Source organism: Phytophthora infestans, genomic scaffold (genome assembly GCF_000142945.1).
Source record: "Phytophthora infestans T30-4 supercont1.5 genomic scaffold, whole genome shotgun sequence".
Taxonomy (NCBI): Eukaryota; Oomycota; class Peronosporomycetes; order Peronosporales; family Peronosporaceae; genus Phytophthora; species Phytophthora infestans.
In genome coordinates, this window is record NW_003303754.1 from 3274584 (window position 1) to 3342425 (window position 67842).

The window sequence follows — 67842 nt, forward strand, 5'->3', positions numbered from 1 at the left end:
ACAGCCACCCTCCTCCCTCCCTGACCGTAAAAACAAACGAGCTCTTTTTTTAATACCGGTGTTATCCTTCGTCTCCACAACAGCCAGCCGAGAGTGGAGCGAGCTTTCACTCAACAATCTCGGGCGAAATTGATGGCTTGGCGTCGGTGGATAGATAGCCGCAGAGCTTCATCTTGAATTGACCGCCTTGGACCAGGCTTTTGACAATGTCAAATTGACATGCAGAGACGCTCTCCTCGCACAAGGCTACGACGCCATTGGCCCATCTGGTTTCACTCCATGTCACTCGTTCGCTATAATAAACAGGACTTTTGTATCTCTCCGGCACAAGACAAGAGATGGACGTCATGTTACCAGCCACCAGCCGCTGTGCGAAAAGAGGCGCCAGTCTCCTTTGCTCGGTCAAAGACACCGAGCGGGAAGTGCACTCGAGTGACAGCTCGACGTACCCGGCGCTGCAAGCTGTTTGTCGGAGGAACTGGACATTGCGCGCAGGCAGGCAGACGCTGGTCATCGCCCCTGTCTACTCAAAGACGGGAACACGAGCCGGCATTGCTTGTATTCCCCCAGCACCTGGCACGGCCAGGAAACAAACTGTACAGGCAGTTATCTCTAGCTAGTTAGTAGGCATTAATGAAGCGGACGCGTGGGTCGCGCTCCCGGTCGTCGCTGTTCGTGTTGGCCTTGCTGCTGGTGACGAACGTGGCCGCGCAGATTGCAACGGTCGCGCCGGCAGACGTAACAGATCCAGGAGTTGACTCAAATACAGACGCACCGCCGGCGACGGTGATTCCAGCAGGGGAAAGCGGCGATGACACGAGTACAGCATCCTCAGAAGCTAATATGCCGACACATACAGCAACGACGCCCCCACCAGTGACAGAAGTTCCGGCATCTACGACCACCACGCCTACTATCGCGGGCCCAGCGGCGGAGACGCCATACCCAGCAACGGACGTGCCGACAACAGTTCCAGAGCCTACGGAAGCACCTACCGCTGCACCTACTCCAGCACCAGAGCCGACCGAGGCACCTACTCCTGCTCCAGTGCCGACGGAGGCGCCAACCGCCGCACCTACTCCATCCCCAGAGCCGACCGAGGCACCCACTCCAGCCCCAGTGCCGACGGAAGCGCCTACCGCCGCACCTACTCCAACCCCAGTGCCGACGGAGGCGCCTACCGCCGCACCTACTCCAGTCCCAGAGCCGACCGAGGCACCTACTCCAGTCCCAGTGCCGACGGAGGCGCCTACCGCCGCACCTACTCCAGCTCCAGTGCCGACGGAGGCGCCTACCACTGCACCTACTCCAGCCCCAGTGGTAGATTCCACCTCGGCGACTGTATCTCCACCCCCTACCGAGCCGCCAACAACACCGCCGGTGCCAACCGAGGTTCCTACACCGGCACCATTGCCAACGGAGGCTCCTACACCAGCTCCTATTCCAACAGAGGCCCCTACACCGGCGCCTGTGCCAACCGAAGCTCCTACACCGGGGCCTGTGCCAACAGAGACGCCAACAGAGGCTCCTACACCGATACCAGTACCCACGGAGGCACCGGCACCACCCTCGCCAGCAAGTGAAGCCCCAACGGCAGCTCCAGCCCCAGCTGAGCCTCCTACAACTGCTCCAGCGGCTACTGAGGCTCCACCAGCGACACCAGCTCCTCCGACGGCACAGTTACCGGAAACTCCAGCGCCAACACCTACTACTCAAGCTCCAACAGCCACCTCTCCGACCCCGACGACGGCTACTCCTGAAGCGACAACCACTAGCTCTCCGTCACCTGCAAGTCCTGAGCCCGCTGACGCATCATCTACCGGCGATTCGAATTCCGCAACAGGATCGGCGGAGTCAGCAGCGTCTTCACCGTCCGACCAGTCCTCAGATGAAACTCAGTCGTCAGGTGACGGTGGTGCCGATCCGACGGATCAAGAGTCTCCCAGCGACAGTGTAGGAAAATCTGGCGGTCTTACATTGACCCCAATTATGCCGGACGAGAGTGGCCCAGCTACCGACACCGGCACCGACACCGACACCGACGACGACACTACAGACAAAAATAAAGATTCTGAACCGACAAATGCCTCGACATCCTCCGGACAGTCCGAGTCTTTCGGTGGCTGGAAGCTTGCGTTGGTCATCGTTGGTGCTGTGTGCGCGGTTCTGGCCTCCGTCTTCTTCGTGCACATGCGGCACGTCCACGTTGCGGCAGCGAACAAGCGCGACCGTGGCAGTTCGCAGCAGCGCGCGCTGGATTCGTTCTTCCGGCAGAACCGGGTGACTGTGGCGCGCGAGACCGGCGTATTGTCCGGCAACTTCGCTACGGACCCGCTCACCCCGCGCGACGAAATCGCCGTCACGATGCCGTCTAACCACGAGCGGCCTCGTACCAGAACGGCCGAGCTCATTGCTGGATCGGCCGCGATGGCGTTCAACAGACGACCTCGACCAGATTCAAGCGCGAGTATCGAGACGCCGACGGACTTCCGCAGCGACGAATACGATTCGTTCATAGGCGAGCACAAAATGCCGTCTGTGGTGTCTACAGGCTCGTCGAACCTGTATCGCTCCGACTCTTCCAACATCTACCAGTCGGACTCGATGTTCTCCGACACCAGCTCGGTATCGCTCGGCAGCATCGCGCCGTCCGTGTCGTCCAGTCAGCGGTCCATACAAACGCCAATGTACCAGACACGACTCGATTCAGTGGCGTCTTCAACCGTTCGGAACTCCAAACGCGCGTCGTCCGCGACGTCGATCGGAGAAGGCCGAGACACGAACCGGTCAGACCGATCCAGTAGCGACTTCTCGGTATTCAACTCGTCGCCCGTGGCGTCATCGGACGGCGACGTTTACCGTATCAGTACAGAGCTTATCGACGTGTCGGCGTTGCCGGCAACTACCTCGGAAAAGTCCGAACCCGGCAACAGCTATCCGAGTAATGGTCGGATGAGCGAGGCGTTAAGCGAGCTCAGCGTGGACGAGAGCTACACGTCCGAACTCACAGGCACTGAGAGCTTCTCCACCGATTTTAGTATCGACGATGGCTTCCGAACCGACGACAGCTTCGCCACTGTAGACAGTTTTGCCACCCGGACAACACAAGACACGGAAGACGACCGGGACTCGGACTCGATAGTGTTCCGGAACTCGAAAGGTTCGGAACTGAGCGAGGGCGAGATTTAGAAATAGCAACTCGAACTGTCTTTTAGAAGTGAGTCAAATGTAATGTCGTCTGTAATCTAAAAAATAAGAAGAGCTACAGATATAAGAAGAAAACGTCTTTTCCTTCTTGTCTAACTTCTCAAGCCTCAGAGAGGGCCGCCAACACGCGGTCGCGGGTCTTGAGTCCCTTGACGCCGAGTTCTCGCTCGTCCTTGATGCTCAGCAGGTAGTTGTCCAGTCCACCGATCTTGTCCACGCAGCGCAGCGTGTGCGTCGTCACATTGAGCCCCACCTTCTCGTCCAGCGCCTCCGAGTACAGACTCTTCCACTGGTGGTTGACCTTCCACGCGCGGCGCGTGCGGCGCTTGGAGAACGACACGTTGTTGCCGAACGCCTTGTCACGACCCGCGAACAGACCGCGCTGGGCCCGGCCAGACACGTGCTGGCACTTGGCCGCGCGTGTGAAAGCCTCGAGGAATCGCATCGAGCTGGACGCCATGGCTGCTTGAGTGGTGTGCGGTGGTGATGCACGCTTGGAAACGTGATATTGGAAACGAAATCGGGTTTAACAGGGACCGTTTGTCCGTGTGAGCCACATGAATGTTTTTTTAAATATTTTGACAGAATCGGATATTGTGATATTTTCAACTTGAGTTACTATTGTAAGATACAATGAGATAAAAGGTGTATTTGTCCATGTACATGTAGGAGCATTTGCTTGCTGAGTCCCTAGAAGTATGTTCCAATTAGCATCGCTTTTCGAAGATGCTTTTACGTGCTTCGACAGTGATAAAGTTACACCGTGTCGACCCGTGAGATGCTCTGAAGAAGTTAACAACACTGGCGTTGCGGTGCTTTTGGTCGCTCTGACTAGCGAGGTCGCTGAGAAGGTGCCGTACTGTTGAGCCTGGGCATACTGGCCGTAGCGGTCTCGGGGCTGCGTATGATAGTCACTGCTACCACGCACGTAAAGAAGGACTGTATTGCTGCTGGTGGTAATTGCCAGTAGGATTATTGGCGGGATCGAGATGCCGAGATGCTGTTAGCTCTGGTTGTCGAGATCTGGTCACCCCGTGTCGCCGATGTTTGGGGACCTGACCTTGTTTTAGGGGGCGAGCTACTGACGTGGTTGGAGCTGGCATTGGGGCTGGCCATGCTTGGTCTGGTTGAGTTTGCTCAATATTCACTTGCCTCGGTAGTCCGATTTTTTCATCAATCCTGTGCACTGGCCCCGCGTAGGAAACTCTGGCTACATGTACGAAATCGAGCAAATGCTGATCGCTTTTGAGATGCATACATGAGGCTAAAATGGTAACTCACATGTGCATGTACCTTTGTGTGTGATCATTTTGCCAATGTTGATGTTTTCTCCGATACATGTATATTTTTTTGGATTGCATACATGCCCACGATGTCGCTCTACGACAATCTTATTTGTAAGAAAAGTGAGTATTTTGCAAACCGACTTTACTATTATACCGTACCCCCCCCTCCCCAACATGCATATACATGTAATGGACTTAGCCGTTGAAATACGATTTTTAATAAAAGATCCATCAAAACGAGGATACAGTATCACTGGCCATTTCAGAGTTCTGCAAAATGCGGAGAGGCATGACTCGTGCTCTCCGCATTTTGCCGCATGGCTATTATAATTAGGTTCGAAGGTCGCACAAGAGTTTTGTAAGCATTCATTTTTGGGATGTGTTTTACAGTGGTGCGAGATGGTTATCAGCGAAATCGCAGTGATAATCTAAAAGTGCTCTTAAGTAAGAAAGGAGAAGAATTAAAAGCATGCACGAAGGTACCTACTTCGCATTATTTTCTCGCTCGTACTGATTGGAACCTTGTGCTATATGAAGCTCCCTTGCGAACTCACTCGGGGTGATTCTCCGCTAATAAACGGAGCAACGCCTGCAACAATTGCATTCCAAAAGCAGATAGATTAGCTCGCTGGGCCAACAGCGTATCTAGCAGACTTCTACTGTAAGCTTAGTGTAATAACCTCGGGGTACAATCCAGTACTTTTTTACTGAATTAAGGTAGTTCCTCGACATCCGTAAACAATTTACAGTATTCGTGCCAGGTGACATTCAGCAATTCTCTCCAAGTTGCGAGCTGTAGATAGTTTTAAATGGATCACCTGCGGATCACTCCAAAAGAGGACCAGCTCGAGCATTTTCAGCCCCAAATCCCTGCAATAGAATAGCAATTTCCAGTCCGTGCGTTGGGTCCGTTTGTTGGTGAGCTCTTGCCTCCGCGACCCTATTGGAACTCCGTTCCGTTTGGCAGCACTCTGGACTTGTGAAAGTAAAATGAAGACTGAATTATTTAAGTGCTAGCTCACGCTCCTCCAATGTGAAATTCGCAGGCACGTAATTCGCGATAGGTCCGAACTTTCATGCGCTTCTTTGCTTTCTAAACCCCCTTAAAAAATTAAGTAAAAATAGTTTTTTTGTTCCAATTCAAAGCGAACACCGATAAACGGACTTTTAAATCAGCATAGACTCTCACATCATTTCACACTTTCCCCACTCATCCTCATCGATGCACAACGAATCTGGTCATTATAGTCCGTGCATACGGCAGGCTGTCGCAATCATGTCTGTGTTTACAACTTAGTTTACGGTGTGACTTACAGTTTCACTCGCCAGTGTTCGTTTTCCCAACAGCTATTTATATCTTACAAATTGTGGTGTCATTACATTGTTGCGCTGGCTGCTGTCGTTTTCTTTACGGGTGGAACTGCTGTGTTCTTGAAGCGCGCGTTGCGAACCCACACAAAGGCGACAGCCGCTGACGAGGAGAGAGCTTACAGTCCGAGCCTCAGTGTTTCCGAGAACCTCAGGAGCTGGATGCATACTATAGAGCACTTCCGAGACTCTTTCCTGACGATGAGATTACGGTGCTGGCCAGTAAGGCGCTGGCAAAGGACACCTCGTCCTCGGACGTCGTCTTCAAGTTGCTTTAGCTTGACAAGGGATTGAGTGGAATTCTGAGCAATCCCAACCTGAAACCATTCGAATACTTTCTTAAGCTGACGGATGGAGCGCCGAGACAAGCTCTGATTAAGAAGTTGACAACTCAATACGGAGACGAAAAAGTGGCAATTTTTTTTTGATATCAAACACAAAGCCCACGGCGCGAACAAGAAACTCAAGTCGGCAATATCAGATCGCAAACATTGAACCAGCATTAAACATGAATTTCATACCAGTATCTTATTTTATAGCTTAAGGCAGAGGATCCGCATGTTTGGGCTCGGCGTGATGATAGGTGCTTTCGCAGCTTTACTTCTTGGACGGGCTCGGCCACTCACTCCCATTCTACTCTTCTGATCTGTGTCGGTTGCACCATTGCTAACCCTCGTGCAACGTTGTCAACAATCGGACTGAGTATTACTAGCCGAGTGCCGCCGCTACGCGGCGGGAAAGAATGAATGTCGTTCCTTGTATTTTGCCTCCGTTCCGCTCGCCACGGGCTCGCTTCACTACTCGCACGGTAGGTTGGCAGATTTGGCTCAGGCGGGCCCAAAGGCCCGCAGGGTTGCAGAAGGTGCCGATTTGGGCCGCCTCGCTGCGCTCGGCAGCTTTTAGGCCAATCGGGGCCACCTTCGCTGCGCTCGGCAGCCAGTAGGAATATTTAAATTATTTTATCCAATGATTTGTCCGGAAAAGCGTGACAGGCACGACAATTTAGTGTGACGGACAGACAGGTTGCTGCAGTAGATGTTTAAGATAGTACTACTAGCGCTCTGGGCGCCCGCTCCGCGGACGCTAGGGCATGGTTGGTTGGTGTAGTGCGGGCTGACCACCTTCGCTGCGCTGCGGTGTGCTTCGCGTTTCTACGTGCAGCAAAGCAACATATAGTACATGTATACTGTGTTCTACTTGTATTACGCTCCAAAACAACACCGCACACAGTATATTTAGTGCTCACATGTTATGATAGATATGACCAGGGTTTAACGTGATCTGCAAGATGAGCACCCTCTTACCCGTGAAGGTTTTTTTTGTCTATAATCGCATTTGAGCGCATAGCCCCCAAAATGACACGAATCGGAGGCGCGCGTGGTTGCAAAGCTAATATATGCTGTACGGAAGACGGGTCAGTATCAATGATGCTACGAAATATACGTTGATCGGTGAGGAATCCCAGTGTAGCTAGAGTAAATACGCCTACTCACACATATTACCCATCTGCACGTCATCGCCGTGAGGCAGTCGACACATATCATCGATTGCGACGGTCGAATAGAGCAATGTTAATCAGCTCCGCGCGCGAAGTATCTTTTAGGATAGGTAGTATTTGCCGATGGTCGCCACAAACATCAATATTATGCTTTAAATTTATTCTGCTGAGCTGTTTGTGATGTAACTGAAGGGTATTTCCACTATCTTCCGCATGCATTTATCTTACTTGCATAGCTGACGTACTTTCTGACTTATTTGTATAGCTTCTGACTGACAGAGTGGCGTAAATCCTTTCCGACTGACATTATACTGGGTCCGATATGTACGACAAAAGGCCTCGTCCACATCGGATGAAGAGGCACCACTGCGTGCACATTCTTTTGACCGGCTGCAGCATACGAAGATATATGGCTGTAGGCAGAGTATCAGATCGTAGTGATGGTTAGACTTGAATTGAATAATAGTTCATGTACATTAGATGGAGTACTTTCGCTGCCTACTTATCAGCTCGGCGTGCTATTTGATGTGTCCGTGCATATCCCGCAATGCCGCCAATGGGTGTTGTCGTGATAGCCAACACCCATGCACTGGGTTACTGCTGTGATCTCGGTACTTTTGTATCGTCGTGCTAGCCTACTGTACCTACGATTATGATGTATCCGTCTATATGATTTAGCACGTCACTATTCGGGCACAGGTCATACCCGCGGTGATACAGGCAAGCTGATCAGGCGTCTGTTAGCAGTATTCAAAGCAATATATACGCGCGCGGCGGGTACACATTATAGCCATCCGTGACTCAACCGAGCTCTTATCTCGGCCATTATGGACAGGGCGCTAAAGTAAAGTACTGCGTACAGACACATCTCCTTGCGATGGCCGCTTGTTTGGTCATCACTGGTTGTGTCCATGTAGACAGCAGCTTATTTATCGCGCATAGTGCTCACTCAATACTGAAGCTTACATTCGTGAGCGCACATTAGTGAAATATAAACTGTGAGGGTTGGTGGTACATATAGCATGGGTTTGCGTGTGCCAAGTGAGCAAGTGTACTTTCCATCTACGGTAACGCGTATGCAGATAGGAACGGCCAGCTCGCAAGGGTACACAGTAGATACCATGCGCTAATTATTATATGAAACGCGCTACACTCCGTAGGTGCGTCAACACAATTGGCAGCACCACAGTTAGTTTACCATATGTGCGGCCCCAAGCCTCGCGCCGCCCGCCAGTATACAAAATACAAAGATAAGCGGGGTAACGGGGGCAATAAGGATATATTATCCAAATTACTTGCTCTTCTGCTGCTTCTTTTGCTCGATGTACTTGACGTTTCGGGCGGTCAGCTTGCGAAGGCGACTGCGCTTCTTCTCCTTCTTGGGGTACCAGTCAGGACCCATCGCCTTCTTGATGTTCGCCAGGCTTTCCTGGCGGCGCACTTCGGCCGAATCAGGTGGTGGGGGCTTTTCCTCCCAAAACTCAACCGCTTTTGGGCCGTTCTCGCAGGCAATACAGCGCCGCACGATGTCCCGCCCACTGATTGTACGGAATGCGTAGCCGTACTGCAGCTTCCCGCAGCAGACGCAGCGCGCTCGGGGATCCGTCGTAGACCGCTGCGGGTTCAGCAGAAGCGGGTCAATCTTCGCCTCGCATTGCTTGCACGTAGGGCCCACCATTTTGCAAACGTGCGGATGTTAGCAAAATATTTTGTTTTAACCAATTACTTGCGTCCAAATATTAGCCAATAGCTTGGAAATATAAGGCTGGTATTTATTATTTAGAAACATATTAAAAAGTTGATACTAACGTTTTGGCTTTGCTATAATATATTATTATCAGATTTCCAAACAAAAACATACTTTACATGCAATTTAAATTGCCTAAGACAATTATCTATCGTGCGCGCATGCATCTGTCGGGTGTGGTGCACGGGAGCAGATAGCGAAATGCCCGTGCAGCTGCGCGCCTTCATTGCACGGTGGCAGTGGTGGGTTCCAGGTAAAGTACAAAAAATATATATTCGCAAAGTCGCTACAAAAAGCGCTGGTCGTGAAGTCTACTTTAATATTAAAAATACTATCGTCTCTACTTTAGAAAATGTGTGGAAAATAGCATCGCCGAGCTCTTACAATTGCGGCTTGTGAAGCTTATATTAGTAATATTAATACTATTAATATCGTCTTTATTTTGAAAAGTGTGTGGAAAATAACATCCCAGAGCTCTTACAAAATACTGGTCTGTGAAGTCTACATTAATAATAATAAATATCTCTATGTGAGATGTGTGCAGAGCTCTTAGAAAATAAAGTGGTTAGTGTGCCCGATTTGCAGTACATACGACAGGTTTTGCGCAATAATAAAGTATCTGCGCAGCTCGCCTGGCTGTTTGCAACCAATCGATGCGTTTCGTGCTCAGCAGAAATGTTTACCTTACGTCCAATCGAGAGGGCGATAGACGGTCTGATCGTGCGACAGATCCAGTCAGTGTCGCAGGTCAGCAGGTATTGACCAATCAGGGCGCGAGTTAATTGCGTCACGCTTTTGGATATATTTGTAATTTTGGCATAGTTAGGTCGAGTCAGAAAGATAGGCGCGGTCGGTAGGATGGGAGGAAACTGTATTAGACAGGCCGGGTGTAGCCATGCGAAAAGGCAGGAAAATGCAGCAAGAAAGGAACCGGACGGACTTATTGACAGACGGACGGACAGGTTACAAGGTTAGGGAGCGGGAAATATGTATACATGCGCTCTATAATATTACTTTCTACTATGTAGTAGTACCAAAAGAGATGTATCTCCGATCTATACTAGAGCTGGCATTTGCTACTTTGACCTGGTGGAGTAAGGAGCGCACACGTGAATGCAGTCCCACCACACGCTATCATAAGGGTTGGTGTACCACGTTCCAGGATGCCTGTCGAATTTTATGGCGACTTTAGCGGGCGTGACACACTCTTTTTAAACCACTTGATATACTGCTGGTCTTGCCATAACTTCGCTTCGGTCTGGTTGCGTATGATTCTAAAATTTGAAATCGCTGTGGGTTATCAAGCGGCTGGACAATGATCTCCAAAGAAAGCAAGACTCACTCATCCTGCCTGGTACGCAGTTTCGATGTGATTTTTGTGTTTTAAAGCGAAAGGTGACGTACGCTTGCAGCAGGAGAGGTGCGGGTCGTGAGCTTGACTGTGCTTGGAGAGCCTCGCATCATTGAGCGTCTTTCTCGTAGGTGCATCTTCTCTGTATTTTTCATTTTTTTTCATTGTATCAGTGTGCTCTCCCTCGTTTTTTTTATGAGAGTGTGTACTGCGCCCAACTCGCGGGTAAAAAAGAGGCACAACTTTTTCACAGATTTACCTTATCCCCTGGATATATCCGTCCAAAGTATATGGTATACATCGGTGTATACCGGTCTCCCCCACCACACACTTCATTCGGAAATAAAGCGGAGGGGGGAATGAGCCGCGACCTGCGCGTGAAGGCCGTGCCGAGGCCGCCCCTGCCGACGCAACGCCGCAATCTGTGCTTGGGGGCCGCCGACGATGCCACCACGTATGCTTCGTCGCCGTGCGTACTCAGCGATGAGGAATGGGTGGATTCCGCCTTTGAAACTTGCAGCGACGCGAGCAGCCAGTCCAAGCAGGGGCGATCCGGACGGATGGTCCATCCACGGCGCGTTCAAGTCGAGCCTGAAGATGGCCAAGGGCTCGAAGTTCTCGTGCCCCCGTTGGAGCGACTTGAGTTCCAGTCGTGGGAGGACCTCGAAGGTTACTTGGCCGACTACACTAGGGGACATACCAGGTATTATCTTGCTTTGTTTCGGATTACATATGATTCCTATGCTAACCGCGAGCGTACTGTTATGTTGACCTCTTCGTAGAGCTTCCGTATTCGCACGAAGAACACAGTGGTAGCACGTAATGCCAAGATTCGTTCGTCGGGGTCGAAGAAGCCGTTGCTACCGGATGAGTGGAAGAACTACGGCAAGACGTACATATGCACGCACTCGGGGACGTACAAGTCGCGATGAAAGGGAAAGAGGAAGCGTCTACAGTCGCGAGCTATGGAGTGCGAAGCCCAGGTAAGATTACTGCTCAGTTGAGACGAGTTGGTCATCCAGTTGGGGCGAGTTGGTCATCCAGTTGGGCCGAGTTGGTCATTCAGTTGGGCCGAGTTTGTCATCCAGCTGGGCACGCGGATTTTTGGGTTGTGTTGGGATGAGTTGAAGCTTACTGATGTTGTGCTTGCATGTGCCCATATTGCAGATCAATGCGTGTGTCCAAGTTGACGATGCTAAGGTTCCGACCTTCATTTTGAGGATCACCTTGGCGCGTTTAGTGCACAATCACCCCGTAAACAAGCACATCTACAGTCAATATCCGCACGTACGAGCTGAATTGGAGTCAAATGTGGTGACTACGGTGAACGAGCTTCTGCCTAACGGACGATATAATGCACATGGTACTGACAAAGAAGTTCGGACAGGATCCTAACGTAGTTGTTTTTGAGGCGTCAATGCTAGGTGCTGTCGTCGATGGGCACATGGGGGCGGACAAAGAGAGTATTCGGAGGAAAATGGAGGGACTATCGAATCAAAAGGTGCTCTTCCCCGTGAACTGCAATGGTAATCACTGGTGCTCCGTGATGATGAACCTCGAAAAGGGAAAGGTGGCCATATACGATTCCAGTTCGTCTACGTACTTAGTGAGCGTTCGCTCCGTGGCTCAGGTGCTGATATCTCTGCTACCAAACGGCGTGAACCCGAGCCAACGAGTACAGACGTACGAGTCGGGGTTGGGCGTTCAAGTGGATAGCTACAACTGCGGCCTTTACGCTCTACTCGCTTTCGAGATGTTCTGCGGCGCCGAGCCTCTTGGCTACATTGGCAAGAAGACACTGCAGTGTCTGCGCTACCGCTACCTTCGTATGTGTATGGAAGGCTAAAGAGTGTTAGTCTCTACACCTAATACATAAGTTCACGTAGATTTCTATCCATGTTATCATACAGTTCTTCCTCCACCATTAATATGGTACGTTGCATTGTGCAGTAAGCCCAAGAGTTTCCAAAGTCTTGATCCACACAATGCAAACACTAAAAGTGCTGTCCAGCATCCTCGAAAAGTACGACTTCATTATATCCGGGTATACGCCTCGGACGTATACTTGCTGAAGTGGCTGGGCACCCGTTCGGGTGCCATATAGGCACCTGATGGGTACCGCTGGGCGCGAGATGGTCGTGGGTGGGTGCAGGAGGCTCGTCACATATTTCCGAGTTGGGCGCAGGAACGGGTGCTTTTTTTTATTTAGCTATTGGTAATTGCATGTTTTGATCCAAGTAACTATATCCCGAGCGCCTTTGTTTGATCCGCTTGTGGGGGGTGAGTGGTGTGGTAAAAAGGCTGAGTGCCTCTTAGCCCGGAGATTAGGATGCAAAGGGATGTGATGCAGCCCCAGTGCACCCAAATAAATAAATAAAAGGTATCGAAATGATGGGATTTGTGATGAAGTAGCCTCTAAACAGTATGATTACCTTGAACATTATAATGAGATTTAACGGGTCCTGCTTAACCCTTCTAGAACGGCCTCTTAGTCTGTCCTCCTACAGAATAAAGAAATACCTTGATTAAAGTATGCCAGAAAACCTGCGAAAAGTATGCCGTGTTGAGCCCTTTCGCGCCTGTTGTAAATAAACGGAGCAGATTGAACGCAAAGAAGCCACAGAAGTGTGCATAGATCCCACAATGTACCCACCATCAGATCAAATAGCGATTTTCTATTGGCTCCCGATTGAACAGAACTCGGTCAAAACCTCCTACCAAGCAATACCCGTCATTTTCGGTACTATCACTGGAAGTGGCCATCTCTGGGTTTCAGCCACCCATCTTTGGCGCCAAACAGCGCGCGCCAGACCTGGGCCGCGCGCAGTGGAAGAATTTGCCCAGTTCCTAACTAACGGATTAGTGAGGAGGAACAGGGCAATTTCTTCTCTGCGCGCGCCACTACGAAGTCGCTATACGCCTTGTAAGTGTTCTTATCTTATTAGCCTTACGGTTATCTTATTCCTCAGTCTCATTATCTCTTTTACGCTTACGGAATCTTATCTTCTTTTTAAGAGCTGGCGGAATGCACTTACCATCGTTCCAAGTGTCGTGCCAAATCTGCGCACATGTTAGCGAGTTACCGCTTTCGACGCGCCGTACTTGACGGCAAAGCGGCACCCGTCCACCAAACGCGTCACTGCATTCGTGGCAGAAGAAGCTGATCTCAAATGACTTGGTATTGGCATCGGAGTACGCGGAGCACACTTTGCACAAGTATTGTCTTCGTTTGTGCTGCGTTCCCTTTGTGTAGTAAACGTCTGTGTTCACTAACGAGTGTTGTTGGCGGGGTATCGGCCCTGAAGCTAGATCCTCTGCGTTGAGATGCGTCTCGAAGTTGATTGTACGCAGCGCCAGTAGCTGTACATGCAAGCGGCGCAGGTATTCTGCGTGTGTAGGTGGCTTATCTCCTCTTTTCTTGACTGTAATGCAGTGAACAATGTAACCATTGACAACAGCCATGTCTACGATACACAGGAATAGCTGCTTGTAATACTTCCGGAGCGAAAAGCACTTTTGAATACTGTAGCGGTGAAGTCGTAGCTGGTCGTGGACATTAACTCCACCCATACCGAGGCCGTAGTCCACGACCAGCTGTGGACACGGAACTGGAGTGCGGGTTCCATCCTTCTGCGTGCGGAAAACACTGGTGCGACGCGTGCTACATCCTGTAACGAGCATGTTCACTGGCTTGGAATCCATCCAGCTCAGTGCGACGAGCGCGGGGTGGTCTCGCGCTTGGGCAATACGGTAGGTTCCACGTGGCATGCGCTGTGGTCTTTTCTTTTGCGTGAAGTGAACTGGGCACCAACCTAACCTGTCGGTCCGTGTAGTTTGACGTGGTACAAGTCCATGTCCAGCAGCTTCAGACTGAGCGATACGGTCGAGTAAAAACTGTCGGTAACAATCAGTCGCTTCTTCGGCTGGTCCATCAACACCTTCGAGATATTTCTTACGACAGCTTTTGGGCCAAGTCCCAGTGTGTCTGTTGGTGCTTTTCTCTTTTTCTGCTTCGATTTGTCAGCTCCACAGTAGATTTGTACTCTAAGTTATACCCATACGAATACCATAAGTACACACCATGTTAATCTGTATCCCCCAGAATAGGATGTTCGGTAATATTTAGAATAGCTTGTCTTACCTTGAGCAGTACGCGGTGTCAGCACAACACGTCATGTAGAATTTGGTGCCATACTTGCAGGGCTTGTCTGGCATGAAGACGCGCATTGGGTTGTATTTGCTTCGATTAGCCATCATACCTTCGTCAAAAGATATTACTTTTCCGAGGAGATATCCACGGCGAAACGTTTTCTCAACAGCTTGCAGTAGCGGTCGAGCTTTCCAGGCCGTATCCACAAGCACTCCACCTTGTTCATTGTTGTTGAAATGAAGAAACTTCAAGATCGCTATGAAGCGATCACGCTTCATGGATCGCGCGAGAACGTTCCTCGTGGAACTGCACCATCTTCATCGGTAGACCAAATGTTTGGCAAGTCCATCTCGAATCCGTGCTATTGCGCGAGCAAAGAGTAATGCTACGACGTGTACGATCTCATGGGGCTGTATATCCTTGAACTTCTTCAGCCCTTCTCCAATATCCGCCAAATCAGGTACACTGATGCGAGGGTCCTTGGCCTGCCGAGCCCAGCAGCTTGTTCCTACGTGACGTGGCAATGACGGTGATATTCTGGGTTCTGTATCTGTTCGTCTCTTTGGCGATATGACTCCATAGTTCCTTTGGCAAGAAGTAAAAGAACATCCCCAATGGAGAATCTGCGTACGCAACTGCAGAACCCGTAGGCCCAAATTCCCCGTCATAATAGTCCGCAGCTGCATCAACTTGAAAATCCTCTACATTGTTGCAAATATGTCATATACATATTTAATTTATATGCGGTTTAAGTTATTATGTGCTATCCGGGCTTACCGCTGTGCTCTTCGTCATACGTCACCCATCCATTTCCAGCGATATCACGTAAGGCATCTTCCGTAAACCCCAAAACCGCAGCTCCAGAGACGTCTTCAGTCATTGGGACATCTTCAACATCGTTGGCACCTTCTAGAGAGGACGTAATCACCTTATTGTCTTCCAATATCCCATCATCATCTGCATCTGAATCGGAATCGCAGAAGTCAGCGCTATCCACCAAGTTCACATCGTCATCAGCTGTCGGGCCAAACAGGGGCTCCTTTCGGAGACCCTCCATGAAGTTATCGCTGTCGAACACGTCCAAATCAACAAAGTTTTCAGTCTCGTTCAGATCGTCGCTCTCATTTCTGCCTTCTTCTTCATCTGTCGCGCTCTCCATGGGATGCAATTCTGTATCATCCTGAACAACATCATCTGCTCCATCACCTTGTTCTGTAGCATCTGTCATACCGGCTGGTTCTGTCGCTTGAGATTCAACTACTTTCGAGATAACCGCCGCCGTATGCGTATCATCAGGTGCTGAACCGAGGGAAGCCGGCAAAGAAACAGTCGCGACCAATTCTCTACTCGCAGTTGTGGCCGGCGCCACTGAAGCCTGGTTTGTCGTGGGGGATGGAACGCATGGGGGTCAACACCGATGGCTGCGTAAGCTGCTTGCTTGCCAATGGGTCGTCGGACGACAGAGCCCACTGATGCGCTGGAAGGTTGGTGATCCAGGAGGCCTGAGAGACGAGCAAACGCCATAAGATCCTTCTCACCTGGTTCAAAGCAGATATTAGTACAACGAAAATTATTAGCTACAATCACATCCTCCCACCTTCAAAGAAGTCTAATCAGCGTCGCGATTCATCGAGGCGGCCCTTGATTCCTGGCTTTACGTAGCGGTGGTCCTTAGCGATACCGGTAGGCTTACGAGCCTTCCATCCTTCCTTGCACAGGTCACGCCACAGCTGCGTGAACGACTTCTCTCCAGAACCGTTCATCTTTCTGAATGGGGGAAAGAGGGAGTGGCTGACACGCGTTTGTGTGGGCTGTCACCTCAATTTTTAAATCTTATACTCGTCTTTCTATGCCAACACGCTAATCCCCGGCTACCTACCCAGCGCAGATCTATTAGGAGCGGTCGACTGATCAGCACACATACAAAATAATCGATGCGAGATTCGACAGCGCAGCCAACATTTCTGGATATTAAATACTGCGAAAACGCTTATTCTGTAGGATACAGAATACCGTTCTAGAAGGGTTAAGCCGTTATGACTGGCTTAAACTATTCTAACACTAATGGTTGGTGTGCAGCTACTAGTGGCTTCCTAAGACTAATAAAGTGCTCACTTCGTGACGCCTACAAGTAGCGTCTTCTTCTTCTCTCTACTTCTTATCGACCTGTCATACGAGCTATATATTTAAACCTCGTAATGCATACGCTCTTTATGGAGAGCCCGCAGCCCATGGACTCCCAGCCGATTAATCAAAAGCTGTATTCGCAAACGATAGTCGGAGATTCACGCTCAGCTGCCACAAACGAGTTTCTTCTTTCCACCAATTCAAGAGGGAAAGTACCGACGACATAATTTCCTACTTGCACATTGGCTTCCACGTTTTCCGTCTTTCAATGTGGACACTTCGCTGCATTGTGACCTCCCGCTTTGCCTCATTGACTGCATGTGTATTTTACGCGCTTCTTTGGCTCTAATTTCACTGTTGAAGAATTCGCGCATGCTGGTTGCGCGTTTGTTTTTATCTGTTTGAGGTGACGTTATCTTGTGCGACCTTTCTCTCGACGACGTGGCTAGTTTCGGGTCTCTACGGGATGGTATTCGCTTCTCCTGCGAGCAACATATCGGCGATCTCGGTTTTGTGTACCTCCAGTTTGGTTATAGATGGGAGTTGGCAGGATGTTAAGGTGAGGAAGAAGTGCCGACACAAATTGCAAGCTTGTAGAGGATCTCAGAAATGCTTGAGCGTATGCCTGAGCTGTGAACGCTCTGTAGAATAACATGTGCGCTCCCGCATTAGTTGTGGGAGATCCGCTTTGTCGATATGCCGCAGCTATGATATGACGACAAGGAAGTTGCAAGTGCTCCCTATCCGCACAGCGGGTGCACGTGTTCGTATTCAAGTCAACGGTGTAGGTGACGTGGCACTTTGGATCACCTCGTGCTTAGAGGCGCACTCCTGCTTGTACCTTCAGCATCTTCTTCTTCTATTGTGGTGTCATAGTCGCCGACGAAGAAGACGGAGTCTGTACTCTTACGCAGCTACACACGATAGCATTCCAAACCTGTCTGTCAAACATTTCCTTGGATTGTGGAGTAACAGTGTGTTTGTTTCTCAGCCAGTTTTCTGCTTTGGTTTTCTTATCCACCAACGTCTCCACAATCACGTTACAGAAGAGTATGAGAGCCCCCAACACTTGACTGTCGCGTATACCAGCTAGTAAGTGAACATGGTTCTGGCCCTCAATAGCACTTGTTGTTTTACCAGCAAAGAGTGCGTGTCCATCACCATATGCCTCTGTAGCATTCCAGCCAGTACCCAAGCGAAGCGATTTCCTGTGGTGTTAAGGATCCATTCCCAATCTTGGTCCAGCTGGCTGGATGAATTTTGCGAAAGTATTGCTTCACCGTCTGGATCTCCATTTTACCTTTAACCTTCACCCTACGAGACACAGGGAATGTCACTTCAATCTCTGTTAGAACGGATTCATACTTCACCAAAGTCGTGATAGATTATAGACAATACAGCAACGCCCATACGTTGTCGATATTCGAGTCAGGAGTACGAACATGACCATAAGCATTGATATAAAATATGCAGCGCGCAAAATCTCAAGTGAATTGTGATCCCGCGCTTCTTAATACGCAATTGCGCTTCACACTGTTTTCCTCTGTCTCTGAACAGTGCATGATCATCCATCTTAATACCCACAGCCAGGCAATTGGCAGAACAAACGCTTGAAGTTTTCTGCCGTCTCTTTGTGTATGCTATCGCGACGGGGATGTTTGTCCTGTTTGTCCTTGCCAACGAGAAGTACACAAACCCCACAGTATTGAAGGGTTTTTGTGTGAGTGCCATCATATCCAAGAGCGGGTACCCAATTGTCTTGTAAGACACGTTGGAGCCCACAAAGAGGATCCATTGGTTGTAGCACGTGAAGTGATCAATCCAGACTGCGTCTCGTCTTCTTACTGAATTTCAACACTACAAATACAAATTTAATGTATTCAAAGATATCATCTTCAAGTTCACTAGCCAATCAACCTTTAAGTTTGCGCCATGTGCTATTTTTACGGTCAGTCGTGACAATGTTGATGATTTTGCGGTCAGTGGTGATAATAATCCCCCGACAATCTCGCACGGCACAGCGCCGCGTAATGCATAGTCCCCCTTATCTTCCTTAACTACTGTAGACAGGTATGAGGGGTATGCTTTATAATGAATTAGAAGTATCAGTGAGCAGACGCTGCGGCTGCAAAGCAGGCGCAGGAGATGCATCAAAGCGCCAAGGACATACAAAACGGAGTATACGAAGTACATTGGTATAAATATTTGTCAGCCCAAGCAAGTCACCAATGTTGTCTGCTCTGCCAGTGGCGCATTGACAAAACCATCTCTCGCAATAGAAATATATTTGTATTGCATTTAACTTCAGTACCAGGATAGTGTCTGTTTTAATTTAAACAAAGCCTGCTGTTTCTCAGATGTCAGATCTTCTTCGTACACCGCACGACTTTGTAGCATCAAATATCTATATCCGAGGTTACGATTTGTGAAAAGACAGTGTCGGAAACAAAATGAAGCTTGCAGCATTCCTGGTGACAGCATCGCTGGTGACGCTCGGCGCATGGGCTCGTGCCGAGGCAACACGGCGCGTGAGGGTGTTAAAGCAAAACACCGCAAAATGTGACGACAACGGCGAGCGTGACTTCACGCCGGTATGCGGTCCGGACGGCATCACGTACGGCAACGTCGATTTTGCGCATTGCGAGAGCTCGGCCATCACAAAGAAGCCCGACGGGGATTGTATCGAGAACAAATAAACCGACTCAGCTGAATGTAACGCCTACAAAGGGCGACCCCTGGATACCGACTTGGTCAGGAATTGGAAGAAATAAACTGATACTGTGAAAGTGTAAATTCGCAGCTCGAAGAACTGTGTTATCGAAATGTTATACAAAGGCGCCAATTTTTGTAAGGCCCCTGTCATCGTCATCTCGCAACATTAAAATCCGAGCAGCGTAGCTTAGGCCCCAGCAACACATAACTCAGAAGTTGCGACACTCCATCGTGATATAAGATAGAGATTGATCTTACGGTTGTGTTGGCTTAACCAAAGTAGGTTTTCTACATGCGTTTCTAGCAGCGTTTTTAGACTTGAGGCTAACTCCCCTACTGGTAGTATTAATAGAGAGTAGAGGAAGATGCGAACGAGGCTTGTAGTCGATGCGAGTCGATGAATGAAAATTTGAAAGTGAATTCAATTGCGTTAGCGGTCCTAACACTACTTCCTCTATCCTACATGCAGCCCCTAGTACCTCCTATCACGGGAAGCCCGCGTATACAGAATAGTTTACGCAAGGCACATTAATATGCAGCGGACACACCGTTTGGGACCTGCCATACCTTAAAATAATCCTGAGATTATTCTTTTTTGCGTGATATAATTGGCTATCAATATCAGCTGAAGTTGTGAAAGCAAAGGTTCAATTTGCGTCGACGATTTGGTGTTGCATTAGGTTTTCATCGCAGCATCTTTAATATTTAACAACTTTAACCAAAAATGGTATCCATGTATTCCAAAGATATTTTCATACACGTTCACATACATCATATGTCTCTAGCATACTTTGGGGTAAACATGGGCTTAGGACTGATTTCGCGGCCACATGGAAAACCAATTACTTTCAGCCAATCATATGATAAATATCAGTGACTTGTCCCATTAAAAGACCAACATTAAAATGAGGTTAAATTGAACTGTCGATTCTTAAGTGGGCCAGAGTGGTATCTGATAATACGCCAGACTTTCTACTTGGACTCTTTCAGAGCGACGCTATCCAACTATTAGCCAGTTTGGGGTGGAGAATTCCGGATGGATTTTGTAGCTGTCGTTAATGAGAAAGATCCTAGTTCAGACGATCTCGTCCACAAGGACAATTGTTGAGTATAATGCTGATGTCTCAATGGGGAAATCAAAATCAAGACGGACAGCCTGTGCAATGAATAGTGCATCCTCTGTCAGTATTGAACGGGAGGGCGGGTGGTTAGCACTGACCCAATTCATATTACCTACACTTTATATTCGGCCCCACGCTCATGTATCAGGCGACATCTCGATTGCCGCTGCTTAGTTGAGCCGCTTCTTTAAAAATCTGGGGCAGAAGCACTGAAATGCTGGCATCAGGGTGGTGCGTTTCCTGTTGAAGACCAAGGACGTTGGCATCACGTACGACGGCCACCCAGGAGCGGAGCTCCCTGCATCCTCCGATGCAAATTGTGCCAACAACCGCGACGACAGACGCTACGTGAACGGCATAATGCTCATGATGTGTGGTGCTCCAGTAGTGTGGTGATCCAGCTTTCAGAGGCCGAGTAATTTGGAGCTCAGTGACTGCATGAAGTAGGTCGTATGGATACGACTTTTGCTCAACGACATTGGTTCGGAACAAGACGGAGGAACAGTTATCTACAAGAACAACCAAGGTGCGATGGCACTGGCAAAGAACACTGGATATCAAGCTCGCATTAAGCACATCGGAATTCGTTACCATATTATTTGCGAGAAGGTTGCGAGTGGTGAAGTTGAGTTGGAGAGCATGGGCACCAAGAATCAGCTCGCTGAATATCTCACGAAGGGCTTATCGACCAAAACGCTGAGCTGCTTGTTGGAGCGCAGTAGCATCGTAATCAAGCTTGAGACACCGAATTGAGTGGGGATGCTGTGGCTGCACTTCGCTATCTACTTGTCTGGATACGTACCGCTTGGCACGCGGCGTGTGCGTGCCGAATGCGTGCTACAGCTGAAGTGACAGGAATAGAGCGACCTGATTAGCAGATCATTTGGTATCCTAAATTGTGATTGGTCGCCAACTTCAATTGGGCCTCGGACAATCGTGATATGTGGCGTGTACAATGTATACAAGTGTGTCCATTGCACACAGGCGTACCCGCTGCATATACGAGTATTATGCATCCTATATTCAAAAAAAGAATCGAAGTGTCGATTCTTAAGTGATTCTTAAGTGGGCCAGAGTGGTATTTCGAATTAAAATAGTTGTTACCAAATTCGGGAATGTGCATTACACCAACCGTCTTTACACTCGCTATACTTGATCAAAAGTTGTGCCACAGGCTGTATTAGCTAAGGGAGGCTAATCTGTAGTCTCGGATATTTATATTTATTTTGGACAGATTTGGACCTTCTATTCGTTTGTTCGTTTGTTCTTTTACTGTAGTACTACTACTACGTAGTACTAAACAGCATATTAGTCGAACTCCGCGCGCTGCCGCAACTTTTTGTGGGTATTATAATAGTGCTACTATTATAGTAATTATGCAGCCTGGCGCGAACAAAAGCGTTTGCAAAAAGCGTTTTCCGAGCTCAGGAATGCGGACCGTGAGCTTTCGGATAATTTAGAATTTCATGTAGGTGGTACGTTGTCATCTCACACTGCTATGTAGTATCAACACAGTATGATCTATACTTCCACGGGCAGGGGTTTATTTGACTTGCTCGCCAATTTGGCGTACACGCCAGTGTATTCCCAGTACACGCCCTCGTACGGGTTCTTGTACCACGTTTCGGGGTGGACGTTGTATTTTTGACGGACCAGAGCTGGCGTTACCCCTTCATCGAACCACTTGACATACTGCGCGCCTTGCCAAAACCTCGCTTCGGCCTTGAGTTTCTCGCTCACGTTGATCGCTTTGTGCTTGATGTCGAAGAGATATTTCGCCACTACGTCGTCTCCGTATTGACTGATCAACTTGGTGATCAGAGCCTGGCTTGGCGCTTTCTCCGTCAATACGAGATAGTAGGCAAATTGTTTCAAGTTGGGATTGCTCAGGATTCCCTTTAGTCCCTGGTCAAGCTGGAGCATCGCGAAGACAGCGTCCGAAGATGAGGTCTTCTTTGTCATCGCCTTACTGGCCATGACCAAAATAACGTCGTCAGGCAAGATATTCTTCGATGCTCTTTGCATCCAGTTGTTGAGGCTCTCGACGACACTGAGACTGGGCTTGTAAGCTCTCTCCTCGCCATGGTCAGTCGCCTTAGTATGGGACCGCAGCGCGCGCTTGGTATTAAAAGAGGCGCGGACCGCTCGGGCGTCACTCAGCTGGGCGTCCGTCGTCGCCACAGCAACATTTGCACCTGCCAAGAAAGCGGCAACAGCCAGCAAAACAAAGTAGTGACATCGCATTGCGTTGTGATAACTGACGGGAAAATGAAGGAGTGACGGCTAAAAAGTGTTTGCGGATTGTCAAGTCCGCTGGGGGCTTCCCTCCTGCCGTATGCGTGGCATAAACGAAACAAGATGCCCCACACTTATCACAAAACCAATCACGGGATCAACAAAACAGTACAGTAGAGGCTTTAACAGTCTAACAAGAAAGTTCATCGCTATTAATAGACTCTGCAACAACGAAGGGTGCGGCCAAACTTGACATCGCGCGAAGCGCGTTGGGTACCTAAAGCAAGCGCAACGAGCACGTCTGCGGTTTGCAGACAGTGTGCAGAGCACGCGGGTGCAAATTTAGGACCGATAAAGGCCATTGTTACCGCGTGCGGCTTTAGCCTTCACGTTTTGGGTTTAGGTTTCAGGGGTAAAGTTAAATGCCTTATCTTCTTCGTTGTGGTCTAACAATGTCTAGTGGAGTATGGCAGTGAAGAAACTGTTCATGTATTACAGTGCATGTACTGTATTAATACATGCTCTACAGTATCACGTGCCAAGTAAAGATACATGTAAGTCTGGTTTGGCCCTGAAGAACAGGGGATTCCTATCGCGGGATGTTACCGGCCACAATCATACGTTTGAGGGCCTTGCCTCCATACAGTATTCTGAATTTGCTACGATTGTAGCGCTCCGAGGGCAAACAGGCTGTAAAGCCCCTCCAGAGCGTACATGTATAATACCGGTGCGTTGTATATGATTTAAGCAGATTCAGAGGTATTTTACGGTGCTGCTCATGTTCACGCACTAGTAAAACGCTTTCTCTCGACCAGCTACAATGGTACAGTACATGTACTCAGTACATTGCCATGAATTCATTCATGATCAATGGAAAGATGTGCACGCTGTGCGTCCGGTCCGGTCCGGACTCCGCACATTGGAGGCTCCGGAAAAAAGGGAGTGAATCGTGCACCCATCTGGAGACATGAATTTTGATTGGCCTTTCTTACCACAAACTTTACCTCATCCGTAGCGTAGTACAGAAATCTGCCTGAATAAGGAACGCCTGATATAAATTAAGAAAGAGATTGCATAAGCTGACAATGCCTTGCTAAAAATAGACTATGATATCGGATCATGTGCATATATTGAATTGAGTTAGGATAAATTGAAGATATGACTTCTGAATGAGACCAGAACAGTGCTGAATCGTGGAAGCGCTAGGCATTTTTACATTTACATTTTTACATTTTTACGTTAAAAGTGTTTTATGCGCTAAATTAAAACATTTTTACAGAGGGATCTTGCATTGTTGACGTAAAAAAGAGCTAAGCCTACTTCAACCGACCAGGACTGCCCCGAACTTGATTCACAACAAAAGAATCCCCACCGTACGCATTCACACCGCCGCCGCCGATCTACTTCCACCCTCATGGAGCTCCTACCCGGGCTGCAAGATGACGGGTCCAAACGTGGACGCCCACCAGGTCCTCTTGGCATGAACTTTTACCGGCTCAATGAGAAATGCAATAAATCGATGTGGTGGACTGTGTGCAAGTATTGTTACGCCGCCCATGTAAGTGCTAAAACAACCATTCCTTTTCCTACCCACATCCGTGGGCGAAAGGAAAGTTGGGAGAAGCACTTGGACGAGTGCTTGTACTACGCTCGCGTTACAAGGAAGCCGGCTCAAAGTGATGAAAATCAAGCTGAAACGGATGAACATGCACGCGTCTACAAGCACCAACGTACTTCACCCCCGGCATTCACACCCATTGAAATTATGCTGTTTTGGCGTCTTTTACTGGAATTTCAGGCGGAAGCACTGCTTCCAAACTCTTTCGTGCAGCTTCGTTCCTTCTGACGCCTGCTCGTCTTTTTGAATGCTCGCTGCGGGCTTACAGGCGCCGTGCCACATCGTCATATCATTGGTGGTCGTGTTCTGGACGAGTGTGCAGAGCAACATTCAATTGAGCAACGGGAAAACGTTAGAGCCGTCCAAAGTGGTGGGAGAGTAAACTTTCTTTCAGATGTGTGGGAAACGATAGCGAAGCAGCATGTACTGGGCTGCATGGTTACCCTATTTGGCTGTGTAATGAACTATGGTTTACGACCGACTGGTGATCGCCATGACGGCCTTGCGATTGCGGAGCAAATGGAAGAGGTTATCGAGGATCTGCTTGCGTCGGGCTGGAATGTGGGTGCTGTTGTTACCGATAATGCAGGTCAATGTGGACGAGCTCGTCGTATTTTGGCTCTTCGCTATCCGAAGTTTGCTTACATCCATTGTTTTGCTCATGACATCAACAATCTCGTCAAAGCTGTCCTCAAAACAGTTTTCCAGCAGATTTCAGCAGACGCCGCAGGTGTGGCTAGTTTTCTTAATACTTCAACTTCAAAGTGGTTAGTTCGTGCGATGAAAGCTATGCATAAGCGCTACGGAGCTAGTCTTGCTATTTTTACGCTTTGTGAGACTCGGTGGAACTCCATGCAGGCATGTTTTGCCTCTCTCCTTCGTGCACGAGGAGCTCTGGAAGATATGGTCTTCTCGTATCGAAACAGCAATGAAATGCCAGAAAAGCTTCGTGTCTTAGGAGAAAATGAGTTCTGGACTAAACTGGAGACGGCCGAGAAGATCGTTCTGTGGTGTAGTGATTTCTCCGTAGTTGCGGATTATCACCCGTCGACAAAGACGTGACACCGCCCAAGATGTTCAAGCGACGAACCCTCGGTCAGGTGATGTACGGAGACGCCAAGGTGCCAGGGACTCGATGGCGTCACACCCGAGCTTTCAACGAGCATTGGATACGACCATATGTCACTGAATCCAGGCTGTCTGTATTAATAATAATGGACTGGCCGGATTCGCATTCAGCGGACCATCTACGGTACGAACCCTCAGTGGCGGTTGGGATGAGTTCGCGGAAGACTCAGCGACCCTTGGAAGGCACGTTCACCGTCTGGGACAGGGCATGGACCGTTAAAGATGCTCATGCGACGGTGCAGACGACGCTTGGCATGCAAGAAGATCCATAACGGATCATTGTTCACTTGATATTTGTATACTTGATTAGGACTTCTTATTAGGAATAGACCCGAAAGGGTAAGCTTAAATACAGAACAGAATTTCCACTCAAGCACACAGAGCGACGTCCGGCTTCAAGGTAAGCGTCAGGTCAAGCTTGTTTGAGTGTGTTATGCCTGTCGGTGAACTCGAAGCTCTGTAGCGAGGGTTCATCCGGCAAGGCCAAGAGACTTTGTGTATTGGCCGATTATTATCGGGAGGTTTTACGTGACGGCTTATTGTTGCCTATTTGCACGACTGGGAGTGCTTGAATTGCCTCCCTTTTATTTCTTCCAGCCGAGTGTTGAACACTCGGTGATCTCGTAAAAGGCTTACCCGTGCCTGGTACCCTTCCGCTGTTGGGACCACTAGGATTCAAAACACCTGCTAGCTTTGCTCGTGCTAGTAGCGTGTTCTTATTTTACTGGTTGGCCTATATAAGTAGTTTACAAGGTCCAGTTTGTCCCGGTGCAAGGGCAGAACTGGGGTCTTCAGGTCCGCCCGAACGATCGTTTACTATCCTAGTAGACGTATTGTTGTGGGAACATCCTAACTACATCTGTAGCTAAATTCACGTGGGATTTCCAACACCACAACTGGTGCCGCGACCCGGGAACAGATTGTGACCATTGTGAACCTATTGTATGGCCTTCTAGTTTACGAGCTACCAAGAGAAGAAGAACAAGAAAAAGACAAGAAGTATGGCGAAAGGACAACCGACGGTACCAGTTACGCCTGCCAAGTCTGGCGGGGCTCGCAACGAGAGTTCAAGCCCGGCTGCGCGCTTTGCAGCCGCCACCGAGCTTTCAGTGAGCTTCGACGACGAAGCGGACATCGGTCCTGACGCCCACGATTATGAAGATTACGAAGACAAGACGCCGGCTCCAGAGCCAGGCGCAGCGACGCCGGAGACGGCCACGCTATCATCGGGGCTGAGCGGGGCGACCAGGTCCCTTTCGAGGAACCTCGCCGACGAGCTCGATGATGTTGCGGGACCGGAACCCGCCTACGATGATTATGACGATGGGACCGAGGGTTCTAAACCTTCGGTGGCAAGTGCAAAGCATTCAGCACTGCTGAAGGCACCTCGCCCACCTATCAACGGTGATACACCAGCCGCCAAGCGCGTTTTCGACCGCGTACAAGCGCTGATGCAGAATGATGAGTGGATGCAGCTGTTCAAGCCCATCTCCAAAAAAAAAGCTGACTGGCCTGCGCTTGCGCAGGAACTTCAATACCCAGTCAACTCGGTTTCGACTAGCCAAGTTGCCGAGGATTCAGTTTCGCTACTGTTGTCGCTGGGGTTCGAGAACGAGACGTACCCATCGACGATGTCGCTCCAGGATTGGAGTCCACATGAAGCCGGAGCTGCTCTCCAGAAATGGAAGAAGAAGCTTCGGAAGGCGTTTGGCGCTGTTGGCATCAATGCCGGAAAGCAACCTGTGAGTCGACCGATGATTCAAGATGAAGATCCGTCCAAGATTCCATTGCCGCCGACGCCCCAACGACTCGTTCGTACTCCTCCGACCAAGCGTGGAGCTGAGCGTGGTGCCTTTGGCACTACCGAAGCTTCACCGTACTTTCAAGACTCGCACATGGTTACGCCACGTTCGGAGAGCCGTATGCAGCGTATTTACGCAAGTAACGAGGGTTCGTTAGGTCGCCAAGGCGGTGCGCGAGCTCCCAAAGGTGGTGCCGGACGTCGTCAAGTCGACAGCGATGGTTCGTCCAGTGACGATGACATTTTGGTGCGTACATTCGACGAGGAAGATCCTCAACTCGAGTTGATGCGTCAGATGAATGAGCTAGCGACGCTGAACGACGTGGACCCAACACCGAGGATTGAAATGGCCTCGCACCGACCGCTGGATCGCATCACGCCGTTCTCAGGCTCTCGCAACAAGAGCGAGAACTGTATGCAGTGGCTCCGTGGGTTCGTCTATGAAATGACTGTAACCCACACAGATGCCGATAAATGGTGCATTCCATTTGAGCTAAGTCTCCGGGACGGAGCCATTCATTGGTTCCGTCAACTTCCGAAGAAGACGAAGCGCAAGTGGAAGCTGCTGAGCGACGCGTTCATCCGCTACTACTGCTCGCAGTTCACGCAGACGGCACTGTCGCGTTACTACTCCGCCAAGCGGGAGCGTAATGAACATCTGTGCGACTACATAAACAGGCTGAATGGCTATGCTCGGACCGCCCGTTTACACTTCGAGAAGAGTGGTCGCGACGCGAAAGAACACGTACAGCAGTTCCTGGCAACATGCGATGATGACAAGCTGGCGGAGAGTCTCTACCACGCTCGAGTCGCCGACATTCACGAGCTCGAAGAGATCATCGAAGATATCCTCAAGGGCAAGGAGACGATGGCCAAGCGTGACAGTGAGTACCGATACTCCAAGCGTCGTGATACGCGACGCGACGATGGATTCGCCCGCAACAACCGGCGTGATGACCGCCGCCGCGATGACAACCGAAACAAACCAAGAGTGACGCTCATTGACGCCACGGTGGATGACCTACTAGCTGAATTAGAAGACCTACTAGCTGAATTAGAAGGTCGTGAAGCTGCTCAGGGAGGCACCGAGTATTCAAACGAAGATCCGAACGCTTACAACGATGTCCAAGACGAGTACAACGACTTTCAGCCCGATAATACGGATGGTGATTTCTCATTGGATGAAAACGACCGATACCTCGCCGCTGCTAACGAAAATGAACGCCGTGCAGCTGCTGAAGGCACCTACGCACGTTCAGACAACCGTCAACCGCGTGGAAACGGGCCTGATCGCGAGAACGGCCCCAATCAAGATCGCCAAAGTAGTGACCGTGGGTTCAATCAGGACCAACGCGGTCGACGTGACTTCAACCGCGACAACCGACGCCCACAGTACGGACCATGCGCGGTGTGCGGTGGCATGAGTCACTCCGCCCACTACTGTAACAAGCGATGCAAGTTCTGCAAGCAGCTCCACGATGCTGGACAATGCGAACTTTTCCGCAACTTCCAAGACCTTGCCAAATTCGTGCGCACTAAAGGCACGAAGGAGGAACTCCCGCCAGAGCTCAAGGCCGTCGTTCAAGAACGTCATTTAAACTAGGCAGCCCGCCAACTACAACTGGGTTGGTCCCTATCGGGCTGCCACAGTTAACCGAGCCTTCAATGGAAGCAGAGTGTATCTTTGCTTTCATGGGGCAGAGTGAATGGCCGGATAATTACGTAACAAGTGTGAACGCGACGGAAAATGAAAAGGAGAGGAGTAGAATCCTCGGTGGAGGTGTTGGAGAGAGAGTGGAGTGTGCTGATGCTGATGAGGGCACCAGCGAGGGTTCGTTCGGCTTGGTTTCGAGCAGCGCGAGACGAGCCCAAGGGTCACTCCAAGATGATAAAGTTGAACCCTGGCGGGAGACAGGGGTGGTGGTCGGCCAAGAAATTCGACCGACGGATCAGAATGAGGGCTCTGGTGCAAGGCGCTGTGAGCGACCAGCGAACGAGGATCCTCCTCGACACAGGAGCGAACGTTAGTGTGATCACTGACACCTTTGCCAAGAAGTTGCGACTCCGAGATGTACCTGATCACAGACGCCGCATTGACATTCAAGGAATCAACGAAGGCAAGGTGTCTACGACGCGACGAGCGTGCGTCAAGATTACGCTCGGATGGGAGATGGTGTACGAGTTTGAGATGTGGGTAATGGCGCATAGTGCAGGCGTCGACGTGGTACTCGGTACCGACTTTATGATCCCAGCTGGGATCCGGTTGGACCTGTTCCACGGCGCGGCGCAATTACCGCACGAAGTCCAAATCCCGCTGATAAAGACCAAGAACATGATCGACAGCGAAGAATACGGCTCCCATGTTAACGCCGGGCCACCCGAGCGGTTGGACATTCAAGCGCACGAGTGGCGAGAATGTCGACTAGCGAAGCGTCAAGTCGGGCTGGAAGAACACGTACTGTGGGTTCGTCGAACGAACAAGCTAATCCCGTCAGCGACGAGGTTTCGACGTGGACGGCCTCAGAGCATTCGATTGACCAACGTGTCTGATCGAACTGTGTACCTACCAGCACACGACTCGATCGCGATGTGGATTCCAGATGGGGATTTGCCACGAGGTGACGGCTATGTGCGTCTGAATTCTAAGGAGTACCAAGATTGGCAAGTGTTGGCCTACGAAGGTTGCAGAGACCGCGAGCTCTTTCAGCGTGAATGTGAAATCTACGAACAATGGCTTGCAGCTCAGCCTTCAGCCGTTGATCGACCATACTACCCAGAACCCGGTGGGGTGACCTCTAGAAGACTCGCTAGTGGATTCTAGTGATCGTCTGACATGTGCAGAGCGCTGGGCACTGATCCTGGAAGAACGTGAACGAGTGGAAGCCTGTCTGGCGTCTGGGGTGACAGCCGGGGATTCGGCCGACGGTCAGCCTTCCGCAGAACCTTTGGACACGTACACGACAACCCATGGCGGAGGCAATAACGCGAACGAAGCCTCGGTAGTGCGTACACACGAACTACTGAGGCCGGTAAACGTGGTACATACGCCAACGAGTGTTAGTGTCCAGTCAGGGGTGACCACGGAAGCGAGAAGCAACGGCACTGGATTGAATGGAGTCACCCGTTTTGACGAAGCTGTCCCGGCCTTGTGTGTCACCAAATCTGCGAACGAGCCATCGGTGGTTGATCCAGAGGATACAGGCATCGCGCAGAAGGTGTTGAGTACGGCACCGAGTATTCATTGCAAGATTGGTGCGAATTCCGAAATGTCAAGACAGCGGCAGAACGAGGAGCGGAACAAAAGTCAACAACCCAATATGTCGGCGGCCCACGCATTCAATATTGCGAACGACGACTCGGCAGATGGCCCAGAGATGGGAAACCAGGATGAGAAGGAGATGGACCAAGTACCGACTGTTGAAATCAAAGCGGATGCCAATGTTGAGTCAAGGGAAGAATCCGTAGCGACGTTGGACGGAACATACATCTCGGTTGCTCGAGTGTTAACAACCGAGGGAAATGAAGCAACGGAGGATACGAGAAATGATTTTTACGAACCACCCAGCTAACAACATTGGCTTAAACGACTACGCGAAGGAGCTGGCATTCCTGCCGGACCTGACCAAAGAGATCAACACGACAGTTGACTACACTGCGCCTAATGTTGCTGATCCTGAGCTGACGACCGATCAAAGAGAACGTCTGGTCGCAACGCTGAAGAACCACGAGCACATCCTGATTGCTAGTGGCAACGCACTGCCGCCGCCAGCCTACGAAGCGGTATGCGATATCGACACACAGGGGCACGCCCCAATTAAACAGCGTGCCCGGCGCGAGCCGCTGCGATTTCTCGGCAAGCTGTACGAGCTGCTGCACGCTTTATTGCGTGCAGGACTGATCGTCTTTTCAGACAGTCCATGGGCATCGCCGATCGTGATTGTGATGAAAAAGAACGGGCTGGACATCCGGCTCTGCATTGATTACAAGATGGTGAATGCTATCACCGCGATCATGGAGTAGGCAATGCCGCTAGTCGACGACCTGTTAACAGATCTCGAGCGCTACCTATGGTTCTGCTCGCTGGATGCAGCAAGCGGCTTCTGGGCGGTCATGATGACCTTGCGAGCGCGTAAAGTGTCAGCGTTCGTCTGCGCACTAGGACATTTTGAGTGGTTACGCATGCCCTTTGGGTTGAAGAACGCGCCGATGATCTACCAGCGTATGATTGACAACGCACTCTGGGGGTTCGTTCAACCTAAAGGAGGTTGGTTTGAATACTCGGAGAGGATGCGTTTAGCTGAAGAATAGGCCAAGGAACGTCGTGGACCAAGCGCCGAGGGTTCATTTCAAACGAAGTTCGCGGCAGACCGCGAAGCACCGGTAGAGACCGACCCTGTACTACAACTCGTCAACAGCCCCGTCGCTGACATGTTTACGAACGGAGAACCAGACGAATCATCGCTGGTACCTGTATGTGGTCGACGGTCGTTTGTGGATGACATTTGCTTCGGTGGCGAGGATTTCGACAGCTGCCTGGCGACGCTGGACCGATTGCTGGCAAGATTTGCACAGTGTCGGATCAGCATTAGCTTCACCAAGAGCATCTTCTGCCAACCCAAGGTGGACTTTCTGTCGAATAAAATTTCGCCAGAAGGTATCAGAGCTGACCCCAAGAAGCTTGCGGCTATCACCGAGCTTTCGTTTCCAACGAGTAAGAAGGGCATGCAGTCGTTTCTTGGAGCGGTTAATTACTACAGCCGCTTCATTCAAGACTTCGCGGTCTACGGTGCGGCGCTGTACCAGCTCAAGGATGAAGACTTTGTCATTGAAGGTGGCTTTTCTGTGGCACGTCATTCCTTCGAAAGATTGAAGACGAGTGTTTCACATTCACCCATCCTCAGGCACTTCGATCGGTCGAAAGAAGTTCACGTCATGCTCTTTGCTAATGAATGGGCGTTGAGCACTACGCTAATGCAAGAACATGAAGGCAAGTTACACCCCGTACGGTTCCTCGGTCGGGTGCTTAAGGAAGCCGAGATGAACTACCATCCAGCTGAGAAGGAAGTTTTGGCGTTACTTCTGCTGTTGAAGATCTGTTGCGTCCAGCTGGCAGGAAAGACGCTACATGTCTATACACGATTCTCGACGTTAGAGTGGGTGCATAAGTCGAAGCGGACGCGCGGTCCAGTTCGCAGTGCTGCTATCGCAGTGGCACCTTAAGGTGCAGCGCGTGAAGGAGAAGGATGTCGCCTTTGCGCAGCTACTGCAGTCAAGCATCACGAGCTTCGTTGACCTGGAAGACTCGCTCGCGCTGGTGGCGCCTCCAAACAAGGGTTCCGTGACTATTCGAATGGACCCCGCGTTGCTGTACGCCAGGCTTTCCCGTAATTACAGCGGATTCGTCATGTCTTTTGACGGATCAGCGAAGACAGAGAAGTACGGTGGCTACGGGAGTTGTTCATGGGTGCTGTGGAGCCTTCCTGAGTGGAAGGTAGTGATTGCTGCAAACGCTTACCTCTCGGCTACCACGGTGAATGAGGCAGAGTATACAGGTATGATAAACGGTGTCAAGGCTGCTATTGCGCACGGTGCCGAGGATTTAGTCATCGTTGGTGACTCAAGGCTCGCGATTCAACAATCACTAGGGGTGATCGCATGCAGGAAGGAAACTTTGCTAGCGCTGCTGAATACTCACAAGGAACTCACGGCCAAGCTTCGATCAGTTAAATATCTTCACGTTGTACGAGAATACAACGCGGCCGCGGATTCGTTAGCCACTGAAGCGCTGGAATCGAAGGTCAGTCGGGTAATCTTGGCTGAAGCTCGCAAGTCGGAATTGGCATCGCTGAACCCGCATCCAGGAAATGATCTACGAGCCGGATGAAGACTCGGTAGATGTTTCGTCACGAGGAGCAGAGCGTCAAGTACATGTACTGTCAGGCAGCGAGTCTTCAAAGTGGAAAACTTTCGAAAATTTCGTGGTTGATTACAGCTCACCAAAGTGCGATTATGGTAATATAGCAGTGATGACTCGGCGACAGACGAAAGCCAAGAAACGCGTCAGGTTCGCAGATGAACACTCGGAGGATGTCTCAAAAGCTCAAGAACAGAATGAAGAACGACGAGAGACGTCCACCGAAGATTCATTCGGCGAAGACTTGCCAGACCATCCTCACAAGACTGTACCAGCGGCATTTCCCATTGCGGAAGATGTTGACCCAATAGCGATACAGCGGGAACGACGCAGACGGATACTGGTGGCACAAGACGAGGAGCAGAAGTGGTTTAACATCAAGAAGGTGCTTCAGGGCCAAGCACAAGAGCTGAGTTACAAAGAAGCTCGAAATGCCTGGAAATACGCTGACCGGTTCGTGTTATCAGAAGACGGCGTGCTTCACTATCTTGGATTGAATCATCGGTACGACCACGGTTGGCAAGAGGAGACCAAGCTGCGGCTTGTGGTACCGACAACGATGATTCAAGAGGTCTTGCAGAACTGTCACGACTCGCTGGAAGGAGGACATCAAGGTGTGGTGAGAACGTTCCATCGCGTTAAGTCCGATTATTATTGGATCGGCTTGTACGCTGACGTGGAGAAGCATGTGAAGTCATGTCCAGATTGCAGCTCGAGTAAAAGCCGTCCGCAGCTTCGTGGATACTCACCTGGCAACGTACTAGCCGAACGACCTTTCCAGATCGTCTCGATGGATTTTGTGATCCCACTACCGAAATCTCGCAGGGGCAACACGGCGTTGCTCCTATTTCAGTGCTCGTTTACGGGATTCGTTATTGCCAAGGCTATGTCAGATACGACTGCACTGAGTGTTGCCCAAGTGTTCGAAGAATGTGTGTACCGACGATTCGGAGCCCCATCATTAATAAGGCACGACCGCGACCCACGCTTCATGAGCGAGGTTTTCCAAGCATTTGCAGAGATGATGCAGTCAAGATCACGAGCGACTTTGAGCTAACGGCCACAGGCTAATGGACAGCAGGAACGCTCGGTGAAGTCGGTGATGGGATCCGTACGGGTGTACGCGGAAGACCCTCTACAGCAAGATTGGGACGAAATCGCGGAGAAGCTGGTATTTGCTATTAATACTTCTCAAGACACTACGAGGAAGGAGACGCCGTTCTACCTCGTTCACGGTTGGGATGCTCAGTCGACGCTGCGGGCAATGTCGTCATCACTCAAACAAGGGCTCGGCAAGCAGTCTGACGCACTAGCGTGGCGGCGTGAGATCAATCGACAACATGAGGTCGCCCTCACTATGGCCAAAGATTATCAGGCTGTAGAAAAGGAGCGACGAGCAAAAAAGCATAATGATGCTCTGAGTCGACTGGAAAAAGCCGCTGTACCTCAACCAAGTGGAAACGAACACTCGGCAGACCCTCTAGAAGCTTCAGAAGAGATGGAAGATCCTGCAAGAGTCCCACCGAGCTCTCTTTTCGAGACTGGGAGCCGGGCGTGGTTGTACATGGAACGCGTCAAACCGGGCTTGACGAAGAAATTAGCTCACCGATGGCATGGACCTTTTCGGATCAAGCGCAAGGTGGAAGAGTTTGCGTACGAGCTGGAACTGCCTGACCGAAGTGGGTATCGCTTCTACCCAGTAGTGCATGTGTCGAGACTCAAGGCTGTCAACGAGTTCAACAGTCGACCGAGCACTCGGTTGGTACTAGACGCGACTAATGAAGCAAGACTCGACTTCGATGAGGAGCTGTTGCCTGAGGACAGCTGGGAACCAGATCAAGTTGCCGGTGAATATGAAGTCGAGGCCATCCTCGACGACAGAACACCACTGACGACGAGCACGGAGCGTGCTGTACGCGAGTTCAAAGTCAAGTGGGTGGGCTATGAAGATACAACTTGGGAGCCATCATCCAACTTATCATGTGGAGGTCTGCTGTACGACTATTTGCGAGCCAAGAAGAGCGAGAATCGGCTGCAGATGGCGCAAGTGGCGGACGAAGACTAGCGTGACTGGATCACGTGTGAACTGTCCACAGGGCGATGCAGCCTGTGGTAACAGACGAAAAACGTTACTGCAACAACAAATTGTATATGCATTTGAAGAACAACATGAACATGATTAAGCTGTGGAAGTTGATTAAGAATAAGAAAACATGAATGCCGACCGCGGAGCGACCACTGAAAACGAAATCACGCGGGACACCTCAGCAGTTAGCTGAGATGCTGGAGAACGTCGTGGAACGTGCAGCGAGGATTCAAATTGATTCCAAGTGCCTGGCCGCGGTGGCCAAGAGTGTCAACGAAGTCGAGTCACCAATCTCCTTCTCCTCTTCATCAGGAACCTGAGCCTCGACAGCTGGAGCTGCAGCCGGACCCTGCGAATCCTCGGTACCAGCTTCAACAGGAACAGCAGCCAGAGCGGGACGTGGGTTACCCGGTGGCGAGTCAAACAACGAACGCCAGGTCGGAATAAGTTCGGTTGAATCGAGAGTCGGGTCAACGATCACGCTTCGGTACACATCCACGAAACGCGTACCACGAGGATTGAAAAGCTCCGGATTACGCTGGCACGGGAAGTACGTAGTGTTGTACGGGTGCCGATGCGGCGCATTCATCCATCCAGTACGCCATGGCTGACGAGCGTCGAGAGCCGGAACTTCGGAAAGCCAGTCAGATGTCCGAGGTGCGAACGACAAATTTTCAATGGGGTACCACGGCTTCGACGGCTCCAAGAGCAACTCGGTCGGGTAATGCCGAAAGCGCGTCAGGAACAGGTTGTATCGCAGCGAGGACATCATCGATACCAACGGCAGTCTCGAGGCGACGCTGAGTGTGTATATCGCCGTGGAGAGGAGGCGCAACGCTGAGCTGCACTTGGTGACGAGCCATTGCAGTCAAGTACGGGATTATCGAGGTCATCATGTGATCGACCGATGCCTCCGTACATTCAGCCAGCATGGCGCGCAGCGAATCTTCGGTGAGGGGTGGCGGACCACCAGCTGGGGCAGGAGGAGCAGCAGGAGCCATCTCCGCGGGTTCAGCGACGACGGGGAGTGCTGCAGGAGCTATCGCAGGGAGTGAAGAGTCCGGGGCAGCAGGCGCCGGAGGACCGGTTGATGACGCTGCTGTCGGGGGAAGTGCAGCAGACTGAAGGGCGTTCGAACCCTCGGTCTTGCCCTCCTGAGAAACAAGTCGAGTAATGCGAGGTGATGAGCAAGGTACCGATGATTCAAGAGAAGGATGAGCTGACGTACCTCCAGCTGTTCACGTTCGCGACGTCTACGGGGATTGAGACGCTGAAATGCGTCGGACACGACTCGATTCAGGCGCTTGGACATACGGTGGCAAGATGGTGAATTGGAGAATGAAGAAATGTCACAACGGGCACCAGTACCGTGGCTTCCATTGCGACAGGGGCAGTTGTGGTGTAGTGATTTCTCCGTAGTTGCGGATTATCACCCGTCGACAAAGACGTGACACCGCCCAAGATGTTCAAGCGACGAACCCTCGGTCAGGTGATGTACGGAGACGCCAAGGTGCCAGGGACTCGATGGCGTCACACCCGAGCTTTCAACGAGCATTGGATACGACCATATGTCACTGAATCCAGGCTGTCTGTATTAATAATAATGGACTGGCCGGATTCGCATTCAGCGGACCATCTACGGTACGAACCCTCAGTGGCGGTTGGGATGAGTTCGCGGAAGACTCAGCGACCCTTGGAAGGCACGTTCACCGTCTGGGACAGGGCATGGACCGTTAAAGATGCTCATGCGACGGTGCAGACGACGCTTGGCATGCAAGAAGATTCATAACGGATCATTGTTCACTTGATATTTGTATACTTGATTAGGACTTCTTATTAGGAATAGACCCGAAAGGGTAAGCTTAAATACAAAACAGAATTTCCACTCAAGCACACAGAGCGACATCCGGCTTCAAGGTAAGCGTCAGGTCAAGCTTGTTTGAGTGTGTTATGCCTGTCGGTGAACTCGAAGCTCTGTAGCGAGGGTTCATCCGGCAAGGCCAAGAGACTTTGTGTATTGGCCGATTATTATCGGGAGGTTTTTACGTGACGGCTTATTGTTGCCTATTTGCACGACTGGGAGTGCTTGAATTGCCTCCCTTTTATTTCTTCCAGCCGAGTGTTGAACACTCGGTGATCTCGTAAAAGGCTTACCCGTGCCTGGTACCCTTCCGCTGTTGGGACCACGAGGATTCAAAACACCTGCTAGCTTTGCTCGTGCTAGTAGCGTGTTCTTATTTTACTGGTTGGCCTATATAAGTAGTTTACAAGGTCTAGTTTGTCCCGGTGCAAGGGCAGAACTGGGGTCTTCAGGTCCGCCCGAACGATCGTTTACTATCCTAGTAGACGTATTGCTGTGGGAACATCCTAACTACATCTGTAGCTAGAGTTCACGTGGGATTTCCAACACCACAGCTCGGCCATTATGCACCGCTTCATTTCGTTTGCAGAGAGATGAAAACACCTTAGCTGATGTTGTTACTCCCTACATGGAGATTTATCGAGGCTTTGTCTCTACCGAGTTCAGCGACTCACTAGTTAACCTTGTTGAAACCCGCTGGAATGCTTGTGAGCAGCCATTGTTTATCTTGGGATTTTTTCTTCATCCTGGATATGTAGAGCAAGCACGGCAATTGCCTTCGACCGTCCTTACAACGCTTGATGACGTGTGTCAGTTTGCACAGTATTACTATTGTCGATTTCTTGATGGCGATGACAGCGGGCTGCGCGGTGAAATGTTCAGCTGGCTTGAAGGGAGTTACTCCACATCTCGCGATGTCGACTTCAAAGAGGACTCAGTGGTCACGTTCTGGAAGTATGAAAAAAAAACAAAAAAAAAACAGCAAGTTGCCAGTGCTTGCACTTACGATTTTGTCAATAGCCGTGAGCACGGCAACTTGCGAACGTCTCTTTAGTGAACTTGCTCTCATACTCACTCCGAAACGAAACCGCATGAGCATTCAGAATACTGCAAAACACCAGATCATGCGTCAGTTTGTCCGCGAAAACAATCGCCTAGAGAAAGTAACACCGACAAACGTCAAGAAGCTATTACGTACGATAGACCCACGCGAACGACCGTGCATCGCTACGCCGCAGAATTCAGCCCGCTCCACTCCAGCTCGTACGACTCCTGCTCGAACGACCGCAACTCGTACGACTCCTGCTCGAACGACCGCAGCTCGTACAGCTCCTGCTCGAACGACTGCAGCTCGTACGACTCCTGCTCGTATGACTCCAGCAAATCCGACACGTACACCAGTGGAAACTCCAAGTCATGAGCCTCGAGGTACATTCGCTACTCCTGACCGACACATTTAAGAGCAACTTCAGTCAGCACCACTCGCGAGAGTCCTTTTTACCGAGCAGCAAGACGTTGGATCAGTTGTAGCGCGTTGCCTGGGAGAGCAAGAAGTTTCGCCAATGCCCCAAGATCCTGCGGTCATTGGGTCTGCTCCGTTAGATCCTCGCAGCTACTTCGGCACATCATTCCTGGAGAGTGAGGCCGTTGATACTTTGTCATCTGAATTCGATACTATTGCTATCAGCGAGCAGCAAATGGAGCAGTATCTGGAGCAGTTTGACTGGAAAGAAATCAGAGAGTATGGTGACGAAGACACTGTTGATATGTGGAACATTATCTTGAACCCTCCATGCAATAGCACCAGTGTTACCAGCAATCAAAATGGCAGCGAAGCCGGTTTTGACTCCGATACAAGTGCCGGAGATGGCGTTACCAACCCCGGTGCGGTTTCCCAGGAGAGCGCAAATGACACCAACACCAACGCTGATACTGGCTTACATCTTACAACGGAACGGCTGGGGTCGTGTGGAGAATCAATTCCAGTGGCAAACAAGCAACATTACCCTTCTGAAAATGATCCCTTGTTTCCACAAGAAAAATTCCTGACTGGGATCCGAGCACGAAAGACCATTCTGGCGTCGCTGGTTGGCAATCTGCAGTAACTTGATGGTGTTGCGTGATGATGGAAGCGAGCCGCTAAACATCTAGCCGGGATCAATGTAGGCTTTCCTTCAGCACACTGGATCGAAGAGTCAAAACCGAATAATTGTAAATATCGTTCACCACGTAAAACGCGCATTTGCAATTCATCTTCATCATCATTTCCACTTTCGTCACTACTTCCGTTGCTATCAGAGTGAACCATTTCAATGTCTCAAGTGCTAGTCAAAATTTTGGCTGGAAGCCGGATAATCTTTGAGGTGGTGGAGTGGATAATGGTGACGATACAGCACTCAATGCACTTGTAACAAGGCCGGCACCTGGATCTTGTGGTTCACACAAGCCCTTCCTCCATCGCTCCTCCAGCTTCTCCATTGTGCATTCAAATACGGGCTTGTTAAGCTTGCGGTTCACAACGTTGTGCTGCTCACAGAGCCACATGGAGAAAGTCGTACGCGACTCCACTCTGTCAACACAACACGCACATTCCAATCAAGGAACCCAGAAGAGCAGACCGCACACACGACAATGGTGGCGACGCGGCTTGGGGAATCCGAACGGCGCCTTGCAGTCCATGAACTCGTTGCTGAAGTTGTCAGGCACCCAGAGCTTCTCCAGGCCGGCGACGTCGGACGGGACGCCGTCCAGCGATCCACGACTGCTGTTCTCATTCATGCGGCCTTCGCTCTGCGTGCGTGGGGCGGCGGTGGTCGGCATGGGCTTAGCCGGTTGCTGCGAGCGGCGTTCCTGCGCGGGGAGCGAATTGCCGCTGGACGGGGCCGTCGACTGGCCGCTGGTGGGTGGGCGGCCACCAGACTGCGGTGCAGCGACTTGGTGGCAGCGGGCTTCGCCTCAGGCGTTTTAGCCGGTGCTGGGGCCGCCTGCTTGGATGCGGTTTGCTTCGGAGCCGCCTGCTTCGGAGGGCCTGCTTCTGAGACGCCTGCTTGGGTGCTGCCTGCTTCAGGGCGGCGGGGGCGGCCGGCTTGGCCTCGGGTTTCTTGGCTGGCGCCGCAGGGGCAGGCGCTGGGACGGCCGTGGTCATCTGAGATATTTTTCCTTTTTCACGTTTGAAAATCTACTTTTTACATTTTTACAGAGGCTTTCACTTAATTAAAGTAAAAAGCCCCGTAAAAAACCAACACTGACATTGGAGGCTCCGGAAAAAAGGGAGTGAATCGTGCACCCATCTGGAGACATGAATTTTGATTGGCCTTTCTTACCACAAACTTTACCTCATCCGTAGCGTAGTACAGAAATCTGCCTGAATATGATATAAATTAAGAAAGAGATTGCATAAGCTGACAATGCCTTGCTAAAAATAGACTATGATATCGGATCATGTGCATATATTGAATTGAGTTAGGATAAATTGAAGATATGACTTTTGAATGAGACCAGAGTGATTCCAACAGTGCTGAATCGTGGAAGCGCTAGCTTTAGACAATGCAGCATCGCACCAGAGCAGTACAGCTAGCTGGTCGACGCTGTGCAGGTTGCCGAGGGCCTTCGCCTAGGCGATCCACTCAGCTAGCTCATTATACGACAGATTAGGTGAGCGAGCAGCCTTCTCGAGGATGGCTACCTTCTCGGACCAGGTGAGGCGGAGACGATTGGAGGAAATGGGGGTGCTGAGGACGCAGTCGGCTAGTGAGGTTGAATGTAAGTGTAGGAATGAAGCTCGGCTCGTAGGGCTTGAAGCGAAGGAGGATCACCTACTGCGCGCCATTTTTTAAATTGAAATCAATGTCAGTGCCTGGATTGTTTTGTCAGTACCTTGCCCATCACTATCCCATCTCCCTAAATCTTTCCCGAATATAAAAATTGCGAGGTTTTTAGTTGAAACCCCGTTCCTTATTCAGGCAGATTTCTGTATACGTCGTATACCTGTGCCATATACCGTTTGAATCATACACCCCTCGTTTGAATCGTGTCCCTTTGAATCGAGTACCCCCTTCCCCCTAGCCATTCGAAATTCTGGGCGGGAAAATGGACGTACGCCCGCGATCGGCTCAGAAGCGCCGGCAGCATGCTGCTGCGAGCGACGAGAGCGACGACAGTAACGAAGACGACTGGACTGCGCCGTCCGAGGCCTCGCGCTCGGCATCGTCTGGAACCTCCGGCCAAGTGGACACGCTCAGTGACAGCAGCAACCACGTGAATTTCCAGTCTGGTCTATCTGAAGAACCGCACCCTCTCCAGCGCACGCCATTTAGCTCATGGGAGTCGTTCCATGCCTTTTTGAACGAGTACAGCGCGCAAACGTACCAGGTACATCAAGTGTGTTGTTTAATAAAAATGGTGAGTATTAACGTTGAGTATGTTAGAGTTTTCGCGTCCGGACGAACAACAAGGTCGAGGAGCGCAACAAGAAGATAAAGAAGGCGAGCTCACGAGCGCCTCTGATCCCGCTAGAGTGGGGTATGTATAACAAGACGCTGGTTTGCACGCACGCTGGCACGTTCAAGTCTCGGGGCAAGGGCAAACGTGCGCGACAGGAGTCACGCGCAACGAGGTGCGGAGCGCAGGTAAGTGGCTAGATGGGCTCAGATGGGCTCCGATGGGTTTCATTTGGGTGTTGATTGGCACAGATGGGTAACGCGTGCCCGTAATCGACTAATGCATCTGTATGTATGCCAGATCAACGCATGCATCCGTGTGATTAACAACAAGCCCGACGACCCCGAATTTGCCCTGTGCGTGACAACTGCAAAGCTAGCGCACAACCACAGGCTCGACCGGATGACCCATCAGCAGTACGCGTCCGTGCGCACTGCTCTTCCAACTCGTGTGGTGGATACGGTTGACATTCTTCGCAAGGCAGGGGCTAAAAAGAAACGGATCCTCGAGTACATCCTCGAGAATGCGGACAACAGTGTGGAGATTCGTGACGTGCATAATCTCGTCCGCAAGCTGAAAGAGAGAGAAACTGCAGAGACGACGAGCAAGGTGCGGATGAAGACATGGCTGACAGAGTTCAGAGAGGAGCCCGGTAACATAGGACGCATCTTTGTGGGTAACCGCGGAGATAAGGTTTGATGGCGTTCGTCTGTGAATAATATGGTGGTCTAAATTAACGCACCTCTTGTTCTCGGTTGTGTTTAGAAAGTGGCAACATGTATTGTTCTTCAGACCAAGCGCATGCGTGAGATGTTTTACCGCTTTCCTGAAGTGATGCTAATCGACGCGACGCACGGCACTAATTCATCCAAGTACAAGATTTTTTCTTTATGGTGCACGACGCGTTTGGTACGGGCCAGCTTGTTCTGCGCGCAGTTCTACAAAACGAACGCGCCGCGACTCTTATGACGGCCACCGAGGAGTTTAAGAAGAACACACCTTCCTGGACCAAGTTGCAGTGCGTGGTCATCGACAAGGACTTCACCGAGATGGCTGTCCTTAAGGCTGCGTTCCCCGGTGTCCGCATTCTCCTATGTCAGTTCCACGTGCTCAAGTACCTCCGTGAACAGCTAGCGTCCTCCGAGTATGGTCTGTCGCCGTGGCAGAAAGCTCAGTTGCGGAGCGTGATTTCGTTAATGGTGTACGCGACGACGGAGCGTGAATTATTCAAGCATCGGGAATACATGCGCCACATACTCTCAATTGGCATGGAGGCTTCGCGTCGCGAGACCAGCGCGGACAGGGGCGGCAGCTTTGCACGGGCCGCAGTTACCCCCCGTGCAGATGGTGCTCAGCTGGGCACCGACGGTAATTTAACCATCTCAAACCATCTAGATGGGCCAGCTGATGATGCCGAGACTCATCCGTTTGAGGCATACTTCCACAAGAACTGGGACAACTGCAAGGAGATGTGGGCCGCCTATGAGCGTCAAAGCGCTGTGACGATGGGAAACAACACCAATAACCGGCTGGAACTGTCGTGGAAGCACTTGAAGGACACGATGAACGGTTTCATGGGTTTAGACGAGTGTGTAGCCTCCCTTATCTGCTACCAGGTTCGCGTAGAGCGAGCATTCGATGCTAAAGCTACCACGGTCGGTATGGTGCACAATCCCAAGTATGACAGAGAGATGTCACTAGTCGCGAACCTGGTCAGCAGACACGCATGCGAACTTATCTTCGACCAGTACGTTTACGCCATGGGCAGTACAGCTCACTACAATTTCTATGAGGCAGTCTCTGGCATCATTTTTATCAAGAACGAAACGGAGGTTGATGAAGCACTGGACGAACCGAGCGTGGAGTATTCGGTCAACAAGAAAAATTGGAAATTCTCGTGCTTGTTCATGTCGACCAGGCGGCTTCCTTGCAGGCACGTTTTCTATATTCGAAAGGCGATGCACATGGAGGTTGTGATCCCTACACAGCTCCTGCCGTCACGCTGGCTGTCTCGAAGCGCTCTTCTTAGGTGCGTCCATGGAGCGCGCGATGATCCCGGTCAGCTGCAACGGCAACCACTGGAGCTCGATCATGGTCGACTTCACAGAGCATAAACTATTCTCCTACGACCCGATGGATTCAAGCTACAAGGTGGGGCTTCGTGCTGCTACACAAGTGATCAAGTCAATGGTTCCATCTTTGCAGTCGCGCACTGGCCGTGTCCAACCGTACACAAGCACGCTCGGCGTCCAGACCGACAGCTACAACTGCGGCATCTATATTCTGGCCACCTTCGAAATTTTTAGTGGCGCGGACTCGCCTGTGTTCGTCGACAAAAAAACCCTCCAGCACCTGCGCTACCGATACCTTAGTATGTGCACGTAAAAATTGCTTTGAGAAGATTTCATGTCATGCGAACCTTTGTTCAATGCTGGATGGGTGCGCCTGCTTGAGATTCCGACAGTCTTACTTGTGACCCAAACGCTAATATACTCGGTAGCAATCATGATGACAATGTGTGGCGATGTGTTAATGTGGGCTGACAGAGAGAGGACCATCCTGAGATGCAGGCAGGTTCACTTCCGGATATACACATTACACACGTATATCTCGACAGCTCATCAACAACCTGATGGGCTCAGATGGGCACCAAGTGGTCGTGGATGGGTGTCAGATGGGTATGGGTGGTCACAAATGGGCACGATGGCTCGTCTCTGATTCTCTCAGATGGGTGCAGTAACACGTGCCCGGAAAAAATCCGGGTACATGTACCTATACTGCAATACATGTAAAGTGACTTACTTAAGCACATATGAGACAACCCAAAACAAAATGAAACTTATGAACCTAAGTACGAATCGCGATGTAAGCAGTAGCTTAACGAAAGCAGGGCGTCTCCTCTATCTTTTGAGCCATTATAAGCTACAGAATGCTTAAAATTGAAGAGGTTGTGGTCGTTTAAAAATATTATCTCGGCCCCTCGAAATGATGATACATTTAGGAGTGTTGTGAGCCCAATATTTTTTCAATTTTAAAAATTCAAGTGTTATTTTTAAAGCTCTTGTCAAAAGCAATTGAATAAGGGTAGTTTTACAGTTTTTTCGATGGAAGTTTACAATAAATATCACTGTTTCGGTCAAGTGTTGGTAACCTTTATGAAGGATGTGCGACGAGAAGAATGGGTAAACCGGCTTCTTATTAATTTAATTTTACATTGTGACCTAAAACCGCTTGTTGCTTAGCATTTGTACAGATTTACTGATTCAATATTTCAAAGAGCAGCAAACGCGATGGCTTCAAACGTATATTGCTGGTAAGGAAAGCGATGAGAAGGGTCTAAGTGCGTTTATGATACTATGTCAGTGGTTTGCAGCACGGTAATATCTTTTGATTTTGCTGATTTTATATAATTGCTTTATTAAATAGTGTGATATTCGTGGAGCTACTAACACATCCGGTTGGTCATGTATACTCAGTGCAGGAGAGCAGTTTAATGGATGCCAAAGTGTGGGCTATATATGTACGAGAGCTGCTCAAGCTCGAGATCGAGGCACTATCAGTGCTTATACTCGATAACTTCGACGCACATGTTTCAAAAGAAGGACTTGATGTTGTTGTCGAGACAACGTCGGCCCTGGTTTGCCAGCTACCGCCCAACAGTACAGCGGCCTGCCAGCCACTAGACGTTGAGGTTTTCAACTTTGCTTTTTGCTAATTAATTCGTTTTATCTACCAATAAAAATGTGCGACGGATTTTCCTGTCGCGAAAACAAAAAAAGAACTACTATGGAGGATGGCGTTCAGAGGGTGGCGTCGAGGGTGGCGGATTTCACCGTCGTTGTCTGTAATAATACACGTCAGCAAATAAATCCAACCTGAGTGTCACAATACATGCACAGTAATTTCAAGAACCCGAGTTGAAATTTTCAACTCGGGTTCCATTCGGCTCGTCGTCACCTTGAGGAACTCGTCTGTGGATGTAACCCTCTTCGCAACTTATTGAAAACGCATCGTCACTGAGCAAGATCTGTGGTGCTCGTCACGTTCAAAAAAGTGTCAAAGATGTTCGTACACCACCACAAGACAAATACACTGAGGCCAAAATTGTCCAATGGTCTACTAGTAGTAAATGCGAAAATGTGATAATATATATCGACTGACTAACAATAGCATCATGCGCATGTAGAGCTCACCAAGCGAAGTCCAAATTTACCTCTCGTCCGAGCGGTTAAGCGGTATTGAACCTCATCTAAGCGGAGACGTGTTCAGTTCGTTCTGCGCCTGTCAGCAAAGTGGCCGTCTGCGATGCCTTCGTCTCCTACGAAGCTTCGTGGTCCGACGGTGACCACGTCGCTAGAGCAAGAAGACGTCGAGCAGCTCCGTTCCCTTTCGGTAAGCGACATCGACGACAGCAATGACATCGAAGTGATCAGCACAACCGAAGCGGACGAAGACGTGCCACGAGACTCACGTCGAGAGGAGGAACAGCCCATGACGAAGGAGAAACGACTCGCTTTCAAGCAGCTGGAACGTTGGCGAGCCGCTATGAAGAAGAAATCCAAGAGACTTGGTCGCAGAAGTGTCCGATGGAACGCCAAGACCCAAGCGTACGACGACGAGGAGATTGAATTCGACAATCTCTTCGGTACTAGCAGCACCTTTGGCAAAGAGGTAGGTCCGACAAAAACAAACTTCTGAGTGAGCTTCAACTTACTCACTTTTTATCTTCTCTGAACAGCTGCAAGTCGTGAGCTATCCATTCCCGATCTGGATCTTCGGAGTCTTGATCATGCTCGGAGCTTCCGTCTTCGTCCACAGTGTGCACCAGAGAGACGACGAGGACGAGAAACCGCACCATGTCACGTGGTGGAAATACCTCGTTGCAGTCGTCATCTACATCTTGGGCTTCGCACTCATCGCCAACGGCCGAGTCGAGACCTTCTACATGAACAAAGAGACGTCTCGACTCTCGGTGCGCTCCAACAAGCCGCTGTGTCTGAGTACTCGCTACATTCGCTCAGTGGAGCGCGATATGCGCCACGTCACGAACATTCGCGTCGAAACCACTGGAGAATACAGTGGAGACGTGGACACTCGGACGTACAAAGTCCACTTTGACTTCGACGATGGCTCGCACGTGTCGGCGCTTGAGAGTCGCTCCAAACAGAAAACCATGCGTCGTTGCCGGCACATTAAGGCGTTTGTAGCAGCCTCTTCCGCTCCGATTGCTTCGATACGCTCGGCGTCGGAACATTTCCCCTCTGCGATGAAAGGACCAGGCTCTCCACTACGTCAAAACCGCACTTCACCGGCCAAGTTAAGTCTTGAGTAACTCACGAACTTTGCTTTTGCTTATCCTGCATTTTTCTAACATCCCATTCAAAGCTGTTCAGTTTATTGTTTCTTTTGGTGTTTCATCCACTGGTTGTTGGCTAGAGTTGCCTCCCTTTTTTGTCAAAACGTCCTCGCTACTTCCTATACTATTCATCTATGTCCGCAGTCCAAAGCCTTTTTGATATGCAGTGCTATAGTACCACTTTTAATCACTTGAGGTCTTTGGACTCTTTGAACATCACCACGACACACGTCACATTATCTGTCGACCGTTGATGGAAGATCGCGTACTCAATGATAGCCTAAGAAAAAAAAAATACAGGTTAGCTAAAGTCCTCTTATACAGGATAAGACAAAAAAATAACTTACCTCCACAGCACGTTGCACATCTCCGAGCTGTACGATCTTCTGCCGCATAAAGTCCACCGCTTCTTGATCTTTAAGTACGTCGTACAGTCCGTCACTTGCCAGCATGACGAACTCGCAGTCGTCCGTCAGCTCCGTAATTGTAATTTCCGGTGTCGGGATCACCAACGGGCCTTTTAGAATGTCGTTCGGATTCACCGGCAGCTCCTGCGAGTCGTAATCACTTCGAGGCTTCGAGTCCACATCTTCCAGCGGCGGATCCGTTAGGTCAAAGGTTTTAAACGGCGCGTCGCCGAAAGCGCGAGACACGGCGAGTTCCCCCATAATGCGTCCGTGGATGACAAAGCCTCCCGTGTCCCGGATGCGCTGCGCCTCGTCCGAGCGACTGGGTTTGTGGTCGTTCGACAGCCGCTCGGCCTTGCCATTGCGGCTGAGAACGGTACGCGAGTCTCCCACATTCGACACAAACATGTACTTGCCGGCCACAAAGACCGTAGTTGCGGTACTACCCGCTTGCGGTCGCTCGGATTCGTCCAGAAACTCGTCGTCCGTGCGCTCGAACGTCTCGGTTAGACGTTTAGTAATCATCGACTGCAACTCCTCTGGCGACGTGTTGACCAGTGGCTTCAGTTCCGCTTTCTTCATAAAAAAGGCCTCGATGAGGTTGTGGTGCAACACGTCGCTCAGGTACGACGACGCTTCCTCTCCCCCGTGGCCATCGTACACTGCGAAATACGATTGTGGGTGCAGCCCCAAGCGACTGAGCGACTCGATGCACAAGTCCTGGATGATCGTATGCGCGTCCTCCATATGTTTCCGTGCACCCATATCAGCATGTGCGCCAAAGTCGAACCGGTTCACCGTCAGGCACGTCTGCGCCACGAGTAGATCGTCGCCGATCTCGAGGCGATACGGTTCCTGGTAGCTGCCCACGAGCTTCATGAACGTGCCGTTGGTCGAGTTGAGGTCCACCAGGTAGAACTGGTTGGTCAGCTCGTCGAACCAGATCGACGCGTGTTTACGCGACAGTTCGCCGTCCCCAGTGTGGATCTTATTCTCGGCCGATCGGCCGATGCCGGCGCCGTCCCGGCCAATAGTGAACTGCGTGCCTGCCAGTTTGCCGCTCAGCGCCGACACTTCTAGTGTCTGCGACGGCTCGTGGAACGCTGTGACCATGAAATCCGATTTGCCCACACGGAAAGAAACATGAGGCTCCAAGGGCCATTGCATCCGGTCCTCGGCGTTGTCTTCGTCTCCGTTGCCCACGGGACTCAAGCGGACGAACGTGTCACTTGCGTTGTCGCCATTGGCCAAGTAAAAGCGTCCGCCACTGTACAACACGCGCGCATGGTCTTTTGTGGCGAGAAGCTTGTCCGCCGGGATGCTTGCCGCATTGTCGGCACATCGGCCGATGCCGCCGCCATTCGTGTCGAAGCGGAAACTTGTGACGGCGTCTTCCTCGGAGAAGGCCGTCATTTTCAGCACCACGTGGGTCCACTTTTGTTCAACGTATGGAGGGAGGCCGTCCTCGTCCACTTCTCCTCCACTCACAGGAGGGGACGCAGTGGACGACGACACTGACTTGGTGGGTGACGGCGGCGGCTGCGCGGCGTTCTCATCCACCGGCTCTGTCAGTGCCGTCTCGAAATGTTCGCTCTTGCTTATTGTTTTGCTGCTCGGTGCGCTTTTGCTTTTGCCACGGCTTCTGTTGCTGTTGCGGCTGCCATTGCTGCTGTTGCCGTTCAGGGCCGTGGAATAGCTGCCGACACTGCTCGTGTTGGAGCGCAGAAGGCGGTTCACGCCCGAGGTGCGCGCGCGCACGAAGGACGTGGCCTTGCGCGAGTCTGACTCTACTTTTTGTGCAAAGATTGTCAATGTGTCAGTGGCAAAGTGCCATTTGTCAGTGGAAAAGTTTCTCAGTTTTGCCACGTACGAGGCGGTTCCAGCCGCAAAGTGGAGGAGCGTCGACGGTCAATGTCGTTTTCATGTTTCCTCGCCACTGCGAAAAACACACAACTCGATTAAATAAATTGCGTCTATCGTGAGTTTGCCACTTGTTGAAACTTGCCTTTCATCTTGAGCGTTTGCACGTCCTGCCCGTCCGCCATGATGCCTAGTCTGTCTTGTTGTCTCTTTGATGTTAGTGTCTTCTTGTGGCTGTGTCCAAGCTTCTTTTTTCGCTGCTGGGCCGATTCTCGAGGCGGGGGGCTCGTTTCAGTGGCCAAACGCGACGTATGCGCCACTCCAGGCGTGTAGGGAGATGCGAGTCCGGCAGGGGGCGATGGCGAAGTCTCTGCCGCCGTCCGGGAAAAAGGATGGTATCAGCTGGTGTGCACCACTTCAATGTATGTGGTTTGACAATCAGCTGTGACTTGTGTTCAGTATGGTGCAGAACAGCGGGAGAACACGGAACAAGCCAAAACAAAGCCGTGAAGAGATGAAGATGGCAAGTTTGCACCAAAGAAGGAATTTAAACAAAAGAAGGAGTTTGTGTGTCGTCACGCAAAAGTTTTTTCTTGCAATTATTAACGCAATTACTACATACGTAGTGATGTGAGAACGCCGGGTGCCTTCCTATAAGTACATGCACGACCAGTTTGGGTCTATGTCTCAGCTTGTTTGACAGCATGTCGTATAGAATCAGGAACTTGTAATCGCATGCAAATACTCGGTTGGTTTGTCGGTCTGCGTTCGCAATGAGGAGAATGTTGCTGTGAAAAGTCTGAAATCAATCTATTTGAAGGTACAAATTAGAGCCTGATTTCCCAAGATCCTTATCATCAAGTTATACAGGATCGTTAAAGCGGACTCCTTGGCACCGCACATACATTTATTAACACCATGTTTTTCAGTGATGCAGCGAACTCATAAATTAGTTTCCATTCATTCCGACGCTACTTAATCCAAAGGGCAAGAGCTTCTGAGTCTGCAGGTTTCGTCCACCACCCTCAAATGCTCCCATCCCTCCACTTTTTGGACTCGCTGGCTAGCTTCCCCACTGCGAGAATGATGCACCTTTCGCATCACCTTACTCAAACGTCAGCTACCCACGGACTTGACTAACTGGACTCGGACTGCTTAATAGGCACTTCGACTTTGGTACTTGGCACTCTACTTTGACAGATCCCGCTCAGCAGTACGACGCGTCCGTGAACCGGGACTCTTTCCCTCGGTAGAACGAAGACGCGTCACTGTTGGTACTGTCGCCCCGGTTTCGAGGCGGAGCAACAGCCCGTTCGTACTCGCTGAATCCGCTGCTCTGGAAACTCTTGCCATCCGCGTATCTGCTGTCGTAGCCGCTCTGATCCGACGCGTAACTCTTCTCGTACCCACTCTTAGTGGCGGCAAAGCTCTTGTCGTAGCCACTTTTGCCACCGGCATAGCTACTCTCGTAGCCTGTGGACATGCGGTACTCCGTGTACTCGGACTCCTGGAAGCGGTTTTTACCATTGTAGTCGCTCGCAGAGGTAGAGCGAGAGTCACTCGGCTCAAACCGGGACTCTGCCATCGACCGGTCCATGCCGGCTGCCGGGCCGGCACGGTTTCGGTTCCGGCCGGCAGTGTTCCACACGTTGGTCGCTTGTGACATATCCTGGATCGAGTCGCCCTCGAAGTCGCTCTCACTTTCCGAGCCGGCGACGTCGTTCTCCCCCTTGCCTTGACGCATACCGGGGTATTTGCCTACCACCTGACTGGCCGACTGGTCCGTACTGTAGGCACTTTGAGCGTAGAACGAAGAGTACTGCGAGTCCGAGTACTGGGAGGAGTACTGGCTGCTATGGCCGGACTGGGCCATGGGCGGTAACGACATTTGCGAGTGTGCGAGGGCAATCTGACTCCGCGGCGTGAGCACGTCGAGGTTCGGATCGTTGTAGGTGACTCTACCGGCACTGTTGTGGCCGTGGTGGTGCCCGTACGCCTCCTGGTCGTACTGCCCATTGTGCTGGTTATCGTAGTATTCGTCGCTGTAGGGCGACATGTTGTGGTTGTCGTGGTAGTTCGCATTCACCGTCGACGACTGTGCGGTGCCTTTAGTAGCGTCATGACGTGCCGTTCGAAGCACGGGGTCCATGTCGTCTTCGTCTTCATCCTTGGCATTTGTCTTGATGTAGACGAACACGGCGACGAGCATCACCAGAGCCACAGCTCCACCCATCATTAGTCCGAGCAGTAGAGTGTTCGACATGCCGGTCTTGTCGGCCGATGCCGAGTCGGTCATCACGGATGCCGCGGAAGACGAACCGGAGCCGGACTTTGACGCTGAAGTCGATGATGAGGTATCAGACTTCTGCTTCGAGTCGGTATCTTCCGAAGTATCGCCAGTCGAGTCCTGTTTGCCAGAGTTCGAGTCCTTCTTGGTTGAATTTGACGTCTTTTTGCTCGTGTTGGATGCTTTCGAACTTGCACTCGCATCGGATTCCGATCCCGACGCAGACTCAAACGTTTTCTTTTTGGGTTTCGGCTTTGTTTTCTTTGGTTTAGGCGTCTCAGACGACGATCCAGATTCTTCCGATTTGGACTCATCCGAGGTCGGTGCCGACGCCGAGTCCTCGGTATTCGAGTCTTCTTCTGCTGTGTGAATGCCATTGGGCACGGGTGTCGTCTGCTCCAGATACGGCGACTTGGTAAAGACGGTTTTCTTTTTCTTCTTCTTCGTCGTCGACCCCGAGCTCTCGGTATCTTCCTCCGATCCCGATTTCCCGGTTGAGCTCGCAACTGGAGACTCTTCGGTTGTGCCGGAGTCTGACCCGTCCGAGTCCAGCGTTCCATCGTACCTGGACGCCGTCTCACTGTCAGCCGCCGGTGCCTGCGCTCGAGGGGGTTTAGTCCTCGGTCGAAGTGTCGGTCGAGGTGTTCTCGCCGGAGGCTCTGGCGTCCGTCTCGGCGTCTCCTCTGTATCGGACGAATCTGCCGGCGCGTTCGTAATTGGAATCCACGTCCGGGTCGGTCTCCGTGCCGTCGGAGTCGGGGTACGGATACTATCAGGATCAGAGTTCGAATCCGTATTCGATTCGGGATCCCTATCCAAACTTTGCATCGTGTACACCTGTGCGTCAGCGCTGACCAGCGCCACCGCAATCAGCGCCAGCATGAGCCACCGTCGGTGGACCTGCATCGTCCTGCCTCGGAGCTTGACGCTGCAACCTGTTCAGCTGTCTGCTCTGGCTAATCGAAAAGTGCTGCGCTGTCACCTGCAATATACTAGACGTAGCGGACTGGCCGTCCGTCCAGTGAGGGAATGTCAATCACTTGGCGCCGCGAACTGGGGCGACGGAAATGCAAATGCAGCACTGTGCCTTTCGGAGCAGGAGAGTCAGATGTAGGGGACCAGCGGGTGGTCGAGGCCATGTACAATTCGTTCTACGCTCGACTCACTTCTGCACGCCGGTGATCCACCATAGCGATCGGTGGAGCCAGCTGCTGGCAATAAACCACGCGGTTGTGTCGACCAATTCCACAGACAAATATTGGCAACGGCAAAGCGGCATGCACTTTCGGAGCTAGGATATCGCGGGCTGGGGCGGAACTTCTGTCGTGGGGATGGAGTTCGGTGCAGTGTTTGGTCTCAAAGCGAGCGAGCGGCATTCCGTCAACATGGCCGATAGGTTGGCAAAATCAAGTTGACCTAATACTAAAATAAAAGCTGCAAAGACGTTGGTACATGTAGTTCGAACACCTTTTGCGGTATGCTGTGTCGGCCTCAAGTTGACAGTGAGACCGGCAATAAGCAAAGTACATGTACCACATGCTGACTACCGTTGTGGTGCCATCTGCGCTCCAAGCAGCGTATGGTCCGAAAGCAGCGTTGGCAACGATGTATTATAAATATACATTCCTACGGTGATGCGGAAACTGTTCCTGGTTTTCATGTTTACTGCTGCAGCAGGACAGCACTTCATGCTTGATCAAAAGTCGAACCGTGGCTTGTGAGTTGTCGTCTCGGACGGGCTTGTACAGCCACAAAGGCCAGCAAGGTGTTGGGATTTGAACCCCAACGCCCCGACGCGTTGTCGCCGCTAACACACCCATGTGGTCAGCCCGGCTATCGGTGGTCGTGTCCTCAATGACGATCGACTCACAGCAATAATGACGATCGACTTGCTGTTCCATCGAACGGAGAGGCGGTCTCGTTGTCCTGACAATGATGTCGGTCGCTCTCTCAACGTATCGATACTTAACCTGGCTACCTCGATTACAATTGTGGAGGCTTACGATGAGTATCAAGAGGATACGGTACGAACATTCAACGTGGTCCTCTAACTTGTGGTATTATAGCAGCAGCTCTCTCATGTGCCCACCAACTCCTCCGCGTTGTCGTCTCGCTTCCAGATCCGCGAAGCGTGTGAGTCGTTGCACGACCACCGGAAGCTTCAGACGCTGCTGAGGGTCAAAGCAGCACATTTGCTTGACGAGTTCCCAATGAGCGTCGTCTTGAAAGCCCTTGGGTCGAGGCGGCAGTGCACCGCGTCGTACGTGGAAGCGCACGGCTGCATCCGGCATGCGAGCACCCCACGGGAACTCGCCACTAATCGCCTGAAGAATGCACATGCCGAACGAGTACACGTCCGACTCGAAGGTCGGTGGTGTGCCGGTCAGGCACTCGGGTGCTTTCCATCTCTGCGCACCCACCACCGACACTTGAGTACTTTGTTCCTGTTCACTATCGACATATCGACGGATAGAGCTGAGGCCAAAGTCCGTGAGTTTCGCTGTCCCGTCGGCAGTCACGAGGATGTTGTCGCACTTGAGGTCTCCGTGTACGATGCTGTGCTGATGAAGGTATTGCAGCCCAAGTGCACTCTGGCGGAGCTTCTTCCAAGCCTCACAACGCCTGTAGCAGCCTACACTGTCGGCTGAGAAGCCAGAACTGCATGTAGACCCGTTGGACGTCTCTCTACTGAAGCCACTGGTGTGTCCACTAACGGTAGAGGTAGATCTCAAGCTGCTGGTGCCTACACTAGTGCCCACCGGGTCGAACCGATGTAGATACGTGTCTAGACGGCCATTGGTTGCCGGTTCGCACACGAAGAAGGGCTGGCCGCCTACATGGCAGCCGCCGTACAATTTAACCACATATGGGTGGTTCAGTCGACACCAGATACTCAATTCTCGATAAAACACAGCACTAGGCTGAGCAGCCAGTGGGTTAAATGACACAGGTGTGAGCTTCTTGATGACGACGGGTGTACCGAGCCACGTTCCAGAATGAACCGAGGCAAACGCACCCTGACCCAGAGACTCCCGTGGGTTAAATTCGACTTCGTACGGCGGGATAAACCATTTCGGTGGTCGCCACAGGTGGGAACTATCCGACGTCGACGCGATATATCCCAACACGCAGAGCCCATGGCTTCCACTTGTGCCGGTGTGTAGCTAGAGCGATGGCGAGTGACCTCGAACCGTAGCAACGCGAGGATTTCTTCCCGGTCGTGGGCATCTTTGAGCTCGCCCAGCAGTAACTCGGCCGCGTCTGGGTTCATCAGCGTCCACGTGCAGCTCAGCGTCCGTCGCGCTCGATGTGAATACCATTGGCCCTTCCAGTCGTGCAGGTCTTCCTTCTCCGACGACAAACACTCATGCGAGCGCAGTAAATCGTCCAGGTCTTTGTGAAATGAAAACTTGTCGGTGGTGCGCTGGCGAGTGGCCGCGATCTGCGTGATGCGGCTGCCAGTGCCGCCGACGCTCACGTGAAGCCTGAACTGCGTCAAAATATCCACGAAACTGGTCACGATAGCAGGAAACGCGCTGGTCTCGTCGCTGTCTTGGTCCAAATCGGCCTCGACACGACACAAACGCGCGAAGAAATATTCCATTCGGAGCAGAATCTGTGCGTCCAAGTCGCCATTGCTCGCCTCGATAGCGTCATCGTGGCTTTGGATCTGCTCCTTTAACGTCTCGAACGACTGCGAGATCGTCAAAGGCGAGTCCCCTGGTACGTGTAGCTCTACGTCTACTACATGTAGTTGTGTCGACTCGCTTGCAGTGTTCAAACGCTCGTCACTCGCTGTATCCACCTCCTCCGACTCGCGTTGACCTGAGTGTCGCTCCCTGTTCGCCAGTTGGCCGAGCTGCTGCACCACGTACGAGACTGACGGACGTAGCTCTGGCTGCCACGCGCACATTCTCTTGACCAGTTCCCACGCTTCATGCTCGAATGGATCCGGTCTCTGCTCTAAGAGCGACTGGTCCAACAGCTCGTCACTCTCTAGAGTGTTGCGTAAAACTGCCTCAACAATGACCACACCGAAGCTGTGATATCCGACGCCAGCGACGGTACGCCACCGCTTCCTCTACGCTCGGGAGCTAGCCACCGTGCGTCATTATCAGCCGAGACGTCCGCAAGCAACCGCGGGCCATGTAGAGGTACAAAGTGCAGTCCGTTGAGCTTGGCCACCTCCTGCTTCGAGCTTTTAAGTCCAAGATACCGCCTCGTTTTCCTCCCGCGGCGTCTTCTATTGGTCGTTTTCTCCACCACAACGACGATGCTGTCGCTACGAAGCTCGTTGTGCACAATCTCGCGCTCATGAAGATACTGCAGACCCAACGCAGCCTCGTACAGTAGTCGCCACAACGGTGGCGTGTATTTCGTACCATCCGGGTACCGTGACAGGAACTCCATCAACGAGCCTCCACGAGCGCGTTCGAACACGAAAAACGGGCTGGAGCCAACGTGACACGCTCCGAACAACTCCACTATGTGCGGATGAACGAGCTCCGACCAAATGGCTGCCTGTCGTACAACAACTTCACTTAAATCCCCACCATCCGAAGCGTGTTGTGGCTCTTGGATCGCAACGCGAACGCCTTCCCACCAACTCTCGTCTCGCACTTCATACGTCGAGATAAACCAGTCGGGCGTAGACGTCACTAGTGCTCCTACGTGCTGGGCACACACATCGACAGCACGCACCACCAAGTCGAGCTGCGAATCCGAGAACGCGTAGCGGAAGTTGTCCAGCTCGTGCCGCATCACCGTCAGAGCCTCCATCGCCACGTCAGATCGCACCCACCTAGCAGCACTCGACTGCTCTACACTATCCAAATATTCGTGAAACGAAGTCGTGAGATCCCCAACGTCAAATTCCCATGCAAGTCCCCACTCCTCGGCACTTGGGCGCGAACTTTCACTACTGGAATCGCTCTCAAAAGTTGAATTTTCACTGTCAAATTCGGCAAATAGCGCGTCTAACTGGCGATGGATTTGCTGGATTTCAGTCGAAAAGCGCCGGGAATGAGCCATCTTCAGCGGCTCTCGACCGCCTCTCGACGGCAAATAGCGCGTCGTAAGGAAGCGCATGCTACGCAGCAGATGTTCGGTGCGAGTCTGCCAGTTGAGCTCCCCACTCTCCGCTTCTGCGAACACGATTCCTTCGTCCCAGAGTCGAGCTAGCACTGGCTCCAGTCGAGAGAGCACGTGAGCACACATCTCCACGCCAGTTTCTTGCGCTTGACTGGCACTACGGAGCGCAGTCCACACGTCAGGAGCGTGTAGTAAAAGCTCTGGGAACTGCTCGTCACTCCACGGACGCTCGCGCTCCGTCAGCGTCAGTACAACGCGCACTACCGCGTCCATTTCTGGCCGCTCCGTGGGGTCTGCAGACCTCATTGCTTCGACTAATTTCCACGCTGCGTTGCTCACTCCACCAGGCTGCTCTGGCTGCTCTTCCATGCTGCTAAAACTATCCTCCCAGTCCTCTATCGTAGCTGTACTGACAGCGTCTAGAATGACGCAGGCGAGCGCGTACACGTCGCTCTCTTTGGAGGCCTCCGTAGCCAGCTCTTTACACACAAGTGGCTTGTTATTGGAGTCTACACCTTTGCCAGGTGCTACTCCACTTCAAAGTGGTGAAGTAACCAAAACGTTATAAAATTTATTTTCAACTTTTACATTAGAATTTATGTCACTTCACAAATTTGTTGAGTAAACGCACTCCGTACTTCAAAGTGGTTTATTCGCAGTTCAAAGCGGATCAACCCACGTGCCCGCGAGCACTTCATTGCCACTCCTCGCTCTCACTTTTCAATCTTCTCCCAAGCCCCAAGCCTCTTCCTACTCCAAGATGCCCGGAGCCCCGCACCCTTCATTTGCCAGAGCACGTGTCCTCGACAGCCACCGCGCGGGCGTGAACTGGATGCTTGTGGCCGCCCACAACGGCATCCCCGCCACCACAGCACGTCGAATTGTGGAAGTAGGACGGGCGGAGCTGCTCCCGCGCGGAGGAGCCCGTCCGTCCAACTTCAAATGCACTCCGGAGATCGAGGCGGCACTCGAGGAGTACCTCGAAGAAAATTGCACCTACACTCTCAGTGCAATGAGAGACATGGTGCAATTCGACTTCGGCGTGGACCTAAGCACCTCGACAATCAGCAACAAGCTGATTGGCAAGTTGTACATGTACACCACCAAACAGGTATGTTACAATGGTAAAATATATATTATGTTTATTTTAAATAATATTTTTATTTTAATGAAACAGGTCCGCGTGGAGCCGATGACTTGCAACAGCGAAGTCAACAAAGCAAAGCGAATGGAGTTTGCCAAAGAGCTGCGCGAGCACATGAGTGCAGGAAACCTCATCGTATATTACGATGAGACAAATTATAACTTGTATTGTAAACGTAGCCAAGGGCGTGCCAGAAGGGGCGAGCGGGCGACGATCGTCTTACCGCCATCCAGGGGCGCCAACCTGCAAGTACAGTGCGCCGTTTCAACGGATTTAGGGCTGGTGCATTATAAGTTACAAAGGGGCAGCATCCGCATGGATGTTAACGCTGCTTTTGTTGAGGAAATCTACAATAAAGTCAAGTCCTCGCCAATCTTTCAAGAGCACTTCCAGGGCAAGAAAATCGTTGTCGTTCTCGACAACGCCCCTGCCCATAACCAAACGGAAGAACGCGTCGCTGAACGAGCCGACTTCGTACTTCTACGGCTGGCTCCATACTCTCCAATGTGTAACCCCATTGAAGGTACGCAGTATACTGTATTACAATATATTTTAAAAGGCCAGCGTATATCGACTTTTGAGCTGGTACTACAGGGTGTTTCAGCGTTCTTAAGGCCAAGATCAAGGCCGACCTTGCCTTGTCCCGTGAAGAGCTGGTTGCGGAGCGTCCTCGTGGGACGGTTGCGGCTGCTCAAATGGAGATACTGGAGCGCGCGGCGAGGCGCGGCATCGGCTGTATCGACTTGCGCCTTGTTAGCAGGATGGCACTGCATTGCCAGCATGCCGTTGCTGCCGCGGAGCGCATGGAGGACATGCAGTACGGCACCTAGCTGCAGTTCAACCTGAGAGAACCACTTTGCTCTGCGTTTTCACCACTTTGAATTTCCTTTTTAGTGTTACTTTTTTCTAATCAAATTTTTGTTTTCATATTTTTAAAAATATCCGTTTTGAAGTGGAGTAGCACCATCTTGACCTGGCAAAGGTGTACAACCACGCAGTCTGACGTGATATTGCCATGTATTACACCCAAATCGTGGAGATATTGCAGTCCTATTGCCGCTTCTAGCACTCTTTTCCACACTTTTCGAGGACTCTGGACAACTTTTGCATACTCAACAAGAGACACGCAGTCCGCTAGACACTCGTAGATTATAAACGGCGTGACGTTTAGTCCGTTCCTGCCAAGTTGTCGGACGCTGCTCGTGTGTGCACGAATGTTGCGACGCAATACCTTTGAGTTTGTATACTCGGTTTGTGCAATATGATGGGTTAAAAGGCAATCAAATAGTCTATTTGATTGGATAAATGTCAATAAGGGCAATGGCTGAAGGAAAGAGGCCAGCGTCCACCCAACTTAAGATAAGCCGAGGGATGTGGTGGAGAGGTGGCCATGTGATGCCACCTCATATCCAAAACTGACGGCAACTACCAGCTACGTGTGTAAGCAACATTTCAAGTACTTCTCAATGGCTGCTATTGCTAAGACTGGTGGTGGCCTCGAGAAATTTAATGGTAAGTCCTACACTATGTGGAAGGGCAAGCTGTTGACTTACGTCAATCAGTTGGACCATCAGTACCAAACGAAGCTGTAAGAGAAGGAACAGCCTGAAGCGAAGGTGCTCATGGCCGACTTCCTGCGGGACAATCCTAAGAAGCCAGCACCACCGACCACCAAAATGGACGAGCAAGAGGCGCTCTCGGCGCGGTGGGACGTGATGCACTGGATGAGAGGAAGGGGCGACTTACAAAACCTGCTCAATCAGGTCCTTCCAAACTTCTTTCTCTCTACCCTTCCCGATGTGGTGTCCTCCATGGACCCATGTGAAGTCATTCGACTTCTCGAGAAGGACTTCGGCCAAGGTGACGCTGCGGGCCTGATTGAGCTGACCCGGGCCTGGTCGAAGGTGTTGCGTAGCCCTTGGCGTGACTTAAGGACACTTTTCGCGCAACTTAAGAAGGCAAAGAACGAGATTAACAGAAAGTCTCGGAAGCTGCTCGGCCAGGACATAGTGACCGAGTCTTGGCTGTGCATTGAAATCCTGTCACAACTCTCAAGTGAATTTTGGGCTTCAGCGATCTCCATGAAGAAAGAGGACTTCACGGTGGATAGGGTCGAAGTGGACTTACGCAAGACCTTTGGTGACCGATCCAAGAAAGAAGTGGGTTTAATGGATAAAACCCAAGCGATTCCTGTCAACAATGTCGGGGTCAAGAGAAAAAGCGGTGCAGGTGAGGGTGGAAAAAGGTGGTTTTACTGCCTCAAGAGTGGACACTTTAAATCGGACTGTTCGGTGATGATCGCTGATAGGGATCCTAACCGCGAAGGTGGGCCCCTTTTTAGGACCGATATCAACACTGCACCGGGTGCTAAGAAGGCCAAGAAGGCGAAGACAACCCCGATTAATACCCTCAAATCGGTGGTGCTAGAAGGGGAAAAACGCCTAAATGAGTGTGGGAAGACTCTTCTGGAAGAGTGCATTGAGGACGAGGAGATGGACGACATTGAGGATCTGGACCCCGCCTACCATAAAGGTTTTGAGGATGGTGGCAACGTGCCGAATACCCCTGTCAGGTCCCCACTACAAATGGACGACATCGAAGAGGAGGTACGTAAGCAGCATCACTCCTATTTGAGAGCCTTGAAGAAGTTAAAACTGACCGATGATATGTGGGTGGTTGATACTGGTGCAGGCCGAGCTATAACATCAGATCGAAGCTGGTTTAGTGGGAGCCTAAAACCGAGTCAGGGCCACACTTTTACCTACGGAAACGGGAGCTTTTCTCATAGCTCACCAAAGGGATCAATAAAACTTACCGTTTTAAACCCTAAAAAGAGGTTGAGTGTATTAACACTAAGTGATGTCTCATTTGACCGTAAGTGTGATAGTAACTTGTTGAGTGCCTACTATTTAGCTCGACAGGGATTTAGGCACTTTCAGTCAAAATCAGGTGGATTTCTATTTTTTATAGGGAATGACCAAAAATTGCTCTTTGCAGCAGTGGCAATAGGAGAAGTCTATTACTTACCGAGTATTAAACCGACTAAAAGGCGTGTTTTTAGCACTCAGAGTGGTAGCTTAGCTAACCTTTTAAAGGTGTGGCACCTAAGACTGGGTCATGTCGGTAAGGAACGTCTAATTAGGACTATCAGCAACCAGAAAATTGAGGGTCTTCCTCATATTTCGTATTCAGAGCTTAAGAAGGTCTCGTTTTTCTGTAAAACGTGCGCTCAAATGAAGGACAAAAGAATGTCATATAGAAATTTGGTGGGAAATAAGAGTAATGAACCACTACATACACTTCATATGGATTCAACCGGACGATTAAGAGTTAACGGTTTATACGGATCTTTTGGGTACCGATACGCATTGGCTGTTGTAGATGACGCCACTGCTTATAAGTGGTACATTATCGTAAAATCCTTAAAAGAGGTACCTGGGAAAATTAAGTCTTTATTGAGGAAGCTGTCGTGTCAATTTCCTCTTTATAAGGTCAGAAGAATAAGGACTGATGGTGGAACAGAATTTATAAACACTGAAGTGTCCAAAATATGCGATAAATTGGGCTTACAGTTTGAAAGCTCTTATGTTAAATCTCCAGAAGAAAATGGCAGTGCTGAGCGAGCCCACCAGACCATGATGGCTGGTGTTAGGTGTGCTATTAGGGGTGCTAATATGGCTGCTAAATGGTGGCCTGAGGCCCTACTTTATATGGTGGATGTCACTAATCGACTACCAATGGCTAGACTGGGAATGAAAACCCCTTATGAGTTACTGCACCGCCATAAACCAAAGGGGTTAGGGTTAAGAATTTGGGGCTCAACTTGCTATGCGCATATACCAAAGTCAAAACGAAAGGATCCTAAACTAGGCGATCGGGCTATAGAATGTAAGTTGTTCTGATTTTCGCCTAAACATAAAGGGTACCGACTCCTGGACATTAAGGCTAATAAACACCTTATTGCCCGTGATGTAAAGTTTAGCTCAGCTGGTACTGAAGCAATGATCAGTCGATCGTTCCCTATCGAGGACTGTAGCGTCAACTTTGAAGAAGAAAAGGTAATTCAAGGCCTAGGTAAAAGAACTAGACCTAATCTAGAAGTTGAAGTGCAGGATATTGACACCACTGGCCCAGATTGTGTCTCTCGACCACCGACACCCAGACAAGTGGGAGTGCAAAACGGTGCTGTTCGTAGGTCTAAAAGACGACGACTGCCAAATGTGCGGCTCAACGACTACGTGACAGAGTTAAATACTGTAGCTATTAATAAGACAGCCAGAATACCTATTCCTAGGTCAATTAATGAGGCCAGGAAAAGCCCACATGCGAAGCAGTGGGAGTGTGCAATAAAGACAGAGTATGACGCCCTTTTAAGTAATAAAACGTGGGAATTAGTACCCCTTCTTACTGGAAGACGGCCATTGGGTTGTCATTGGCTGTTTGATGTTAAATACAGAGCCGACGGCTCAGTGGACCGTTTTAAGGCACGGTTAGTTGTGCAAGGAAATACACAATTGTATGGAATTGACTATAAAGAGGTTTTTGAACCTGTAGCAAGATATGAATTGTTGCGCTTATTACTGGCATTAGCCACAATATTAGAGCTGCATCTACACCAAATGGATGTATCTACAGCGTTTTTAAACGGAGTTTTAAGTGAAAACATCTACATGAGGCAACCAATGGGGTTTCGCAAAGGAACTGAACATCTAGTTTGCAAATTTTTAAAGAGCCTGTATGGACTGAAACAGGCACCTAGAATTTGGTATGAAGTTTTGAATACCTTTTTAAAAACCTTAGGCTTTTTTAGATGCAAGAAAGAGCATTGCTTGTATCTAAAACGGTGGGAGATAAATGGGGTTCAGCACGTCCTTATAGTGTGTGTGTATGTGGACGACCTGACAATTGCAGGATCACATCTAAGTTCTATAAATGATCTTAAAGCTAAGCTGTCTGACAAGTTTACTATGAAAGACTTGGGTGAGTTGCACTACCTGCTTAAAATGGAGATTAAAAGAGACCTTACAAATAAGACTCTACGCCTATCTCAACAAAAGTATATTAACGACCTTTTAGATAAGTTTGAGATGAGAGACTGCAATACTGCACCTACACCACAAGCAAAAGCTGTAGTCTTAGAGAAGGATAAGACATTGTCACCCGAACAAATAGCGGCACAGTCATTCGACTACAGAGGGTTAGTTGGGTCCTTAATGTACCTAGTTAGGGGAACTAGACCTGATATCGCTAATGCTGTCAGAGAGCTTAGTAAATATCTATCTTGCTATAATAAGACTCATTGGAGAGCGGCTCAGCGAGTACTAAAGTACTTGAAAGGAACGTCGAGGTATGGCATTGAGTACAATGGTAATAGTACTATTAAGTTAGAGCTATACACAGACGCGAGCTTCGCGAATGCATCTGAAGAAAGGAAATCAATTACAGGATATGTATCAATTCTCGCTGGTGCATGCATTACCTGGAAGAGTATTAAGCAAGATTGTATTAGTCTTAATACAGCGGAATCAGAACTAGTCGCCGCTAGTGAAGGAGTAAGAGAAGCAATGTGGTTACGATTACTACTGCAAGAATTAGGCTACGAGCAATTACTACCGACTCATTGTTGGTGTGATAATACGGCCGCAATCAGTATTATTAAGGACCCGTGCAGTCACTCTTCTACTAAGCACATTGATATTAGACATCTTTTTGCACGAGATAAACATGAAGATAAGCAAATCAGGGTTACTTATTGTAGCCCCAATGATATGATAGCGGATGCCTTAACTAAACCCTTGAGTCGAAATCAGTTTGAAAAACTCCGATTTATGATGGGCGTTAAAGACCTTAAATAAGAGTTCCATGAATAAAGATTGCCATACGTAAGTAAGATTTGGCTTCAAAGATATGTTTACAAGATCAAAGTGGAATTTCAATTATTGGCAGCAAAGCCAGATAAAGTTAACAATAAAGGGCACATTTTAGTGTAAGGGTTTGGTAAAAGTACGGCTTTAGCCATAAAACCTTAGTTTTACACGTCACCTAGCCCTCTAAAAGTAATTCTGACATGTCCGGGCTATCAGCCCCTTGTCCCAGAGTATATTTTACTCTTTTTAAGTTTAATTCTATCCTGACTCTTTAAATACCACCAAGTAAAGCACGAATGGTCAAAGACTGGAAATTCACGGGTACCGGATAACCGGACTTTCGCTCCGCAGTGCCTCCAATGAGCCATTGGCGATCCGTTTAGGTGCAAAAAAGCCAGGACACGAGGGCCGCTGTGGCCTATGCCGGATCACTGTCGCCTGATGGGATACGGTGACGCTTGTGAACCCCCCCCCGAAGGGTAACGTCGGGACCTGCGCTTGACAGCAGCAAAATAGAGAGTGAGCAGCTCTCGCAAAAGTCGGAAACTTCAAATACATAAGCTAAGTTACTTTTAATATGAAATAAAGTATTGCTTCTGATTTTGGGTTGCGAATTTAAGCTTGGGTATGTGCCCAGCATTCAAAGTTATACTAAATCCCAGTTCGGTAGTTTGATTTTGCTATTTTGGGCATGTAAATCTGAGAAAGGTTGAAGTCGACTTCGAGAAGGATCTTTGGTGACAATATGAAGAAAGTTGACGGACAATAAGAAGAAAGTTTATGGCAACGCTGGCTTCTTTAGTGGGAGTGTTGCGACGCAATACCTTTGCGTTTGTATACTCGGTTTGTGCAATATGATAGGTTAAAAGGCAATCAAATAGTCTATTTGATTGGATAAATGTCAATAAGGGCAATGGCTGAAGGAAAGAGGCCAGCGTCCACCCAACTTAAGATAAGCCGAGGGATGTGGTGGAGAGGTGGCCATGTGATGCCACCTCATATCCAAAACTGACGGCAACTACCAACTACGTGTGTAAGCAGCAACGAACCTCGTATCTCGGTACGAACCAGTCCGGAACTGTCCCAATCCCTTCGTCTACAGCCCCAGCGACCTCTTGTATCGCGTGATCTACACTGCGCGACAAAATATTTCGGACACTCACCTTTCTATCTATAGCTTGGCTTCTAGAACGAGTTGAGACGTGCTATTTAGATATGTTTAGCCAATTCGATAATGGCATGTGACACGGAGGTAGGCTGGCATACAAGGAACTAAAAATGGTCTGCGACACGATTTTCGGACACACTTTTATCTTATTTCTAGTAATGATTGTCCTAAGCGGACATCCAATCCTCTTTCTGACTTCATTTTAGTAAAGGTCGCGGACCACCCATCACTGACGAAGAGCGAGGGAAGATTAAGGGCGTTCATGAAGCAAACGTGGGGGTGAGAGAGATCGGTCGCCGCCTCAAGGTCGCCGGACGGCGTGAGCTACGTACTGCGCACTGAAGACAAGCGCGCGGCAAAGCCTGGTAGGTCGAAGAGCCTCACAGACCGCCAGATTCGGCAGGTCGTACGAGGGGCTGCCACGGGAAACTATTCGGCAGCGCAGCTGAAGGCTACGTATGAGCTAGAATGCTCTGCTCGTACCGTTCAGAGGCTGTGGTCTAAGGTTAATTTTCTAGTATACTGAAAGATGGACAGAGCGCTCCCACTCACACAGGAGCACATGGATGCACGCTAAGAGTTCGCAGAAAGGCTTTCGTCTGCAGCCCAGAAGGAGATTGTTGGCCTATGATTATTTTTTCTGACGAGAAAAATTCAATCTAGATGGACCTGATGACTATAAACACTATTGGAGGGACCTGAGACGTCCTGCTCGGCGTCATTTGACGCGCCAAAATGGAGGAGGGTCGCTAATGGTGTGGGGCGCGTTTGGCGCTAAGGGTAAGTCGGAATTGGTTGTTCTGGAGGGGCACCAGAAGTCGTCGAACTACATCTACACGGTGTCTGAGAACATGCTTCCGTTCGCGCACGCTAAATACGGTACAGACTTTGTGTACATGCAGGACAATGCATCTATTCACGCTTCCTGCGAATCCATAGGGTTCTTTAAAGAGCAAGGAGTGACGGTGCTCGACTGACCTGCAAGATCCCCAGACCTGAACCCAATCGAGAGCGTGTAGGCAATCCTCGCAAGAAAGGTGTACAGTAATGGTAAGCAGTATGCGTCTGTACCTGAGCTAGCAGTTGCTGTGAAGGCTGCATGGGATTCGGTTACGATGGACGAGCTGATGAAGTTGATGGACTCGATGCCATCGCGATGCTTTGAGGTAGCACGAAAGAACGGTGATAAGACGCATTACTGATAGTTTATCGCTTAGGACAATCATTCTTGCCCCCACTAAAAATAAGATAAAAGTGCGTCCGAAAATCGTGTTGCAGACCAGTTTTTAGTTCCTTGTATGCCAGCCTACCGACATACTCGGAAATCTAGCTCCGCGTCACATGCCAGCTATAGCCCTATCGGATTGGCTAAACATATCTAAATAGCCCGTCTCAACTTGTTCTAGAAGCCAAGCTATAGATAAAAATGTAAGTGTCCGAAAGATTTTGTCGCGCAATGTAGCAGCTCTTGCTCCTCCACGGGCATCAGCTCGTTCTCGTGCTTTAATTTTTGTCGTTCATATTGCAGGGACAAGAGAATTTCCACTATCTCACTTGTTGCCAATATTTGCAACTCATTTTGTGACTTTTCCGAACCCAACACGTTCGCTGAAAAATCAATTTGCTGTTTGTAGTCTTCTTGCCAGCGTTATTGCCACTCCTGACTTTCGTCCTCGGGCGCTTCTTGGGTCAGTAAAACGTCGATCGGTAGATGCATCCAGTGGACTTTGCGGCTCGTTCTCGGCGCCTCCAATAGCGTCTGGAGCAGAGAATTCGTCTCGTCTTCGCTTGCGCCTTCCTAAAAGGCCGTAAGTTACTAAAGTTGCTGCACCAACGCCTCGAATGTCGTCTCCTGATGTCTACGGCGGCTGAGCACCTCCAGAAATTCGACAATATCGCCTTCTTTGTCCGACAATTGGACGCTGTGAGTTTGCAGGAACGTGTTCAAGGCCTCCAGGCCAGATATGAGGCTGCGGAACACGACATGAGCACCAGATTTACATAGTGGAGCCAGAGATGACAGCACATGCGTAGAGAAGGCGAGAGTATGCACATGAGCGACGCGCGCTGCCAAGCGCGCCGAAATGATGAATGAGCCGATACAGGTACCCTTTTTGAGTCCGGTTTCGTACTTAATGGTGAGGCTAATGGCTTCATTATGTTGTCTTTGTTAAAGTATGGAATGGGTTGATTACAATAGCTAATGACCTTAAAGAACTTATTCATCGATTAAAGTGTATCTAAATCATTGTGATGGGTACACTTCCGTGTGGGGATCCTTCACCACATGAGCAGCAGGTTGTAGTGTGTGCTGTAGTTTCACCTTGGTTTCACCTGCAGCTGGACTCGGGCTGGGGAAACTTCACCCGGATGTGGCTGCCATTGCAGGCAATGGGTGGAGCACGGAATGTCTTTAGTTGTGTCCGACGCGTGGTCAGCTGAGGACTCCGATTTCACTTGGACTGTCAGTATCCCTGTGGACTGCATTAGGATTTAGTATTGCCAACTGCATGTTTCATTTCTGTGATGAAAGGCATTCATGTCCACTATCCTTGCTGCCTAGTCACCCAAGATGAGTGGCTAGCAGCACATTGACGAGAACGAGCTGGTCAGCACCAGACTCATGATTTCGTTCACTTTGCAATTTGCATGACACAGATTACATCAATACACTCGGTCTCTACTTCCGTGCAGGTTGGCCCCCGCATCGTCGTGTGTTTCCTGTTTTGCTTCAAAATTCCCGGGCTATACTACAAAGAATTATTTAGTAGATTTTTCACTGTCCGTGCGCCATCTACCGACGTACGCCAGTGACGTTGAAGCTACCTATTGCTGTTCGTCTATCGATTGACTGACGACGAGAGCAACTATCAAGACCCAGCTCTTATCACTTCAAGATGATGCGAGGATCTGATGAAGACAGACCCCAAATCGGTGCAGTACCGGTATTCCTCCCGATTTTACAACCCAAGATCAAGTCAGTTTCGCACGAGGCACTGGTAAAATGGAAGG

At 50.4% G+C, this 67842-nt stretch overlaps 10 protein-coding genes across 10 annotated transcripts; 4 read left to right on the forward strand and 6 right to left on the reverse strand.

The window, feature by feature from the left end:
• Positions 1-2190: 2190 nt before the first annotated feature.
• PITG_04336 (uncharacterized protein) lies at positions 2191-3189 on the forward strand (the record flags this gene model as incomplete). The annotated part of the gene is made up of 1 exon (XM_002905930.1): positions 2191-3189. One exon carries the CDS (start codon positions 2191-2193, stop codon positions 3187-3189), a length of 999 nt encoding a protein of 332 aa, XP_002905976.1.
• On the reverse strand, positions 3188-3667 carry PITG_04337 (uncharacterized protein; the record flags this gene model as incomplete). Its single annotated transcript, XM_002905931.1, has 1 exon — positions 3188-3667. The coding sequence occupies one exon, from the start codon at positions 3665-3667 to the stop codon at positions 3308-3310; it is 360 nt and encodes a 119-aa protein (XP_002905977.1).
• A 15517-nt stretch (positions 3668-19184) lies between these two features.
• PITG_22739 (Epi5-like protease inhibitor) lies at positions 19185-19430 on the forward strand (the record flags this gene model as incomplete). The annotated part of the gene is made up of 1 exon (XM_002905932.1): positions 19185-19430. One exon carries the CDS (start codon positions 19185-19187, stop codon positions 19428-19430), a length of 246 nt encoding a protein of 81 aa, XP_002905978.1.
• Positions 19431-22088: 2658 nt separating this feature from the next.
• On the reverse strand, positions 22089-22811 carry PITG_04339 (secreted RxLR effector peptide protein, putative; the record flags this gene model as incomplete). Its single annotated transcript, XM_002905933.1, has 1 exon — positions 22089-22811. One exon carries the CDS (start codon positions 22809-22811, stop codon positions 22089-22091), a length of 723 nt encoding a protein of 240 aa, XP_002905979.1.
• A 1405-nt stretch (positions 22812-24216) lies between these two features.
• On the forward strand, positions 24217-25482 carry PITG_04340 (uncharacterized protein; the record flags this gene model as incomplete). The annotated part of the gene is made up of 2 exons (XM_002905934.1): positions 24217-24637; positions 24689-25482. 2 exons carry the CDS (start codon positions 24217-24219, stop codon positions 25480-25482), a joined length of 1215 nt encoding a protein of 404 aa, XP_002905980.1.
• Positions 25483-45572: 20090 nt separating this feature from the next.
• PITG_04341 (uncharacterized protein) lies at positions 45573-46982 on the forward strand (the record flags this gene model as incomplete). Its single annotated transcript, XM_002905935.1, has 3 exons — positions 45573-45764; positions 45837-46321; positions 46389-46982. 2 exons carry the CDS (start codon positions 45956-45958, stop codon positions 46980-46982), a joined length of 960 nt encoding a protein of 319 aa, XP_002905981.1.
• A 562-nt stretch (positions 46983-47544) lies between these two features.
• Positions 47545-49458, reverse strand: PITG_04342 (uncharacterized protein; the record flags this gene model as incomplete). The annotated part of the gene is made up of 4 exons (XM_002905936.1): positions 47545-47557; positions 47658-49200; positions 49284-49342; positions 49415-49458. 4 exons carry the CDS (start codon positions 49456-49458, stop codon positions 47545-47547), a joined length of 1659 nt encoding a protein of 552 aa, XP_002905982.1.
• Positions 49459-50480: 1022 nt separating this feature from the next.
• PITG_04343 (uncharacterized protein) lies at positions 50481-51569 on the reverse strand (the record flags this gene model as incomplete). The annotated part of the gene is made up of 3 exons (XM_002905937.1): positions 50481-50616; positions 50662-51186; positions 51328-51569. 3 exons carry the CDS (start codon positions 51567-51569, stop codon positions 50481-50483), a joined length of 903 nt encoding a protein of 300 aa, XP_002905983.1.
• A 2051-nt stretch (positions 51570-53620) lies between these two features.
• PITG_04344 (protein kinase) lies at positions 53621-57020 on the reverse strand (the record flags this gene model as incomplete). Its single annotated transcript, XM_002905938.1, has 4 exons — positions 53621-54481; positions 54577-55533; positions 55596-56081; positions 56262-57020. 4 exons carry the CDS (start codon positions 57018-57020, stop codon positions 53621-53623), a joined length of 3063 nt encoding a protein of 1020 aa, XP_002905984.1.
• A 9458-nt stretch (positions 57021-66478) lies between these two features.
• On the reverse strand, positions 66479-67213 carry PITG_04345 (uncharacterized protein; the record flags this gene model as incomplete). The annotated part of the gene is made up of 3 exons (XM_002905939.1): positions 66479-66628; positions 66662-66800; positions 67197-67213. The coding sequence occupies 3 exons, from the start codon at positions 67211-67213 to the stop codon at positions 66479-66481; spliced, it is 306 nt and encodes a 101-aa protein (XP_002905985.1).
• Positions 67214-67842: the final 629 nt, after the last annotated feature.